Source organism: Salmo salar, chromosome ssa23 (assembly GCF_905237065.1).
Source record: "Salmo salar chromosome ssa23, Ssal_v3.1, whole genome shotgun sequence".
NCBI classification, from domain to species: domain Eukaryota; kingdom Metazoa; phylum Chordata; class Actinopteri; order Salmoniformes; family Salmonidae; genus Salmo; species Salmo salar.
The window spans coordinates 31,776,390-31,848,478 of record NC_059464.1 but is presented as its reverse complement, the minus strand read 5'-3'; the positions used below and the strand labels follow the sequence as shown (position 1 = coordinate 31,848,478).

Sequence of the window (72,089 nt, the reverse complement as noted above, 5' to 3'; positions counted from 1 at the left end):
CAGAGAATTTAATGTTAAATTCTCAACCATAAGCCGCCTCCAACGTCGTTTTAGAGAATTTGATAGTACATCCAACCAGCCTCACAACCGCAGACCAAATGCAACCACACCAGCCCAGGACCTCCACATCTCGCTTCTTCACCTGTGGGATCGTCAGAGGGGTGGGGGTGCCGAGGAGAATTTCTGTCTGTAATAAAGCCCTTTTGTAGGGAAAAACTCGTCCTTATTAGCTGGGCCTGGCTCCCGGGTGGGTCGACCTGGCTCCCAAGTGGGTGGGCCTATGCTCTCCAAGGCCCACCCATGGCTGCGCCCCTGCCCAGTCATGTGAAATCCATAGATTAGGGCATTATTTATTTATTTCAAATGACTGATTTCCTTATATTTACTGTAACTAATTAAAATCTTAGAAATTGTTGCATGTTGCGTTTATATTGTTGTTCAGTATATAATGGAATGAACAGGGATCAAGCACCTACTGGTCTTCCACGATGGTAACCCTTTGTGTGTGTGTGTGTGTGTGTGTGTGTGTGTGTGTGTGTGTGTGTGTGTGTGTGTGTTTTAGCTAGTTCGATGGGCTCTGGAGATCACAGATGCAGCCTAGTGGAGATCCTGAGGCAGGGCTATGAGGGGCCAGAGGAGGAGTCCAGGGCCCTAGTGGAGCTGCAGAAGAGCCTGGGGGCCTCACACTCACAGGGCCGCCCAATGAAGATGGCAGCACGTCCCCAAAATGTGAGTACAGCTCCTCTGGCATCTGGTGTGGTGTGTTGACCCATTAGAGGCAGCAGTAGGCAACCACAACTTTACTGCTGGGCTGGGACAAAAGCCTGACCTCACTGCATCCCTCTAGACCAGGAGTGAATAATATTATTCTATGTAATAGATTGTCAATTATTCCATAATGTGATGAATTAATGCAGGGCAAAGTCAGGCCCGGGGGCTGTATGCAGCCCGCGACCTGATTCAATACAGCCCGCGGAATCATGCTCAGATCACATGAAGAATTTGCGATAGTAAAGTTTTGAAAAATGTATTTGTTATTCAAATTAAAAGCCCAATGATTACTCGCCTTTGTGTAATGATTTAACTCACACCGCTTGTGGGACATTTCTTTTGAAGGCACGTATAAATAACAACTGCACGAGGACAGACAGTGACTGACAGGTTGACACACACGTCACAGTTACAAATTGTAGCTAGCATCTAAATATGTATTTATTGAGGCATCAGGGAAAGCGGTGTGCTTAGTGTGCAAAGAGAGCCGTCTTGAAAGACCACAACTTGTCCCGACACTTCCAGACAAAGCATGTAGAGAAATATAGGAATATGTCTTCTGAGCAGAGGGCAAGTGCATCGAAAGAGTTGCTTTCATAGTTGCAAAAGCAGCAAGGACTTTTCACAAAACTGCATTCAGCATACGACGGAATTGCGAGAGCTAGCTTTGTACTGTATACAAATACCTAGGTGTCTGGTTAGACTGTAAACTCTCCTTTCAGATTCACATTAAGCATCTCCAATCCAAAATTAAATCTAGAATCGGCTTCCTATTTCGTAACAAAGCATCCTTCACTCATGCTGCGAAACATACCCTCGTAAAACTGACTATCCTACTGATCCTTGACTTCGGCGATGTCATTTACACAGTAGCCTCCAACACTCTACTCAGCAAATTGGATGCAGTCTATCACAGTGCCATCTGTTTTGTCACCAAAGCCCCATATACTACCCACCACTGCGACCTGTATGCTCTTGTTGGCTGGTCCTCGCTACATATTCGTCGCCAAACCCACTGGCTCCAGGTCACCTATTAGTCTTTGCTAGGTAAAGCCCCGCCTTATCTCAGCTCACTGGTCACCATAGCAGCACCCACCCGTAGCACGCGCTCCAGCAGGTATATTTCACTGGTCACCCCCAAAGCCAATTCCTCCTTTGCACTGCTTTGCTTTATCTTGGCCAGGTCGTAGTTGTAAATGAGAACTTGTTCTCAACTGGCCTACCTGGTTAAATAAAGGTGAAATATATATATATAGTTTTTTTTTTAAATAGTCCCACAAAATGTCTAAACATAGCAAGCCATTCACTGAGGGCAAATTCATTAAAGAATGTTTAATTGACTGCAGCAATACTTTGCCCCGACAAGAAAGAGCTGTTTGAAAATGTTTCCCTGTCAAGACGAACATTGACACGGCGTGTTGAGGACATCGCAGAGAATATGGAACAACAGTTGAAAGACAAGGTGAAGGATTTCACCTATTTCTCCTTGGCCCTGGATGAGAGCAGTGATGCAGGTGACACAGTGCCGTTGTTGATATTCTTACAAGGCATAACCCCAGACTTTGAAATGACAGACGAGCTTGGTTCAGTGCAGTCTATGAAGAGCACAACACTAATAAGTGTGGCAAAGCTGGGACTGAGTTTTGAAAAGTTATCCAGTGTGACCACTGATGGGTGCCCAAAGTTGACAGGAAAAAATGTTGGCCTTTTGAAAAGGATACAAGATCAAGTAGCTGAGCTGAACCCAGATCAGAAAATGTTTTTCCTGCATTGAATTATTCATCAGGAGGTGCTCTGTAAATGTCTTCTGAATATGAGCCATGTTGTGGATACAGTCACTAAAGTGGTAAACTTCATGAGAGAAAAATCTTTAAACCACAGGCAGTTTGTCTCACTGTTGGAAGAGACAGAGTCGGATCCTGCAGATCTCCCCTACCACACAAACGTGAGATGGCTGAGTTTGGGGAAGGTCCTTAAAAGGGGAAAGGAGGATACCTAGACAGTTGTACACCTGAATGCCTTCAAGTTAAATGTGTCTTCCGCATTTAACCCAACCCCAATGAATCAGAGAGGTGCGGGGGGCTGCCTTACTCGACATCCACATCTTCGGCACCCGGGGAACAGTGGGTTAACTGCCTTGCTCAGGGGCAGAATGACAGATTTTTACCTTGTCAGCTTGGGGATTCGATCCAGCAACCTTTCGGTTACTAGCCCAACGCTCTAACCACTGGGCTACCAAAAGCATGTGGGACGTGAAGTCAGAGATTGCTGAGTTTTTGCAAATTAAAGGAAAAAATGTGGATATCCCCGAACTGTAAGATAAAGAATGGTTGGCTGATTTTGCCTTCACCGTAGACATCATGGCCCTCATGAATTAGCTGAATTCCAAACTACAAGGGAAGGGCCTTTTTGCACATCAGATGTACAACTTTGTAAAAGCCTTCAAGGGAAAATTACTCCTCCTGACCCGCCAAGTAGAAGCCAACAATCTCACCCACTTCCAACACCACTAGTCTGTTCCCTATCAGATGACCAGCGGGAGAAGTATACATCACTGCTGCGTGCTTTGAACGGTGAGAATTCTCGTCGTTTTGACGATTTCAAAGTGTTGGAAAATGACATGCTGTTGGTTTCCTCTCCTTCCACCTTCAATGTGGATAACGCTCCCACTGACCTGCAACTTGAGCTTATCCATCTTCAGTCTGATGCAGTGATTGCAGAACTATTCAAAACAATGTCACTGACGAGGTTCAATGCATCTCTCGATGAACAAAACTTTCCAAAGATTAGGAGGAGTCATGCTCAGAAGATATTTGTACTGTTTGGGTCAATCTATGTATGTGAACAGACATTTTCAGTGATGAAATATAACAAGTCAAGGCACAGATCATCTCTTACTGACTCTCACCTCTCTGCAATCCTGCGCATAGCAATGTCAGAAACTATACCTGACTTCACTGCTCTAGCCAGACTTCACTCCTCACACTGATTGTTTTATTTATTTATTTATATATTATGTACCCCTTTCTCTCCCCAATTGATAGTTACAGTCTTGTCTCATTGCTGCAACTCGGGAGAGGTGAAGGTCAAGAGCCATGCATCCTCCGAAGCACAACCCAACCAAGCCAAGCCACACTGACACAATGACTGCTTCACCCAGAAGCCAGCCACACCATGTGTCGGAGGAAACACCGTACACCTGGCGACTGTGTCAGCATGCATGCACCCGGCCCACCAGTCACTAGAGTGCGATGGGACAAGGCCATCCCTGCCGGCCAAACTTTCTGGCTGCGACAGAGCCTGGACTCAAACCAGGTCCTCTAGTGGCACAGCTAGCACTGTGATGCAGTGCCTTAGACCACTGTGCCACTCAGGAGGCTACTCCTCACACTGATTGAGTAGTTTAAATGTAATGTTGAGCTCTCTCTCTTTCTTGTGTTTTTGTGCATACCCGTTAACAAGAGTTCTGTCCGTGGTGCTGAATGCACAGTGTACTTTTCCCTCCGTGTAGTTCATTGCATGTTTAATAATGAAAATGCCTACCAAAAGGAGAAGATGGATGTGGTTTATTTGTGTGCATGTAAAAAAAAAAGTAAAATAAGTAGCATATCTGAATGTGATTTACAGTAGATATATCTGTCAACACATTCATACACATGATGTATAATCCTGTAATATGATTCTGGCCCGCGATGGCAAAAATATATTCTAATGTGGCCCTCCATTGAAAATAATTGCCCAGGCCTGGATTAATGGATTCTATCCAATTCTTAATTGCCAAATTTACCCTTATCTCGCTCACTCGCTTTCTCTCTCTCTCTCTGTCTCTCTCTCTGTCTCTGTCTTTCTCTCTCTGTCTCTCTCTCTCTCTCTTTCTCTCTCTCTCTCTCTCTCTCTCTCTCTCTCTCTCTCTCTCTCTCTGTCTGTCTCTCTCTATAGGGCAGTGAGATTCCCCTGGAGGACCTGCTGTCTCTGTGTGGGTATGAGGTGTCTGATCCCCTCCTGCAGCAGGACAGGGAGCCCAACGAGCTAGCAGCCAGTCTGCCTAACGTGACACTGGACAAGGTGAGACCTGGGTATAACTAGACATACCTGAGACTGGAGTAATCCACAGATAAAACTGTAAACACAGCCAGGAAAGCATTGCAGAAGGGGTGAACAACTCAGGCCCTCCAGTTCCAGTCTGGATGATTTTTGTTCTTGTTTTGTTTCTTCCTAGTACTTAATTGATTAATTTGTTAGGAAATCAAATCTAATTTTATTTGTCATATGCTCCGAAAGCTTACGTACGACCTTAGTCAAAAATGCAGAGTTTTAAAAAAAGGTGTAGGTAGGTGTAAAGTGACTATGTACAGAAAATAAACAGAGAGTAGCAGCAGCGTGTGTGTGTGGTGTCAATATGCATGTGTCTTTGTCCGTGTGTGTGTGTTGGAGTGTCAGTGTAGTATGTGTGGGTGTGTGGTTAGAGTCCAGTGAGTGTACATCAAGCCTGTGCAAGACAATCATTGCATATACAGTGCATTCAGAAAGTGTTCAGTATCCCCTTGATTTTTTCCACATTTTGTTGTTTCAGCCTTATTCTAAAATTGATTCAATAGTTTTTTCCCCTCTCATCAATCTACACACAATACCCCATAATGACAGAGCAAAAACTGTTTTTTGCAAATGTATAAAAAAAGAACAAAACAGAAATATCACATTTACATAAGTATTCAGACCCTTTACTCAGTACTTTGTTGAAGTACCTTTGGCAGCGATCTGCCCTGAGTCTTCTTGGGTATGACGCTACAAGCTTGGCACACCTGTATTTGGGGAGTTTCTCCCATTCTTCTCTGCAGATCCTCTCAAGCTCTGTTAGGTTGGATGGGGAGCGTCACTACACAGCTATTTTCAAGTCTCTCCATAGATGTTCAATCGGGTTCAAGTCTGGTCTCAGGCTGGGCCATTCAAGGACATTCAGAGACTTGTCCCAAAGCCACTCCTGCTTTGTCTTGGCTGTGTGCTTAGAGTAGTTGTCCTGTTAGGTGAACCTTCGAGCCAGTCTGAGGTCCTGAGCGCTCTGGAGCAGGTTTTCATCAAGGATCTGTCTGTACTTTGCTCCGTTCATCTTTCCCTTGATCCTGACTAGTCTCCCAACCCGCTGAAAAACATCCCCACAGAATGATGCTGCAACCACCATGCTTCACCGTAGGGATGGTGCCAGGTTTCCTCCAGACGTGACGATTGGCATTCAGGCCAAAAAGTTCAATCTTGGTTTCATCAGACCAGAGAATCTTGTTTCTCTTGGGAGTCCTTTAGGTGCTTTTTGCCAAAACTCCAAGCGGGCTGTCATGTGCCTTTTACTGAGGAGTGGCTTCCGTCTGGCCACTCTACCATCACGGCCTGATTGGTGGAGGGCTGCAGAGATGGTTGTCCTTCTGGAAGGTTCTTTCATCTCCACAGAGCTGGAGCTCTGTCAGAGTGACCATCGGGTTCTTGGTCACCTCCCTAACCAAGGTCCTTCTCCCCTGATTGCTCAGTTTGGCCGTGCGGCCAGCTCTAGGAAGAGTCTTGGTGGTTTCAAACTTCTTCCATTTATGAATAATGGAGGCCACTGTGTTCTTGGGGACCTTCAATGCTGCAGAAATGTTTTGCTACCCTTCCCCAGATCTGTGCCTCGACACAATCCTGTCTCTGAGCTCTACGGACATTTCCTTCGACTTCATGGCTGTGGGACCTTATATAGACAGCAGTGGCGGTCAGTGCCATTTATGGCCTTCCCTGTAGCTCAGTTGGTAGAGCATGGTGTTTGCAACGCCAGGGTTGTGGGTTCGATTCCCACGGGGGGCCAGCACAGAACAAAAAAAAATGTATGAAATGTATGCATTCACTACTGTAAGTCGCTCTGGATAAGAGCGTCTGCTAAAATGACAAAAAAATGATGAGGGAGGAAGATTTTTCTTTTCATGAGCATGGCCTTATTTCTATTACAGCATGTTGGATGACTGTCATTCATATTCCATTCACCCAGTTCAATGTAACGTTGATAGGTTTAGGCTACTGCTAGTGGTTAGAGCGTTGGACTAGTCACCGAAAGGTTGCAAGTTCAAATCCCTGAGCTGACAAGGTATAAATCTGTCATTCTGCCTCTGAACAGGCACTGTTCCTAGGCCATCATTGAAAATGAGAATTTGTTCTTAACTGACTTGCCTAGTTAAATAAAGGTAAAAAAATAAAAGGTTAACTTTTTTTTTTTTTAAATACTCACATTTTCCCTATACCCATCATGAGTTTGCTACAACCTAGCCTATGAATGAAATTTTACAACGTAGGTGCACACAGGTCCAGAGAAAAATTTGAGATGACAGACAGTGAGACATTGACAGACAGTGACATTCAATACTACCTTGCACACTCTTGCCTGCATCTAGCTTATCAAGGTTGTAATCATTAGTCCAACCGTTGCAAACGAGAGTTTCAAATGAAAAAAATATTTTTTTATCCCTGTTTCAATTGCTTCCGTTTAAGAAACGCTTTTCAACAGAATCGGTGGAATGAATACACCCCTGATCACGCATAAACACAGTTCACGTTCATAGCATTGTTATTCCTCTCACCTTTTCCCTTCGTTTGTGGACTTCAATGAACAACACATCAGCTGTATGTGACCAGGCTTTCCAAGCCAAACCATCTACATCGTTGTCCCCATATTAGCTAATCATGCAGTAACGTTACAGTGTATAGTCAGTAAGCAGTTACACCGGCGGGCCCCAGTGGCAATAAATTAATAAAACCAAAAGCTTACCTTGACTTGGAAGAGTTCTAGTGTTGTGTTGGATAGTCATAGCCAGCTAGCTAACATAGCGTCCCTCTGTTTGAGCCAGGTGTTTGAGTAGCTAAACTAGCCAGCTGCGTTTGCTAGCTAAGTAAGTGAAACTGAAAGTGAAGAAAAATGACTCTCTCTCTCTTGTTTCTCCTTCATTTTTTAATGTATTTGAAATGTATTTGTTGAAAACTGTTCAACTATTGTCTTTCTCTCTCTTTGAGTCAACTACTCACCACATCATGTTATGCACTGCAGTGCTAGCCAGCTGTAGCTAATGCTTTCAGTACTAGATTCATTCTCTGATCCTTTGATTGGGTGGACAACATGTCAGTTCATTGCTGCAAGAGCTCTGATAGGTTGGAGGACGTCCTCCGGAAGTTGTCATAATTTACTTTGTAAGTCTATGGAAGGGGGTGAGAACCAAGTGCCTCCTAGTTTTTGTATTGAAGTCAATGTACCAAGAGGAGGACGGAAGCTAGCTGTCCTCCGGCTACACCATAGTGCTACCCTACAGAGTGCTGCTGAGGCTACTGTAGACCTTCATTGCAAAACAGTGTTTTAATCAATTATTTGGTGACGTGAATATATTTACTATAGTTTTATCTAAAAAGGATAACTTTTTCAATGTTTTACCATTTTTATTTTTATGAAATTCACTGATGAAATTCCTCCTCTGAGGAGCTGCCACTGATAGACAGGTGGGTGCCTTTCCAAATCATGTCCAATCACTTGAATTTACCACATCTCAAGGATGATCAATGTAAACAGAATGCACCTGAGCTCAATTTCGAGTGTCATAGCAAAGGGTCTGAATATTTATGTAAATAAGGTATTTCAGTTTATTTTTAATATATTTGCAAAAATGTCTAAAAACCTGTTTTTGCATTGTCATTATGGGGTATTGTGTTTATATTGATGAGGATTGTTTTTAAAATCAATTTTAGAATAAGACTGTAACGTAACAAAATGTGGAAAAAGGGAAGGGAAGTCTGAATACTTTCCAAATGCACTGTATACTTATGGGGTCAATGTAAATAGTCCAGGCAGCTATTTGATTAACTGTTCATCAGTCTTATGGCTTGTGGGTAGAAGCTGTTAATGAGCCTTTTAGTCCCAGACTTAGCACTCTGGTGCCATTTGCCGTGCAGTAGCAGAGAGAACGTCTATGACTTGGGTGGCTGGAATCCTTGACAATTTTTAGGGCCTTCCTCTGACACCGCTCACCACCTTGTGTAGAGGTCCTGGATAGCAGGGAGCTCGGCTTCAGTGATGTACTGGGACGTATGCACTAACCTCTGTAGCGCCTTGCAGTCGGATGCTAAGCAGTTGCCATACCAAGTGGTGATGCAACCAGTCAGGATGCTCTCGATGGTGCAGCTGTAGAACTTTTGGAGGATCTGAGAACCCATGCCTAATCCTTTCAGCCTCCTGAGGGGGAAGAGGGGTTGTCATGTCCTCCTCACAACTGTGTTGGTGTGTTTGGACCATGATAGGTCCTTTGTGATCAAATCAAATCAAATGTATTTATATAGCCATTCTTACATCAGCTGATATATCCTCTCTAGGGTAGGGGGCAGTATTTTCACATCCGGATAAAAAACGTACCTGATTTAATCTGGTTATTACTACTGCCCAGAAACTACAATATGCATATAATTGTTTGATTTGGATAGAAAACACCCTAAAGTTTCTAAAACTGTTTGAATGGTGTCTGTGAGTATAACAGAACTCATATGGCAGGCCAAAACCTGAGAAGATTCTGTACAGGAAGTGCCCTCTCGGACCATTTCTTGGCCTTCTACACTCTCTTTATTGAAAACAGAGGATCTCTGCTGTAACGTGACACTTTCTAAGGCTCCCATAGGCTCTCAGAAGGCGCCAGAACGTTGAATGATGACTCTGCTGTCTCAGGCTGAAAAACAGTAGCGCATTTGGTAAGTGGTCAATCTGAGAACAATGGGACGGGGGCGCGCGTGCACGAGACGACTCCATTTTCAACTTTGAGTCTTACCAAAACAACATTTGTGGATGAAGTAGAAGTCCTGGGAGTGCATTCTGACGAAGAACAGCAAAGGTAATCCAATTTTTCTTATAGTAAATCTGAGTTTGGTGAGTGCCAAACTTGGTGGGTGTCAAAATAGCTAGCCCGTGATGGCGAGCTATCTACTCAGAATATTGCAAAATGTGCTTTTGCCGAAAAGCTATTTTAAAATCGGACACCGCGATTGCATAAAGGAGTTCTATATCTATAATTCTTAAAATAATTGTTATGTTTTTTGTGAACGTTTATCGTGAGTAATTTAGTAAATTCACCGGAAGTTTTCGGTATGTTTGCTAGTTCTGAACGTCACATGCTAATGTAAAAAGCTGGTTTTTGATATAAATATGAACTTGATTGAACAAAACATGAATGTATTGTATAACATAATGTCCTAGGAGTGTCATCTGATGAAGATCATCAAAGGTTAGTGCTGCATTTAGCTGTGGTTTTGGTTTTTGTGACATTATATGCTAGCTTGAAAAATGGGTGTCTGATTATTTCTGGCTGGGTACTCTGCTGACATAATCTAATGTTTTGCTTTCGTTGTAAAGCCTTTTTGAAATCGGACAATGTGGTTAGATTAACGAGAGTCTTGTCTTTAAAATGGTGTAAAATAGTCATATGTTTGAGAAATTGAAGTAATAGGATTTCTAAGGTATTTCAAAATCGCGCCACTCGATTCCACTGGCTGTTGAGTAGATGGGACGATTTCGTCCCACATACCCTAGAGAGGATATCAAAGTGCTGTACAGAAACCCAGCCTAAAACCCCAAACAGCAAGCAATGCAGGTGTAGAAGTACGGTGGCTAGGAAAAACTCCCTCGAAAGGCCAAATCCTAGGAAGAAACCTAGAGAGGAACCAGGCTATGAGGGGTGGCCAGTCCTCTTCTGGAGATTATAACAGAACATGGCCAAGATGTTCAAATGTTCATAAATGACCAGCATGGTCAAATAATAGTAATCACAGTGAGCAGGTCAGGATTCCATAGCCGCAGGCAGAACAGTTGAAACTGGAGCAGCAGCACGGCCAGGTGGACTGGGGACAACAAGGAGTCATCATGCCAGGTAGTCCGGAGGCATGGTCCTAGGGCTCAGGTCCTCCGAGAGAGAGAAAGATAGAAAGGAAGAGAGAAAGAGAGAATTAGAGAGAGCATACTTAAATTCACACAGGACACCGGATAAGACAGGAGAAATACTCCAGATATATCAGACTGACCCTAGCCCCCCGACACATAAACTACTGCAGCATAAATACTGCAGGCTGAGACAGGAGGGGTCAGGAGACACTGTGGCCCCATCCAATGATACCCCCGGACAGGGCCAAACAGGCAGGATATAACCCCACCCACTTTGCCAAAGCACAGCCCCCACACCACTAGAGGGATACTTCAACCACCAACTTACCATCCTGAGACAAGGCCGAGTATAGCCCACAAAGATCTCCACCACGGCACAACCCAAGGGGGGGCGCCAACCCAGACAGGAAGACCACGTCAGTGACTCAACCCACTCAAGTGACGCACCCCTCCTAGGGACGGCATGGAAGAGCACCAGTAAGCCAGTGACTCAGCCCCTGTAATAGGGTTAGAGGCAGAGAATCACACTGTCCGATTTCAAAAAGGCTTTACAACGAAAGCAAAACATTAGATTATGTCAGCAGAGTACCCAGCCCGAAATAATCAGACACCCATTTTTCAAGCTAGCATATAATGTCACAAAAACCAAAACCACAGCTAAATGCAGCACTAACCTTTGATGATCTTCATCAGATGACACTCCTAGGACATTATGTTATACAATACATGCATGTTTTGTTCAATCAAGTTCATATTTATATCAAAAAACAGCTTTTTACATTAGCATGTGACGTTCAGAACTAGCATACCCACCGCAAACTTCCGGTGAATTTACTAAATTACTCACGATAAACGTTCACAAAAAACATAAAAATTATTTTAAGAATTATAGATATAGAACTCCTTTATGCAATCGCGGTGTCCGATTTTAAAATAGTTTTTCGGCAAAAGCACATTTTGCAATATTCTGAGTAGATAGCTCGCCATCACGGGCTAGCTATTTTGACACCCACCAAGTTTGGCACTCACCAAACTCAGATTTACTATAAGAAAAATTGGATTACCTTTGCTGTTCTTCGTCAGAATGCACTCCCAGGACTTCTACTTCATCCACATATGTTGTTTTGGTTCAAAATAATCCATAGTTATGTTCAAATATCCTCTGTTTTGTTCTTGCGTTCAAGACACTATCCGAACGGTGACGCGCAGACGCGTATCGTGACAAAAAAATTCAATATATTCCATTACCGTACTTCGAAGCATGTCAAACGCTGTTTAAAATCAATTTTTATGCAATTTTTCTCGTAAAAAAGCGATAATATTCCGACCGGGAAACCCTGTTTTCGTTCAAGGACTCAAAATCTAAAATGGACTCTTCACGTGCACATGTGCGCCCGTCTCATTGTTCTCAGATCGACCACTATCCAAATGCGCTACTGTTTTTCAGCCTGGGGCTGCAAAGTCATCATTCAACGTTCTGGCGCCTTCTGAGAGCCTATGGGAGCCTTAGGAAGTGTCACGTTACAGCAGAGATCCTTTGTTTTCAATAAAGAGAGTGTAGAAGGCCAAGAAATGGTCCGAGAGGGCACTTCCTGTACAGAATCTTCTCAGGTTTTTGCCTGCCATATGAGTTCTGTTATACTCACAGACACCATTCAAACAGTTTTAGAAACGTTAGGGTGTTTTCTATACAAATCAAACAATTATATGCATATTCTAGTTTCTGGGCAGTAGTAATAACCAGATTAAATCGGGTACGTTATTTATCCGGATGTGAAAATACTGCCCCCTACCCTAGAGAGGTTAACTTCACTGAGTGTGATGCTTAGAGAAGGTAGTGAACTATTCCATTGAGACAGTAATGGACAGTTCCATTCTTCTAGGACCAGATTGCTAAAGATCTGTTCTCAGGAGAGGATGAAGAGGAGTCATCAGCTGATGACCTCACTCTCTCTGTCACCTCCCACGCCTCTGACCTCCTCTTCCGCCGTCACCTAAGAGGTATGACCAATAATGTCATATAGAGTATTAGGGCTGTGACGATACCAGTATCGCAATATTTATTTCAATGGCAAAAATGAAAAGCACCTATATTGAAAGCACCTGCTTTCAATATACTTTGTATCCCTCATTTACTCATGTGTTTCCTTTATTTTGGCAGTTACCTTTATGTAATGGGTATGACACACTCCTACTTTTCGAGCACAGCTACCACTTCCCCTAAACAGACCCCCACCCACCCAGCTCACCACTCAGGAGAATCCCCTTCTTATCATATCACATCAATATATTTTTTAAATGGCCTGAGGACCCCTTTATGCCAAAACAAATTTGTTGTACCTTGAAGTTGTTAACTGGTGGTGTTATGAGAATGCTACATATTGATGTAATAAATGTTCCCATGTGCTAGCCCATTCCATGGCAGATGGAGACAAAGGCACCTTCGTCAGCTCTTCAGAAGATGTCTCAGACGATGATGACGACAACACCTCCATTCCATCCAATGACGAACGCAAGGTGAGACACTGGGGCCTACTGAACAGAGCTCAAATATTCTACAATTACTATTTAGGGAAATATAACAACCTGTTTTCTGTAGTGCCTTTGTGACTGACACTGTGGTCGTTATTTTTCCAGGACATCATGGTGGGCTCAATGTACCAAGCCAAAATCCCTCCTCTCAGCCCATACTCATACCAGGAGAGAGGTAACCCCCAATAGACCCTTTCAGAATCAGTGTACATTTTGGATTAGTGTGTTGACACTTTGGCTCAGTCTCACACAAATCCTTATACCTGTGTCTCTATCACTATCTCTCCATCTCCTGTTCCCAGTCTATGAGAATGAGGACCAGCTCCTGTGGACCCCAGACATGTTGCCAGGCCAGGCTGTAAAGGAGTTCCTGCTAAGTGCCCAGAGACGGGGAGGCCAGGACGGGGCTGTAGACACCCTCATCAACGGGGACATAATCAAAGACAATGAACAAGTAATGTAGTGGGTTGGGTCATTTACTTTATGTTCGTATTCTTATCTTTTATTACAGTTGAAGTCGGAAGTTTACTTACAAAAAAATCCCTGTCTTAGGTCAGTTAGGATCACCGCTTTATTTTAGAATGTGAAATGTCAGAATAATAGTAGAGAGAATGATTTATTTTAGCTTTTAATTCTTTCATCACATTCCCAGTGGGTCAGACGTTTACAAACACTCAATTAGTATTTGGTAGCATTGCCTTTAAATTGTTTAACTTGGGTCAAATGTTTTGGGTAGCCTTCCACAAGCTTCCCACAATAAGTTGGGTGAATTTTGGCCCATTCCTCCTGACAGAGCTGGTGTAACTGAGTCAGGTTTGTAGGCCTCCTTGCTCGCACATGCTTTTTCAGTTCTGCCCACAAATTTTCTATAGGATTGAGGTCAGGGCTTTGGGATGGCCACTCCAATTCCTTGACATTGTAGTCCTTAAGTCATTTTGCCACAACTTTGGAAGTATGCTTGGGATCATTGTCCATTTGGGGTCATTGTCATTGTCCATTTGGAAGACCCACCTGGTTGGGATGGTTTTCTTTGGCTTGCAAGCCTCCCCCTTTTCCTCCAAACATAACGATGGTCATTATGGCCAAACAGTTCTATTTTTGTTTCATCAGACCAGAGGACATTTCTCCAAAAAAGTACGATCTTTGTCCCCATGTGCAGTTGCAAACCGTAGTCTGGCTTTTTTATGGCAGTTTTGGAGCAGTGGCTTCTTCCTTGCTGAGCGGCCTTTCAGGTTATGTCGATATAAGACTCGTTTTACTGTGGATATAGATACTTTTGTACCAGTTTCCTCCATCATCTTCACAAGGTCCTTTGCTGTTGTTCTGGGATTTATTTGCAATTTTCGCACCAAAGTACGTTCATCTCTAGGAGTCAGAACGCGTCTCCTTCCTGAGCGGTATGACGGCTGCGTGGTCCCATGGTGTTTATACTTACGTACTATTGTTTGTGACGATTAATGTGGTACCTTCAGGCGTTTGGAAATTGCTCCCAAGGATGAACCAGACTTGTGGAGGTCTACAATTTTTTTCTGAGGTCTTGGCTGATTTCTTTAGGTTTTTCCATGATGTCAAGCAAAGAGGCACTGAGTTTGAAGGTAGGCCTTGAAATACATCCACAGGTACACCTCCAATTGACTCAAATTATGTCAATTAGCCTATCAGAAGCTTCTAAAGCCATGACATCATTTTCTGGAATTTTCCAAGCTGTTTAACCTCTCTTGGGTATGTGGGACGTGACCGTCCCACCTGCGGGACACACTATTCAACAGCCAGTGAAATAGCAGGGCGCCAAATTCAAAACAACAAAAATCTCATAATTCAAATTTCTCAAACATACAACTATTATATCCCATTTTAAAGATAAGATGCTCGTTAATTCAACCACATTGTCCGATTTCAAAAAGGCTTTACGGCGAAAGCATAGCATTAGATTATGTTAGGACATCACCTTGACAAGAAAAACCACACAGACATTTTCCAAGCAAGGAGAGATGTCACAAAAAACAGAAATACAGCTAAAATTAATCACTAACCTTTGAAGATCTTCATCAGATGGCACTCATAGGACTTCATGTTACACAATACATGTATGTTTTGCTTGATAAAGTTCATATTTATATTAACAAAAAAAACATTTTACATTGGCGTGTAATGTTCAGAAATGTTTTGCCTCCCAAAACATCCGGTGAATGAGCACATCAATTTACAGAAATACTCATCATAAACGTTGATAAAATATTAAACTGTTATTCAAAGAATTATAGATACACCTCTCCTTAATGCAACCGCTGTGTCAGATATCAAAAAAACTTTACAGCGAAAGCACACTTTGCAATAATCTGAGTACAGCGTTCAGACATGAAACCAAACCCGCCATTTTGTTGAGTCAAAAAAACTCAGAAATAATATTATAAATATTCACTTACCTTTGATGATCTTCATCAGAATGCACTCCCAGGAATCCCAGGTCCACAATACATGTTTGTTTTGTTCAATAAAGTCCATAATTTATGTCCAAATACCTCCTTTTTGTTCGCGGGTTCAGTCCACTACTCTAAATGCAGGAAGCGCGCAAAAATGTCACGACGAAAAGTCAAAAAAAGTTATATTTACGTTCATAGAAATATGTCAAACGATGTATAGCATCAATCTTTAGGATGTTTTAAACATAAATCTTCAGTAATATTCCAACCGGACAATTCCAATGTTTTCAGAAAAGAAAAGGAACACAGCTCACACTCACGTGAGCACGCACCTCAGAGCTCATGTCATTTCCTCACTCATCTGACTCCAGGCCCTCTTGTTTGCTCAATATTCACAGTAGAAGCATGAAACAACGTTCTAAAGACTGTTGACATCTAGTGGAAGCCTTAGGAAGTGCAGAATTAACCCTAAATCACTGTGTAGGCAATAGGCAATCAGTTGAAAAAACTACAACCCTCAGATTTCCCACTTCCTGGTTGGATTTTTCTCAGGTTTTCGCCTGCCATATGAGTTCTGTTATACTCACAGACATCATTCAAACAGTTTTAGAAACTTCAGAGTGTTTTCTATCCAAATCTACTAATAATATGCATATGCTACCTTCTGAGCCTGAGTAGCAGGCAGTTTAATTTGGGCACGCCTTTCATCCGGACGTCAAAATACTGCCCCCTACCCTAGAGAAGTTAAAGGCACAGTCAACTTAGTGTATGTAAACTTCTGACCCACTGGAATAGTTATACAGTGAATTATAAATGAAGTAATCTGTCTGTAAACAATTGTTGGAAAAATTACTTATTTCATGCACAAAGTAGATGTCCTAATCGACTTGCCAAAACTATAGTTTGTTAACAAGAAATTTGTGGAGTGGTTGAAAAAGGAGTTTTAATGACTCCAACCTAAGTGTATGTAAACTTCCGACTTCAACTGTACTTCTTATTGTTGTTGCATTGTTGAGGAGGAACCTGCAAGTAAGCATTTAGTTAGACGGTGTATACCACATGTATCTTGTACATATGACTAATAAGACTTGAAATTGGGTGGTAAAGCAGAAACAGAGTGGGACTTAGTAGGGCTGGATCTTCATATGTAAATCTATTAACTTTGTTTGCATGTCGAGTGATTTCTGCACAGTTCATATTGTGGTTGAGGTCACGGACTTCTGTCACAACTGTTTGCTTTCTTTTCTCTTTCTTTCCGTCTCTCAGGCTCTGTATGAGCTGGTGAAATGCAGCTTTAATGCAGAGGAGGCACTGAGACGAATGCGCTTTAATGTGAAAGTATTCAGCGGTAAGACCATCCACGACACATTTATTACTGCTATATAGTAGGTAATATGTCATCTTACTGCAACATATTACTCGTGACAACAACTTTTTTGATTTTATTAGGATCTCCTATAGTCCTCATTTGGACTAATCTTTCAAGAGTCTATTAACTCATATCAATGACTCATTAATGGCACCAAATTATTATGATTATTTTTATATTTTTGGTATTTTACCCTTTTCTCCCCAATTTCGTGATAAACAATTGCGATCCAATCATGACCTTGTCTCATTGCTGCACACTCAACGGGCTCGGGAGAGGCAAAGGTCGATTCATGCGGCCTCCGATAACATTGCCCGCCAAATAGCGCTTCTTAACACCCGCCCGCTTAACCCGGAAGCCAGCTGCACCAATGTGTCGGAGGAAACACTGTTCAACTGACGACCAGAGTCAGCCTGCAGGCGCCAGGCCCGCCACAAGGAGTCGCTAGAGCGCGATGAGCCAAGTAAACCCTCCCCTGGCCAAACCCTCCCCTAACCCGGACGACGCTGGGCCAATTGTGCGCCTCCCTATGGGACTCCCGGTCACGGCTGGTTGTGACAGCCTGGGATCAAACCCAGGTCTGTAGTGACAGCTCAAGCACCGTGATGCAGTACCTTACACCGCTGCGCCACTCGTGAGGCCGGCATCTAATTATTCATTGGAATTTCATATTTGAGGACAGAGAGTGAAGCACCCACCATCACTGTAGAGTCTTCTTAAGCAATAAGGCCTGAGGGGGTGTGGTATATAACCAATGTACCACGGCTAAAGCAGTTCTTATGCACGGCACAACGTGGAGTGCCTGGACACAGCCCTTAGCCGTGGTATATTGGCCATATATCACAAACCCTAGAGGTGCCTTATTGCTATTATCAACTGGTTACCAACATAATTAGAGCAGTACAAATAAATGTTTTGTCATACACGTGGTATACGGTCTGATATACCACGGCTGTCAGCCAATCAGCATCCAGGGCTCAAACTACCCAGTTTCTAAAACTCAATAACCACCCCTGTGTGTTAATTCTCTACAGCTGTTCTCTACAAACATTTTGTGTGGGACCGTGGAACTTCTATGGTTTCTTTGGAACTTAATCTTTGCTTTCCCTTGGAAATTTAATTATTTGATAGACCCACCACAAACCCATGTTACCAACAGCTTAAAATACACATATCTTGGCCTAGGTCAAATATTTAAGCTAACTCCCAGGGCTTGTAATCGTATTCATGTCAGCAGTCCTACTCTGAAAACCTTTTTGAATCTAGTGCCGGGACGATACCAGTATCGTGATACTCGTTAGTGTTGTGGAAAGAAAACAACACGAAGCGGGTGTAACTTCTTTAGGAAAACAGCCCTAATTTTGGAAACAAACATCATTATGTTGTCATCCAGAATCATATGAATTTATATTCCAGTTTCTAGCACATAATATTTTACATACAGCAGGTTTTAAAGGACCAAAGAGTTAGTTCTGCTTCGTTATTGCGATATTGGTATCGTGCTAGGCCTACTGTCATCTTGACTAACGCTACAAATAGTTTTGATCCTGAATTTCTGCCACACACATCCAAGCTGGGAGTGTAGTAAAGCTGGGAGTGTAGTAAAGCCCTGCATGGGCATTCATTGTAAGCCCGAGCCTGTTAGTAAATCCATTAGCTGCTCTTCTCTGTCTGTCACACGCTCCCTGCGCGCAGCTCGCTCTGCTCATGGCTCTCGTGAGTCTGTGAGTATCCATAGCAATGGCTCAGCCTGGGCTGCTCTGCTCAATGAAGAGTCATGAGAGAGCAGTTCGCCGTTACCTACTTTTTGTCACTCTAAACTCAGACAACTCAAGGAACATTTATTATTTTCTGCTAAATAATGTCTCCTGTTTTATATTTGATGAGGTTGAAGCACTTCTGACACCATGTTATGATCTTAGTCTGATATGACTGTACTGCGTAGCAGAGCACAAGCAAACAGCCCCTACCTGGCCTTTAACCCAATGTGTAATGTCGGGGGTCAGGTAGCAGAGCTCTAGAGTGTAGGTTAAAATGTAGCCTATTGTGCCCTCTCCAGTGTAGGCTGACAAATCTACCAACTTATGTTTGTTGCCTATGTTTTAGGCTTAATGTGAGTTTGATTCATTGGCTTGCAGTATTATAATATACACTATATATACAAAAGTATGTGGACACCCCTTCAAATTAGTGGATTCGGCTATTTCAGCCACACCCGTTGCTGACAGGTGTATAAAATCGAGCACACAGCCATGCAATATCCATAGACAAACATTACCCGTAGAATGGCCTTACTGAAGACCTCAGTGACTTTCAACGTGCCACTGTCATAGGATGCCACCTTTCCAACAAGTCAGTTCGTCAAATTTCTGCCCTGCTAGAGCTGCCGCGGTCAACTGTAAGTGCTGTTTTTGTGAAGTGGAAACGTCCAGGAGCAACAACGGCTCAGCGGCGAAGTGGTATGCCACACATGCGCACAGAACAGGACCGCAGAGTGCTAAAGAGCCTACCGCGTAAAAAAAACTTGTCCTCGGTTGCAACACACTACCGAGTTCCAAACTACCTCTGTAAGCATGAAATTAAATGGGTTTACATGGCCGAGCAGCTGCACACAAGCCTAAGATCACCATGTGCAATGCCAAGCGTCGGCTGGAGTGGTGTAAAGCTCGCCGCCATTGGACTCTGGAGCAGTAGAAACACGTTCTCTGGAGTGATGAATCACGCCTCGCCATATGGCAATCCGACGGACAAATCTGGGTTTGGCGGATGCCAGGAGAACGCTACCTGCAGAAATGGTTTGTCAAGATCGGTGTGGAAGGACTTGACTGGCCTTCACAGTGCCCTGACCTCAACCCCATCGAACACCTTTGTAATGAATTGGAACGCCGACTGTAAGCCAGGCCTCATCGCCCAGCATCAATGCCCAACCTCATAATGCTCGTGTGGCTGAATGGAAGCAAGTCCCCGCAGCAATGTTCCAACATCTAGTGCAAAGCCTTCCCAGAAGAGTGGAGGCTGTTATAGCAGCAAAGGGGGGACCAACTCTATATTAATGCCCATGATTTTGGAATGAGATGTTCGACGAGCAGGTGTTCATATACTTTTGGTAATTTAGTGTAGCTAGATAATGGAAATCAAGCATTCAGAGGAGTTTGTTAGATTTTGTTTTTAATTTAACCTTTATTTAACTAGGCAAGTCAGTTAAGAACAAATTCTTACTTACAATGATGGCCTACCCCGACCAAACCCGGACGACGCGAGGCCAGTTGTGCGCCGCCCACTGCGGTGGTCTAAGTGTGAATGGTGAATGGATTAATAGTAATCATCTTGACGTGGTTAGCTCCTGTAATATGACTCCAAAACAATTAATTTAAGTCTGTTCAGAGACAACTGCTGTTGTCTTCTGTGCAGAGGAGCTGTGTGCCTGGAGCGAGGAGGAATGTCGAAACTTTGAACATGGCTATCGAGTTCATGGGAAGAACTTCCACCTCATTCAGGCCAATAAGGTGAGCAGCACAGAAACTACCAACGTCAGGTTTGGGACGAACCTGATTTGCCACAAAGTTGAAATTCTCTTTTTTTTAAGTAATGGCCAAGACTGGCATAACCTGAGGTGTGCCTGTGCAAACCTGCTTGTCTCCATTGATCAGACAAGAAACTCACTGATTCATACCATAGCAAACAGCAAACCACACTGTGTTTATATGTCAGGTACGCACGCGTTCGGTGGGTGAGTGTGTGGAGTATTACTACATGTGGAAGAAGTCGGATCGCCACGAGTACTTCACTCAGCAGACCACTAAGCTGGGCCGCAAGAAGTACAGTCTGCAGTCAGGGAGCATGTGAGTAGCACTGCAGATATGACCCTGTCTAGACCTGAGAGTCGAGCCCCATTTCAATGCCAGCTGAGTTGGCAAATACTACCATCAAGTTGAGTAAAGTTTTAGAATTGCAGGCACTATTATGACACTACCATCTAGTTGTTGTTGTCATGATCGTCTCCTTAGCCTGGCATCATTCCCAGAATAATAGCTTATTTAAATAGAGCGCAGGAAAAGGAAATCCTGACACTGGACACAGTGGACACATTTTAATACCAGGTGTAGACGCACTGTACTGTGATGGGAATGTAATAGGATCATCTTGATCGGAATAAATAACAGGTGTGGAGAAGCAGAAGTAGTGTATCTCAATATAACATCCCCATTGTCATTGTTTTCAGACTCGAGATGTTTGATATGTTTAGCTGATATCATGCTGGGAGTCCTGGGTCGTGTTCAGTACTCATAACAATAACAAAATAGTTTAAATCTGAGAATGGAAATTAGTTTTCTTCTTGGACAAGTTCAGGTGTAGTTGGAACGGTTTTTCCTTCATAAGCCGTTTCCTTCTGTTTTGTGTTTTCCAGGGAGGATGGAGAGCAGGATGGAGAGGTTGGGGAGATGGAGGGGTGCTCCCAGATTCAGCCCTCCTCACATCCACCAGGCATAGACCTGGACAAGCAAGGTAACCCCTTCCCTGGTTACCCCATAGCCCCAGCCCTGGACCCTGCCCTTAGCCTTAGCCCCTTCTCTAGCCCCAGTCCTATAACACAGCCCTGGACCCTGCCCTTAGCCTTAGCCCCTTCTCTAGCCCCAGTCCTATAACACAGCCCTGGACCCTGCCCTTAGCCTTAGCCCCTTCTCTAGCCCCAGTCCTATAACACAGCCCTGGACCCTGCCCTTAGCCTTAGCCCCTTCTCTAGCCCCAGTCCTATAACACAGCCCTGGACCCTGCCCTTAGCCTTAGCCCCTTCTCTAGCCCCAGTCCTATAACACAGCCCTGGACCCTGCCCTTAGCCTTAGCCCCTTCTCTAGCCCCAGTCCTATAACACAGCCCTGGACCCTGCCCTTAGCCTTAGCCCCTTCTCTAGCCCCAGTCCTATAACACAGCCCTGGACCCTGCCCTTAGCCTTAGCCCCTTCTCTAGCCCCAGTCCTATAACACAGCCCTGGACCCTGCCCTTAGCCTTAGCCCCTTCTCTAGCCCCAGTCCTATAACACAGCCCTGGACCCTGCCCTTAGCCTTAGCCCCTTCTCTAGCCCCAGTCCTATAACACAGCCCTGGACCCTGCCCTTAGCCTTAGCCCCTTCTCTAGCCCCAGTCCTATAACACAGCCCTGGACCCTGCCCTTAGCCTTAGTCCCTTCTCTAGCCCCAGTCCTATAACACAGCCCTGGACCCTGCCCTTAGCCTTAGTCCCTTCTCTAGCCCCAGTCCTATAACACAGCCCTGGACCCTGCCCTTAGCCTTAGTCCCTTCTCTAGCCCCAGTCCTATAACACAGCCCTGGACCCTGCCCTTAGCCTTAGCCCCTTCTCTAGCCCCAGTCCTATAACACAGCCCTGGACCCTGCCCTTAGCCTTAGTCCCTTCTCTAGCCCCAGTCCTATAACACAGCCCTGGACCCTGCCCTTAGCCTTAGCCCCTTCTCTAGCCCCAGTCCTATAACACAGCCCTGGACCCTGCCCTTAGCCTTAGTCCCTTCTCTAGCCCCAGTCCTATAACACAGCCCTGGACCCTGCCCTTAGCCTTAGCCCCTTCTCTAGCCCCAGTCCTATAACACAGCCCTGGCCTTGATCCCTGCCCCAGAGCATTCAAGTTTCGAGTTTATTCGCCATGTGCACAGGATACAAAAGGTGTACAGTACAGTGCAATTCTTACCTTGAGCGCTCTTTCCCAACAATGCAGTGATGATAATAGAGAGAAAAATAGAACAAAGCATTTAAAAAAACATGTTTGTAAAAAAATGTATAAAATGAAACAAACACTACAGCTTGTTTTAAGACTGAGGTCATAAGAGTTAGCTGGATCCATAAGTAATAGTCATACATGCCATCCACCCTCTCACCATTTCATATCCACCCCACTCTTTGTCTTATTATTATTTGTCTTGATTACATTGTTTGCCTCAATTTGATGTGTTGTATTCATGAACATATGATTTGAAGCATTTTGATGTATTGTTTTATCCCACCGGTGTGCATCTGTGTTTTCCCATTGGTTTGTGTGTTTTCCTGTGGTGTTTCTACCTTTGTGTTGGCATGGCGTTCCAGAGGAGGAGGGCCGTCCCCGTCGCAGACGAACGCCCCGCTTTCTCTTAAAGCCCTGAGCTCACTGCACACAGGCCACTCTAACCAGGCAGGGACACCAGGTAAAGACTCTAACCAGGCAGGGCCACCAGGTAAAGACTAACCAGGCAGGGCCACCAGGTAAAGACTAACCAGGCAGGGCCACCAGGTAAAGACTCTAACCAGGCAGGGCCACCAGGTAAAGACTCTAACCAGGCAGGGCCACCAGGTAAAGACTCTAACCAGGCAGGGCCACCAGGTAAAGACTAACCAGGCAGGGCCACCAGGTAAAGACTCTAACCAGGCAGGGCCACCAGGTAAAGGCTAACCAGGCAGGGCCACCAGGTGAAGATTGACCAGGCCGAGCCACCAGGTAAAGACTCAAACTGTGCCTGACTTACAGTGAGGGAAAAAAGTATTTTATCCCCTCCTGATTTTGTACGTTTGCCCACTGACAAAGAAATGATCAGTCTATAATTTTAATGGTAGGTTTATTTGAACAGTGAGAGACAGAATAACAACAACAAAAATCCAGAAAAACGCATGTCAAAAATGTTATAAATTGATTTGCATTTTAATGAGGGAAATAAGTATTTGATCCCTCTGCAAAACATGACTTAGTACTTGGTGGCAAAACCCTTGTTGGCAATCAGAGGTCAGACGTTTCTTGTAGTTGGCCACCAGGTTTGCACACATCTCAGGAGGGATTTTGTCCCACTCCTCTTTGCAGATCTTCTCCAAGTCATTAAGGTTTTGAGGCTGACGTTTGGCAACTCGAACCTTCAGCTCCCTCCACAGATTTTCTATGGGATTAAGGTCTGGAGACTGGCTAGGCCACTCCAGGACCTTAATGTGCTTCTTCTTGAGCCACTCCTTTGTTGCCTTGGCCTTGTGTTTTGGGTCATTGTCATGCTGGAATACCCATCCACGACCCATTTTCAATGCCCTGGCTGAGGGAAGGAGGTTCTCACCCAAGATGTGATGGTACATGGCCCCGTCCATCGTCCCTTTGATGCGGTGAAGTTGGATCAACTACTTTTTCCCCTCACTGTACCTAGCACATACTCCCCACTGGAGTCCTGGGTGCACAGTGTTTAATAGGCAGTCAGATTCAACCAGTTTACACAAAATGTTTTTATTTCCTGTAAGGGTGAGAGAAAAAAATATACAGTATCACAGGAACCACTCACTTACAGTGCCTTCAAAACATCCTCATCCTTTTATCCGCAACAAGTCAGTTTGATGGGAAAACACCTCTGGTGGGAAATTGCTCAATTCATTTCAATGCAGATTTTATAATATTCACCAATTGGATGAATACCTAACTAGTAAGGGGAGAAAAGGGAACCACTGCCCAATGTCAGTAGCTGGGTTTCCATCCAATTGGTAGCTGTATTCCATGTGAATGTAAAAAATATGCAGAAAAAAAAGAAAAGCATTTTCCCACCAGAGACGTGTTTCCCTCAAACTGACTTGTTGCGGATAAAAACCTGGGTGTGATGACATATTGCACATACAGTGCATTTGGAAGATATTCCGACTCCTTGACTTTTTCTAAATTTTGTTAAATTACAGCCTTATTTCAAATGGATTAAATCATTTTAGAAACAGGTTTTTACAAATGTTTGCAAATGTATACAAAAAAATCTTAAATATCACATTTACAGAAGTATTCAAACCCTTTACTCAGTACTTTGTTGAAGAGTCTTTGGCAGCGATTACAGACTTGAGTCTTCTTAGGTATGACGCTACAAGCTTGGTACACCTGTATTTGGGGAGTTTCTCCCATTCTTTTCTGCAGATCCTCTCAAGCTCTGTCAGGTTGGATGGGGAGCGTCGATGCACAGCTATTTTCAGGTCTCTCCAGAGATGTTAGATCGGGTTCAAGTTCGGGCTCTGGCTGGGCCACTCAAGGACATTCAGAGACTTGTCCCAAATCCACTCCTGCTTTGTCTTGGCTGTTCTTAGGGTCGTTGTCCTGTTGGAAGGTGAACCTTCATAAGTTACATAACAAAATGTAGATTACATTTTATTTTTTATTCAATAGATTTTTTTCCTCATCAATCTACACATTTATCAATTTTAGAATAAAGCTGTAACGTAACAAAATGTGTAAAAAATCAAGTGGTCTGAATACTTTCCGAATGCACTGTATATACAAAAGTAGTGGATTCTGTTATTTCAGGCACACCAGTTGCTGACAGGTGTATAAAATCGAGCACACAGCCATGCAATCTCCATTGACCAACATTGGCAGTAGAATGGCCTTACTGAAGAGCTCAGTGACTTTCAACGTGGTGCGAAGTGGTAGACCACACAAGCTCACAGAATGGGACTGCCATGTGCTGAAGCGCGTAGCTCGTAAAATTAATCTGTCCTCGGTTGCAACACTCACTACCGAGTTCCAAACTGCCTCTGGATGCGACATCAGCACAATAACTGTTAGTCGGGAGCTTCATGAAATGGGTTTCCATGGCCGAGCATCCGGACACAAGCCTAAGATCACCATGCGCAATGCCAAGCGTTGGCTGGAGTGGTGTAAAACTCGCCACCATTGGACCCTGGACTAGTGGAAACGCGTTCTCTGGACTGATGAATCACGCTTCACCATTTGGCAGTCCGACAGATGAATCTGGGTTTGGCGGATGCCAGGAGAACGCTATCTGCCCCAATTCATATTGCAAATGGTACAGTTTGGTAGAGGAGGAATATTGATCTGGGGCTGTTTTTTCATGGTTCGGGCTAGACCCATTAGTTCCAGAGAAGGGAAATCTTAACACTACAGCATACAATGACATTCTAGACGATTCTGTGCTTCCAAATTTGTGGCAACAGTTTGGGGAAGGCCCTCTCCAGTTTCAGCATGACAATATCTCCGTGCACAAAGTGAGGTCCATACAGAAATGGTTTGGCGAGATCGGTGTGGAAGAACTTGACTGGCCTGCACAGAGCCCTGGCCTCAACCCCATCGAACACCTTTGAGATGAATCAAATCAAAGTTTATTTGTCACGTGCGCCAAATACAACAGGTGTAGACCTTACAGTGAAATGCTTACTTAAAGGCTCTAACCAACAGTGCAAAAAAGGTATTAGGTAAACAATAGGTCAGTAAAAAAAGGCTATAACAGTAGCGAGGCTATATACAGGCACCGGTTAGTCGGGCTGATTGAGGTAGTATGTACATGTAGATATGGTTAAAGTGACTATGCATATATGATAAACAGAGAGTAGCAGTGGCGTAAAAGAGGGGTTCGAACGCCGACTGTGAGCCAGGCCTCATTGCCCGACCTCTCTATTGCTCTTGTGGCTGAATGGAAGCAAGTCCCCTCAGCAATGTTCCAACATCTAGTGGAAAGCCTTCCCAGAAGAGTGGAGGCTGTTATAGCAGTAAAAGGGGGACCAACTTCATATTAATTCCCATGATTTTGGAATGAGATGTTCGTTCGAGCAGGTGTCCACATACTTTTGGTCATGTAGTGTATTTCATTTTCAAGAAATCTGCTAACATTTCTAAAAACATGTTTTCACTTTGTCATTATATGGTATTGTGTCTAGATGGTTGAGGATTTTTTTTAAATGAAGTTCATAACTTATTTCATCTCCCTATTAACTGATTTTCCACGTTGTGGTGGTAGTACAACGTAACATTTGCGCATAAATGCGTTTCCACCGCAATTGTCGCATAATCTATTTCACAGACAAACATATTATCCACCCTTGTCTAGCGTATTTTGTTTTGTCGACATTGGGAAATTTTACACAGCAAATGTGCTGTTTCCATCAGGCCGGTCAAGAGTTTTCTTTTTAATGCGTCAGGTAATTAATCAGCATGAAATGGTTGGATGGAAACCTGTTCGTGCCACATATGCTCTGTCTGTTACCGTTGAGGTAGTGATTGTTCCAGTCTCGCTTTAGTAATTCTTCTCTGCTTGTCTAGATGCTGAGATGGGGATGGAGGTGTTGGAGCTGTGTGGCGCTCCTTGCCCCAGCCCACTGAGGGAGCAGCTGTTCAGCCACTTCTCTCCACTCCCCCCTCTGGAGGACCTGCAGCAGGAGCCCTCTCTGAACTGTTCCAGCCCGGGCCACTGTACCACCTCGCCCCCTGCCCAGCTCCACCTCTCCTCACTGCCCTGCTGCAGCTCCCCGTGCACCCAAGCGGAGCCTCCTCTCCTGGGTTCTGGCTTCTACCAGCTGCAGCTGGGGCCTTTCCTTCCAGACGGTCTGTCCATGGGGCCAGAGGATGGGGCATCCCAGGGGTTGCAGGTAGACTTCTCCCTGCCCTCCATCCCCCAGACCTCACCCGCCATTGCCCCCTCAGTCTCCGCCACTTCTGACTTTGGGGCCATCAGCAGTTACCTGTGTCCCTCAGCCCTGTGCCCCCCTCCCGTCCAGCACCCCCGCTCTCTCACACAGTAAGGGGAGGAAGAAGGGTGTCTTTACTCTGGAGAACATTCCAATAACACCTGGGTTGTCTGTACTTCTAATTATTGCCTGTTGAAGTAACTTGGACCAGAGCTTACTCATGTGTTGGTGTGAAACTCCCCAGGAGAGAAACTATGTTTTTAACGGGGAGATGGGCATACCTGTATCATAGTGTTTACTAGGGAGGACTCCTACTGCATATAAGCACAATGGCTTACCTACCTGTCTGTTCTGGAAGGCCAGTCGTTCTACAGGGATGTTCCCAGTTCTTAGAGAATTCTTAGGTAATGTTGGTACTGGAAAAGCGGGTGGGCTTGTTGATAGCTCCAAGGCCAAAGCAATTATCCTGATGTTCTTTGCAGTGGCCTCCTCATCTTCCAGAGTAGAATTAGAGACAGATATAACATCCCTCACTGATTTCCCAACATTTACTGGGAACAATGAGCAGCAGACAGACAGCATGACCTGGATGCCATATTATAGTAGTATGTCCACAAGAGATGTTCCCCCTCTATCAGATCTGATAAGGCTGTTTCTATGAGCAGTGTTCAGTATGACTCTTCACCACTCTGACTGTGGACCTCTTAGGTAGGATCAGCCTCCCTGGTTCACTGTGGTTCCACCTCTCTTGAACATCCACAACTGAAACTGAAGGTTTTGTATACAGTCTATTTAAAAGGAAAGATCTGTATAACAATACCATGAAACAATGCTTTTGAGATTGTCACAATGTTTTTATTTCTTTTCGTTGTTGTTCAGAAATGTCTTGGAAGGTTTGCAATAAGAAACCAGAGTTTGCGATGGGAGTACTTTTGTGTTCTTTCTAGTTTATGTTGACATTTGAAAGGTCTTGTACAGAACCAAACTCTCACAATTGCCTGACAACCATGGTAGGCACGTTAGCCTGTGTTTTGCGCATTATTGTACATGTTACTGTAGGTAAGTCACTGAATACACAATTACTCAGGTTTTGTAGCCTCTGGCTTCTTCCATGTATCTCAACTCCTGTTGTGTGATTAAGTGTTGGATATTACCCTGAATCACACATGCAACCTTGGGGGTAACAGCCATTGAAAAAGCCCAGTGGCATTGAAGGACATCAACCCAAAACGTGTGTGTTCAGAAGGATGCAATATTAAGAATGTTGCAGATGGAGAATGTGATATATAGCTAGCTATACAGTCCCCAGGTTTCAGTGATGCTCTACAGTATTCTGCCACTAGAGGGATCTCAGCTGTCACATAGTCTGAAGAGAGCCTGCCTGCTTCACAACCCCTGCTCAGGTGGGCCGGAGAGAATACGTCCCCTGTGCTCTCTGCCCTGACAGCAGGAAAACGGCATGTCTTTATTTATTGTTATAGGTGGGGTCATCCTCTACTCCCTGCTCGGACCTAAGCTGTTCTAGATCTGTGTTTTCTTCAACCGTTTACAGGAGGTTCTGGATGTTGACTATCGGGGAAGGAAAGGGAGTAGAAACACAGCTTTTGTTTATTATTTTTTAGCATTTATATCGTACTGCTTCTGTTGGTTTGTAATTATAATTATTATATTTTGTAAAAAAACTTTAAAAAATAACCTATTAAAAATACACGTTGACAATGAAAGTCATTGCACATACACACTCACACACACTTTTTTTACTATCGAAGTGGGGATCAAAAAATGTATACCGATTCAAAATCCTATTTTCCCTAAACCCCTAACCCTAAACACAACCCTAACTCCTAACACTAATCTTAATGCCTAACACGGAACCCAAACTGGCTGTGCGTGTGCGCCATCGTGCATAAATGTATTTTGTCCCCCCACACCAAACATGATCACAACACGCAGGTTAAAATATCAAACAAACTCTGAACCAATTACATTAATTTGGGGACAGGTCGAAAAGCATTAAACATTTATGGCAATTTAGCTAGCTAGCTTGCACTTGCTAGCTAATTTGTTCTATTTAGCTAGCTTGCTGTTGCTAGCTAATTTGTACCTGTGATATAAACACCGAGTTGGTATTTTGCCTGACAAGCACAAGGTCCTCTACTCCGACAATTAATCCACACATAAAACAGTCAACCGAATCGTTTCTAGTCATCTCTCCTAGGCTTTTTCTTCTCTTGACTTTATATTGCGATTGGCAACTTTCACAAATTAGGTGCATTACCGCCACTGACCTCGTTCGTCTTTCAGTCACCCACGTGGGTATAACCAATGAGGAGATGGCACGTGGGTACCTGCTTCTATAAACCAATGAGGAGATGGGAGAGGCAGGACTTGCAGCGCGATGCGAGCAGTGTAGTCAGCCTGTAACCCCAATTGTAACCCTAAATCTAACCACAGGAGGCTGCTGAGGGGAGCACAGCTCATAATAATATCTGGAACGGAGCAAATATAATGGCATCAAACACATGGAAACCATGTGTTTGATATATTTGATTCCATTCCACCTATCCTCCGCTCCAGCCATTAACATGAGCCCGTGCTCCCAAATTAAGGTGCCACCAACCTCCTGTGAATCTAACCCCTAAACCTAAAATAGCATTTTTCCTTTTGGGGAATGTGAAATGTCTCCACTTTGTGCTTGTTTTACTATCCTTGTGAGGATTTTTGGAACCCAAAAGGATGGTAAAGTTAGACCACACACACACAAGTTCTTGAATCAAATTTACAACATTGTACCCAAATTAATCTTCATGGACAGACTACTTATCTGACCAAATTACATGAGTTTCTAGTTCTGGGTTAACCAAGATTATACCCACATAGGCAATACAAAAAATCCATCCTGTGATTATGTGGTGCCATAATAGTAGTTGAATAACCCACTGCACTGTGTATATAACCATTTGGGTATAGGTTAATCAGCAGCAACTTGGTTAACATAGAACTGATACTAAATAACCCAGTAGTTGAAAAACCCAAACAGATCAACAGAGTAGTGGCCTTTCTACTATGCCTATGGTATAACCAGGCTTCAAGTGCACCTGGATCCAGCGGCGTAGCCACGGGTAGGCCAGTTTGATCTCAGGCCTACCCCCAAAAAGTTATTAGTATTATTATTCAACATACATTTTTATTTGTATTTATTTTGTTACATGTTTAAAAATTCTGGCTACGCCCCTGCATGACCTACATCACAAGGCGCAGACGGCAAGGCTTTGAGTTGAATATGGTGATGATTTCATCATAATCCAATGTATCTGTCAGTTCACGCTCAAAAGACAGCAAACTGAAGTGGTTCAGCTGGGCGCTTGTCATTGATGTGTGAAGACAATTTTTTATCCTAGTTGTTGTTGAGAAAAGTCTCTCCACACTGCATGATGTCATTGGAAGTGTAACAATGATCCTTAACAGAGAGTTTATATTAGGGAAAATATAATCAGGGCAGCTATCAAGTACACTCATTATGGAGGAAAAGTCGCTCTTTCCCATGTTCATTTTGCGACTCAACTGCTGAATAAAGACTGTGAATTCACATCCTCAATTGATATTGCATAATGATCGCATGTGGTCTTCAGGCCGCAGGTTTGGGATTCTTTGGAAAAGGAGGCTGCTGCTTGCATGATCCCATATGTGTCTTCTTGAAATCTTGAGTTTAACTCCATAATCTGTCTGTCTAGAATATTGTTCCAACGTTGCCTCAGGTCACTGTCACTCTTGATGCTGGATGTTTTCCCTAATGAAGTTGTGACTACACTGTCTGCCAATTTTACAGGCAGTTTTTGCTGCCGTGATGCGCTCACATCCCAATTACTAATATCATGCTTAACCATCATCTCTTCAGTTAGCTTGAGAACTTTATCAAAGTCCCCCCCTGAGTTATCTCTGAACGTAGAAAAGCTGCTTTTGAGGATTTCAATTAAACCAATACAGTCCGTCACAGATAATGTAGAGCTTTGTAATCCCTTGGTAGAAAAATCACTAGTGTCAAACAATTTACTAAACGTGACTAACAGGAATAAAAACGTATTGTTCTGGAGTTGTTGTAAGAGGGCATCGGCTTCTAAATTGGTTTGTCCACAAGCCTCTGAAAAATCTGCAAGAACCTCTAAAATGACATCTAGTAGTAACTGCACTTTACTCACAGACCCTGATTTTGAACTCCAACATACATCCGTGGATCTTTCTAGCTCGATACATGGTCTATCGGGATGCAACTCTTTCTGTACTTCTAAGAATCGAGCATGTCTGTGGGATCCACGTATTGTGTGTAGCTGGTTTACTGTGTCAAAAAAAGTACTGACATGTCTCGACACTTTCCGCCATGCACAGAACCAAATTCAAACGATGGGAGTTGCAATGCACATATACTGCTTGCTTAAATGCTTGCCTTAGTAAGACATGTACCCCTCCTCTGTTCCCTGACATGACTAGCATCGAAACAAAAACCCACACACAGAGTGGGATCCAACTCCAAGGGTTGCAACACTTCAAGTATTTTCAGAGAAATTCCTTGTGTAGACAAATCAGCGGTTTCCATAAACCCAACAGCTCTTTCTTTAATCATTCCAGCATGAATGTATCGGATGCACACAGCAATAAGTTCTCGTTTAGATTGATCTTTATATTCATCTGCTAGTATGGCAAAATACGTGGAAGGCGCAGAATGAACTTCATCTTTTATCATGCACAGCAATTTCGGGGCTCATAAGCGTGGCATTGCGAGGTAGCTCTGTTATATCTAGCCTAGCTGTAGAAGAACGCACATCTGCACAGTTTCACATTGTACATCACTCTGTTGTTTAATGACATGTGCCACTCATTCTGACAACCCATTCATCCGTAAAGCAGCACACTGTCGTAAACCATAACAACGTACAGTATGACGTACAGCACGTCGTACCATACATAACATTTCCCCCCCCTTTCCAAAACCAGGGACTGGTACCATATATAAAATGTCCATAGGGCAAGAACCTAGAGTGATACCTGTAAGAAATAAACATTAACCCTTAAACGGAAGGACTCTCCAAACTAATCAGTTCAGTCCATTAACCTGGAGGTTGACTAAGACACCTACCGGAGCCTAAGAATGAAAAGAGGTTAAGTAATCCCCCAGATGAGCAGGGCGAGATCGTGCCCGCATAGGCCTTTCTTCAACCGCCACCGCTTGTGGCTCTGGCCCTTGGGGAGCCCACAGAGGCTGGGGCTCGGGTGGTAGTGGTGGGGGAGGTCCATCCGGTGGCGTCTCTGGCCTGCATGTCTGTTTTGTGTGCATTCGTATTCCTCGAGGGGCAGGGACTTTTCTGAGGCGGCTGGCGTGCCAGCGTGATCCATTGCTCAACATGAATGTGGCGGGCCCCAGTTGTCAACTGACCTGCAAGGGGTCCGACCAGAAGCCGACCAGAAGCTGCAAGGGGTCCGACATTGAAGCCGGTGCACGGCTTCAATGTTCGACATGAGTGGGGCAATGCCTTTGGCTGACAGGCGGAACCCCACAAACTCGACGGCTGGAGCTGCAAAGGTGCACTTTCCACCGTTAAGGGTCAGGTTGTTCTGCAGTAGAGCGCTGAATACTCTGTGGAGTCGATAATCATGGATGTGGAGGTCAGGGCCGTGGACCACGATGTCATCCAGATAGACCGCCACCCCAGGTATTCCAGCGAGGATGGTGCTCATCACCTTCTGGAAGCAGCTGGGGGTGGAGCTAAGTCCAAAAGGCATGCGTGTATATCTAAACACGCCAGCATGTGTGACAAAGGCCGTGAGGTCTGCTAGCTGCATGGAGGGGTACCTGAAGATAACCCTGACGAAGGTCAAGCTTCGTGAAGATCGTGGAGCCATGGAATTGTGCGGTCAGCTCCTCAGCTGTAGGCAAGGGGTACTTATCCGGGACAACGGCCTTGTTCACAGCACGGAGATCCACACAGGTCCAGATTCCGCCTGACTTTTTGGTTGCAATGACCAAGTTTGAAATCCAGGGGGCAGCGTTGACTGGCTCAATGATGCCTGCATCCAACTGTGCCTGGAGATCTTTTGTGACATCATCATGCAGGGCAAAGGGAATGCGCCGCAGAGGCTGCATGACTGGGGTCACTTCCGGATTCACTAGGGGCCTGTGAGTAAAGGCTGTGAGGCAGCCCAGTCCATCAAACAGAGTTGGCCAGTTCTGTTGCCATGTGCAGGTAACCTGGTGGATAGCTGACCCACTGTCATCTCTCAGTGTGAATCCCAAGCCTGTGAAGAGGTCGAGGCCCAAGAGGTTGGCACCCCACTTTGCAACATGGGCTGTGCCGTGGCGGAGATCTTTGTGGGCTATACTCGGCCTTGTCCCGGGATGGTATGTTGGTGGTTGGAGATATCCCTCCAGTGGTGTGGAGGCTGTGCTTTGGCAAAGTGGGTGGGGTTATATCCTACCTGTTTGGCCCTGTCCGGGGGTTTCATCGGATGGGGCCACAGTGTCTACTGACCCCTCCTGTCTCAGCCTCCAGTATTTATGCTGCAGTAGTTTATGTGTCGGGGGGCTAGGGTCAGTCTGTCACATCTGGAGTATTTCTCTTGTCTTTTCCGGTGTCCTGTGTGAATTTAAATATGCTCTCTCTAATTCTCTCTTTCTCTCTTTCTCTCGGAGGACCTGAGCCCTAGGACCATGCGTCAGGACTACCTGGCTTGATGACTCCTTGCTGTCCCCAGTTCACCTGGCCGTGCTGCTGCTCCAGTTCCAACTGTTCTGCCTGCAGCTATGGAACCCTGACCTGTTCACCGGACGTGCTACCTGTCCCAGACCTGCTGTCCTAGACCTGCTGGAACCCTGACCTATTCACCGGACGTGCTACCTGTCCCAGACCTGCTGTTTTCAACTCTCTAGAGACAGCAGGAGCGGTAGAGATACTCTCAAAGATCGGCTATGAAAAAGCCAACTGACACTTACTCGTGTTACTGACTTGTTGCACCCTCGACAACTACTATGATTATTATTATTTGACCATGCTGGTCATTTATGAACATTTGAACATCTAGGCCATGTGCTGTTATAATCTCCACCCGGCACAGCCAGAAGAGGACTGGCCACCCCTCATAGCCTGGTTCCTCTCTAGGTTTCTTCCTAGGTTTTGGCCTTTCTATGGAGTTTTTCCTAGCCACCGTGCTTCTACACCTGCATTGCTTGCTGTTTGGGGTTTTAGGCTGGGTTTCTGTACAGCACTTTGACATATCAGCTGATGTAAGAAGGGCTATATAAATGAATTTGATTTGATCATACTTGAAGGGAACTTTGCTAGCTTTGGTTGACAGGCTGGTTCATCAATGGCAGACAAATCTGTTGGTGGACCTACTGCAGGTTCACCCCCGCCTGCAGCATCAAGAACGCAAGGAGACGGTGGGGTAGGCAAGCATGCCTGGCTCAATGTGCCAGTGGCGATTGTGATGGCGATTGCGGTTGTTTCTATCCTGGGGCCACCTGTTAATGTCTCATTCTGGAAGCTATCGGTAGATTGATCCAAATAATTTTCTGGCACACACTCTTTTTCCTCCAGACGTCTTTTTTTTTTTTTTTAACCTAGCGATCGACATTTGGTTTGCCATTGCTAGAACTACTAAATGACCTTAGCTGGTGAGTCAATTCGAGTAAGCTAGCGTGGTAGAGGTTGCTAGCTTATGCGCTACAGAGTTTATCCATGTGACCTTGTTCAGTTAAACCACCGTATGATTTTATTTTTAAATGTAACCAATAGTCGGAAGCCAACTTGATTGTCACAGACTATTTCTTTGTTACATTATATTAAAATTACCCATAGAACACATGTATTTCTTTTAAACGTATAACAAAATAAATACAAATAACAATGTATATTGAATAATAATAATAATAACTTTTTTGGGGTAGGCCTGAGATCAAACCTACCTAGGCCTACCCGTGGCTATGCCACTGAGGTCACGCCTTATGATACGTCTACTAAAGGTAAGGTACCTTTTTATAGTACTACTGCCTGCCGTGGTATACATGGTGACATCAAATATAGGCGTGTTTGCCCATCGAGATTAAAGTGCGCCTGAAGATGAGTTGTATGTTGTTGGCAAGTTGGCAACTGGTCTAAAGTTACTGTCTTATTTTAATATGCTGGGATAGGTAATTATTTGTATATGTAACGAGGTTGCTCCAAGTACTATGCACTAGTATAAAACAATTGTATTACGAAATAATATACGGTGCACATCGCAAAAAAATGTAATAAACAAGTAGAATAAATGCCTATCCAAATTTTTCTAGGTCTATCCCCCCCTAAACAAATCTGGCTACACCCCTGCCTGGATCTACTGTACATTTCTGCATTCTGTGCTTTTAACATAGTGTTTTCAACTTACATATCTGACACACGTTGACCAAGATGGTTACATTGTGCATGTTCATTTCTACAGGTATTATTATTCAACAGTTCTCACCTGGGTTTTTGAACCCACAGCCTCTTGGTTCCCGGCACTCCAATCTTTCCGCTAAACCACCGTGCCCGTGTCCATAGCGGTTATCGGTCAATCTGACTATTCTCAGCATTGATTTTATTTTTTTATTTCAGCAAGTTAGGGCTTTCTGAATAGTTGTCTAATGTTTGTGGGGCGTGTTAACCTGTTTTAATGATACTCATGGTGAAAGTGAAAGAACAATGGTGAAAGTATAATTAATTTCTTCCCTGTACAGGACCTCCACATTTTTGTATGGGCCTAATCATATAATTACGTATATAATATGTTAATTCAATATGATCTCTGTGGAAATAGTCATAAAGATGTGTCATTTAACTTTTCAAATGTAGACCTAATAAGTTTTTATTCTGTCAAACTCTACCAGTTATGATGTTTTAATCTGATTGTCTAACAATCACGTTTAGGCTAGCGGCTGATTGTACACATGTGGCTGAAATATGAGAGGTTGCTGAAGAGCATCGTCATAACTGGTAAGAGGGGCTCGTTATACTAGCTATGTTCCTGCAACTGTCACACTATATTCAGAGCTCTGTTGTGTGACACTCCGAGGACACCGTTAGTGACAGCAGACCCCTTTCTAATGAGGCATGTTAAGATTTGTTTACACAGGCAAGACAAGCTGTTTAGGACCCATATCTTAGGGCAATACGAGGCTTCAGATAGTCAGCCATCTCATAATCTGGACTCGGGGTGCTGGAGGCATAGGAATTCATCGTAACTCGAGGATGGACGACAGGAGTCTAGCACTTGTGGCTCTATACATTGGACTAAATATTTGCACTGCTACAGGTGAGAGTTTGTATAACTTTTTAGAGTGTTGTATCTACATACATTGGAAGTTGGAACAAGTCTTGTTTCTCTTATGAAAGTAAAAAAAACTACCTATTTAAGAGATCTTGATTAAATACTAGGTAATGTAATAATTGGCATGCTGCTACCTACCCAGCTAACAACAAACATTCCCACAACTTTAGAGAACGTTCCTTTAAGAGTCTCATTAGGTCATTAACTAACGTTTTCATAGGAATGTTCCCTTGATGTGCAAGGAATGTTTCCAGAGACTTATCCCGGAATGTAAAATATACCATGTTCTCAGAATTTAAGATATTAATGTTCTGGACACGCTTCATGGGAACGTTGCAATAACATTCATGTGTCCAGTTTTCTGAGGATTTGGAGAATATTCAATCAACATCCCACCAAACATACACAGAACATGGTTGCCATGTTCTCCGAATAGAAGATAATGTTCTAGACACGTTTCATGCTAACGTTGCAAGAACATTCATGTGTCCTGTTGTAAGGATGTCGCCTGATGTTTAAAATGTTTATTTCATTACACATCAAGCCTCATTTCTGTTGCCGAGCCAAATAAAGCTCCGATTAGTGAACCACTAATCTGATCGTAGCTCTTTGTCTGTTTGCAATGTTATGGATACTCACACACACACAGTACTTTTAACATAGTGTTTTCAACGTTGACAGCAGTTGCCATACCAAGCGGTGATGAAGCCAGTCAAGATGCTCTCAGTGGTGCAGCTGTCATCTAGTAATGACAGAATGTATTTAGAACTTCACTCACAGTAAAAATTGTATGATTTAATACAATTATTTTATTGATAGGAGTGGGAAAAATGTCTTTGTGCACACCAAAGCACACCAAAAGACGGCATTAACGATAAGTAATAAAATAAAGACGCCACTTCTAAAATCCTATTTTACACCATAGCCTGCTGAATTTGCAAGATACATTTTATTTCATTTTTATTTAGTCACAAATGAAAATGTGACACTGACTCACCCATGGATTAATGTTTCAGTATTGTCTTAATGAAGAGTTCGGCGTTCAGTATCCACCGGTCGTAGTACAGATGTGTAACATGTACTCTGGGAAGCAACGACAGGGAGTGCAAATTTAATAACAAATAGAACATAGTACAAAACAAGAAACACGAAAAGCGTACAGATAAGAAACAACAGAAACAGAGTCAATAACACCTGAGGAAAACACCAAGGGGAGTGAAAGATATAGGGGAGGAAATCAGAAAGGTGATGGAGTCCAGGTGAGTGTCATGAGGCATGTAAGGATGATGGCAGGTGTGCATAATTTGTATTTATTTATTTAACTAGGCAAGTCAGTTAAGAACCAATTCTTATTTTCACTGACAGACTAGGAACAGTGAGTTAACTGCCTTGTTCAGGGGCAGAACGACAGATTTGAACCATATCAGCTTGGGGATTCGATCTTGCAACCTTTCGGTTACTAGTCCAACGCTCTAACCACTAGGCTTCCTACCACCCCAATGATGAGACAACTGGCGCCGGAGAGGGGGAGTGGGAGTAAATGTGACAAGTTGAAGCCTGAGCTGGAATGTGAAGCTAACTGAAGCTGTCTAGCTTTAGAAAACCCTGAGTAGATCTAGCTTCCTTCATAGTATAGTATACCTGGCATACTACAAAGCAGGATCAAGGCGTTAGCCAGCTAACTAGCCTAAATATTCTGGGGAAAAAACATCGATATTTTTGAAAGGGAGAGCTTGAAATGGGCAATCTCTAATTGACTCAACAACAAAAAACTCATATCTAAGTTTAGCTTTCTTACTGAACTGTAAAATCATCAATTATTTCTGGCTATTTATCAAAGTTATCTGGCTAACTTATTGCTCCTGCTTTGTAGTATACCCTGCAGAACTAATAACATAGATTTCTGCAACCTACTTCAGGTTGGTTAGTGAGGTCAAGCCTACACTGATATATTTAACAGTGTCAAGAGCACATGTGGAGAGGTAGCATACCAAATTTACATCACTCTAGTAGTCAATGAAGGTCAGTATTTTTGGTGTGCCAAAATCCTGAACTATCCCAAATTCAGGACCTTAATTAAGAGCTTGGTTGTGGAGGAATGCAATATTTTTTAATTGTTTTATTTTCATTGTGTATAGCAACATTTTTTGAAATGTATTTCTTTTTGATTAATTACTATGTATGTTGTTTCTTAATCTTTTATTGGCTTTCAGGATATAGATCAAATTAAAAAAATAGATGAGCTAATCTCAATATGACTTCATAGAAATGATATAAGCCTAAATAGATAACTAGATTAGTAAGGAATGCACAGTAATATCCAGGAGTATATCAGAGAGGACTATAATTTGTTGGTATTTCTTGAGAGAGACAACGATAGGGAGGAGGTCAGAGACCTGGCAGTGTGGTGCCAGGATAACAACCTCTCCCTCAATGTGAGTAAGACAAAGGAGATGATTGTGGACTACAGAAAAAGGAGGACCGAGCATGCCCCCATTCTCATCAACAGGGCTGTAGGGGAGCAGGTTGAGAGCTTCAAGTTCCTTGGTGTCCACATGACCATCAAACTGTCATGGTCCAAACTCAGATGTCGACCGATTATGATTTTTCAGACTGCTCTATCAAATATCAAATCATAGACTTAATTATAATATAATAAACGCACAGAAATACGAGCCTTAGGTCATTAATATGGGCAAATCCAGAAACTATCATTTCGAAAACAAAACGTTTATTCCTTCAGTGAAGTACGGAACCGTTCCGTATTTTATCGAACGGGTGGCAAACCGAAGTCTAAATATTGCTGTTACATTGCACAACCTTCAATGTTATGTCATAATTATGTACAATTCTGGCAAATTAATTACGGCCTTTGTTAGAAAGAAATGGTCTTCACACAGTTTGCAACAAGCCAGGTGGCCCAAGCTGCTGTATATACCCTGACTCTGCTTGCACTGAACGCAAGAGAAGTGACACAATTTCCCTGGTTAATATTGCCTGCTAACATGAATTTCTTTTAACTAAATATGCAAGTAAAAAAAATATACATGTGTATTGATTTTAAGAAAGGCATTGATGTTCATGGTTAAGTACATTTGTGCAATGATTGTGCTTTCTTCACAAATGCGCTTTTTTTAAATCATCACCCGTTTGGCGAAGATGAAGTAGGCTGTGATTCAATGATCAATTAACAGGCACCTCATTGGTTACATGCAACGCAGGACAAGCTAGTTACACTAGTAATATCATCAACCATGTGTAGTTAACCAGTGATTATGTTAAGATTGATTGCTTTTTTTATAAGATAAGTTTAATGCTAGCTAGCAACTTACCGTGGCTCCTTGCTGTACTCGCGTAACAGGTGGTCAGCCTGCCACGCAGTCTCCTCGTGGATTGCAATGCCGATTAAAAATGCCGATTACTGATTGTTATGAAAACTTGAAATCGTCCAGAATTAATCGGCTATGCTGATTAATCGGTCGACCTCTGGTCCAAACACACCAAGACAGTCGTGAAGACAGCACAACAACGCCTATTCCCCCTCAGGAGACTGAAAAGATTTGGCATGGGTCCTCAGATCCTCAAAAAGTTATATTGCTGCACCATCGAGAGCATCTTGACTGGTTGCATCACTGCCTGGTATGGCAACTGCTCGGCCTCCGACCGCAAAGCACTACAAAGGGTAGTGCGTACGGCCCAGTACGTCACTGGGGCCAAGCTTCCTGCCATCCAGAACCTCTATTCCAGGTGGTGTCAGAGGAAGGCCCAAAAAATTGCCAAGGACTCCAGCAACTCTAGTCATAGACTGTTCTCTCTGCTACCGCACTGCAGACGGTACCGGAGCGCCAAGTCTAGGTCCAAAAGGCTCCTTAACAGCTTCTACCCCCAAGCCATAAGACTCCTGAACAGCTAATGAAATGGCTACCCAGACTATTTGCATTGTCCCCCCACCCCCATTTTTACGCTGCTGCTAGTCTCTGTTTGTTATCCATGCATAGTCATTTTACCTCTACCTACATGTACATATTACCTGAATTACCTCGACTAATCGGTGCCCCCACACATTGACTCTGTACCGCTACCCCCTGTATATAGCTTCGCTACTGTTATTTTCTTTCTTTTTTTACTTCAGTTTATTTTTGTAAATACTTTCTTAACACATTTTTTTCTTAAAACTGCATTGTTGGTTAAGGGCTTGTAAGTAAGCATTTCACTGTAAGGGCTGCCTACACCTGTTGTAATCGGCGCATGTGTCAAATTACGTTACATTTGATTTGATTTGAGACTGTGGTTTGTTCAGCCAATGGCAAGCAATAACATAGATCAAAACAGGTGATTTTGAATGTGTTGTTTCCATATGTGAGCATTAATTAAACATTATTTCTACACACTTTGACTCACCTATATCCTTTCTCTCCCCTCTGGTCCATGCAGAATTCTCCCTCAGCCCTAGCCAGCCTCAGTGTGTCTTTATTGCCTACTCCAACGTGACCTGCTACTGGACACCTGGACAAGGCTCTCCCTCAGACACACGCTTCACACTGCAGGTCAACATGTAAGACACGTGCTACAACATCTACGGCACAAGTTAATAGTTGTGATTGTATGAGGCCCCTTAGACAGAGGAAGAGGAAGTACTTGAATGCCAATATATCCTTCAACATGCAGTGCCCTGACTGAAGTAAACAAAGGCAGGCTGACATATTCCAGCAGTTGCGCAACCACAGAATGATTCATTACATTTCGGAGGAAGCTGGTGGGAGGACGGGCTCATTGTAATGGCTGGAATGGAATTTTTGGAACTGGTTTCCATACGTTTGATGTGTTTGACACCGTTCTATTAATTCCATTCCAGCCATTACAACGAGCCCGTCCTATAGCTCTTCCCACCAGCCTCTGTTCTATTTCAATGAGTACTCTACACCTTGACATCAGCATGCCTTTGTTTTCTCCATGACCACAGGCTGAATGAGGAGATTTAAAATATAATTCATAGAGTTCATTAATTATATTGATGGCAAAGCTCCCAGCATAAGTTGCCTAATGCCTACCCAAAGCCATTCTGGTGTATCAACTTTATCATTGTGTTTCATCATGTGTGAATCATATTTGAGTTTGTTATGGTTATTTCCCTGGTTTGTACTTAAAAATGACATTGTATTTTCTCAAAGTTGGTGCTCATAACCTTTTACATATAGATCATTTTATTTCATCACCAGGAAACATCAGGCGAAACACCTGACTGCAGTGTAATGTGATTTGAGGTTCGGATTGGGTTGTTCTGAGGCTGATACAGTGGAGATTCATTGTACAGGAAACAAACAAAAATATTTTGTGTGCGTGTGCATGCCTGTGTTTTTGTGCCTGTAGAACCGGATGTGATGACCCTGTGATCCATCAGTCCCAACTGTGTCAGACTGTTACCCAGACCCACTGCTCGGTTAACGTGACCTCTCTGAGCCGCTGCTACTGCATCAGGGTCCTGGCCGACAGCCCTCACACAACAGCCAGCTCACCCAGCCTCTGCCTCAATGCCATAGACGCAGGTAATACAGTGTCATACAATAGACTATACAGAATGAAGGATCTTAATTTGATCACCCTGTTGCAGGAGAATATTGGGAATGTAAACCTTGTAGTGTATTTGAAGTTTAAAAAGGCTTCTGAAGTTTGTAAGTTCCACTTTGACATTTCTGAGTTGATTTTCCCTTATGAAAAATGTATCAACCCCTACAAAAATGTCCATTAATTACAAATCACATAATAATTCACATTTCCTATTGCTACAGGATTATTTTCCTGCTGTAGCAAACTGGCTCAAATTAAGATCCTACATCTGTACATACATGTTTTACACACATCTTACTTTACATCTAACCCTTTGTCTTTTTTCCCCCCCAGTGAAGCTGCCCACCCCTGTCCTCTCCAATGTGTCAGCAGTGAGAGGCAAACCCAGATGCCTGAAGCTGCAGTGGACTACCAATACCAGCTTCCCGGTGACCAGAAAACATATCTCCAATGGTGCTCTGGTCTTCCAGGTGCAGTACAGCACAGAGGATAAGGTGTGTGGCCCACTGTCATCTCCAATCTATCAGTTACTGTAGGACTATGTAATGTATACAGTGTGATGTGTATAATATATGTATATCTACAGTGGGTGTTTGGCGTTAAGTTGTTGTCCGTTTTTTCCCTATATATTGCCATCAGCCTGAGCCCAAGACAGTGAAGGTGGACCTGAGACCTGAGAGAGAGCAGGGTCTCTTCTCTGCCTCCACGTGTCTCTTCTCCGCCTCCACTCTATATACACTGATGATGCGTTACCGATACAATAGTACCCTCAGCCACTGGAGCGACTGGAGCTTAACACAACAGCAGTGTACAGAGGTGGCAGGTGAGAGAGTGAGAGAGAGGGAGAGTGAGACTGAGTGTGTGTGAGTGTGAGAGAAAGAGAGAGATCTAGTGGTGTAAGCCGTGGCCTCCAGACCGGAACACATACAGTGGGCTCCAAAATTACTGGCACCCCTGACTGGCAATGCACAAACAATACTTAAAAAATATATAATTATGGAGATAAACTCAAAATACTGTACTTTATTAATGTTTTAATGGAACCAACCAAAATCATGCAATTATTTAATGCAAAATACATTTCCCCAAAATCAAGGTTTCCTAATTATTGGCACGCCTCATTTAGTACTTAGTTCAACCACCTCTGGCAAGGATAAAAGCAGTGAGTCTTTTCTTGTAATGTTTGACAAGGTTAAGGAACACGTTTGGAGGGATTTTGGACCATTCCTCTATGCAGATCCTTTCAAGATCCTTCACATTCTTGGGTTTGCACTTATCAACTGCCCTCTTCAACTCAGCCCACAGGTTTTCGATTGGATTGAGGTCCAGCGACTGAGATGGCCATGGCAGAACATTGATTTTGTTGTCACAGAACCATTTCTGTGTGGATCTTGAGGTATGTTTTGGGTCATTGTGTTCTTGGAATGTCCACCTACGGCCAAGTCCCAGCCTTCTGGCAGAGGCAACCAGATTGCCAGCCTTAATTGCCTGGTACTTGGTGGATTTCCTTATGCCATCAGTCTTAACCAGTGCCTCTGGACCTCTGAAATTAAAACAACCCTCAAAACATCACAGACCCACCACCATATTTCACCGTGGGTATGAGGTGCCTCTCCTTGTATGCATCTCTGTAACGACGCCAAACATGCTGATGCTGTATCTGACCAAAACGTTCAATGTTGGTCTCATCTGACCAGAGCACCTTCTTCCAGTCATAATTTAAATGACGTTTGGCAAACTCCAAGCGCTTGTGTCTGTGTCTTGGGGTCAGAAAGGACTTTCTTCTGGCAACCCTTCCAAAGAGACTGTGGTTGTGGAGGTGGCGTCTGGTGGTGCTTTTTGAAACCTGGTGACCCCAAAAAACCACCAGGCCTGCAATTCTTTCACAATGATTCTTGGGGATTTTTTGCTTCTCTCACCATCCTCCTCCCTATCCTGGGGGGCGAAATGCATTTGCATCCTCTACCCGTGAGGTTTTCAACTGTTCCATATCTTTAGATTTTTTTTATCATTGCCCTGACTGTGCTCAGTGGTATATTCAATCGTTTGTGGATCTTCTTGTAGCCATTACCAGATTTATGAAGGTCTACGACCATCTGTCTCTTTTAAACTGCCAGTTCTTTTGTTTTCTTCATGGTGTTGGATGGCAAAGAGATATCGCATGCGTGTTACCTTATTTTTATATCCTAGTGTAACAGGAAGTGATGTAATGGCTCAATATAGTTCCTTAAGACTTAGATAAACTTAAATAAGCGGAATTTAATTCCAGGTCTAATTTTGGTAGATGTTATTTACAATAATATTTAAGTGTGCCATTAATTGTGAAACCTTGATTTGGAGGTCATAGATTTTTTATTAAATCAATAATTGATTTTGGTGGGTTCCATTGAAACATTAATAAAGTACAGTATTCTCACATGTTGGTATTTTGAGTTTCTCTATAATTATATTGTTTATATTTTTTTAAGTATTGTTTGTGCATTGCCAGTCAGGGGTGCCAGTAATTTTGGAGCCCACTGTATACAGCTGCAGCATGGATTCCAATGCCCTACTCCTTTAGGAAAAAGAAAATAAGAAAAAAAGAAAGCGAGGAGAGGAGAGGGAAACCATGTGACATGAGAGAGTTTGATGTGCTTTCTGGTAGAAAAAGAAGAGAAGGGAAGTAGAGTAGAACATTATATTGTCAGCGTAGTGTGCTTTGTTCCTAGGACTATGAAACGGTCCAGGAACAATGATATGGGAATATCTTTTATCACATCAAATCAAAACTGTTGATAAACCCCAGTTCCTCATATTCCCCTCATATAGATCTGTGTGGCTTTTCAAATGACTCATGTAGAATAATTTGACCTGTTAACCTAGAACAGAAGTTGATTTCTAGTACATTCTAGCTCCTGATTGGCACAGCAGTCTAAAGCACTGCATCTCAGTGCAAGAGGCGTCACTGCAGTTCCTGGTTTGAATCCAGGCTGCATCACATCCGGCTGTGATTGGGAGTCCCATAGGGCGGTGCACAATTGGCCCAGTGTCGTCTAGGTTTGGCTGGGGTAGACTGTCATTGTAAATAAGACTTAGTTCTTAACTGACTTGCCTGGTTAAATAAATGTAACAAAAACATTCAAATGAAGGGAAGAGGAAATTCAGAAACCCCTGAAGAGTTGCTGAATTTCCTCTTCAGTTTTCTCAACAATTCATGATCATTTCATGACCGTTGGTTGGAGACTGAGGTCGTGGTAGTGTAGCTTCTTCCCCTTAGCACATGAAAAGGGCGAACTGAATTTTAAATTAATGATATATACCCAGAAATGTTTTACTAATTTAACTTATGCCTTATGAGCTTAGTTCAACTAACCCCATAAGAACCCAAAATATAAGCTTGTTTAACTCCTTAAACTTTGTAATTGTAAACAAACACTGTATAGCCTCAAAACATGGTTAAAGCTATAATTTTGATATCGTTAATGGTCAGTCCATAGCTCTTGTCTATGAATTTGAGAGTGGTTACATTTCTCCAGCCCCATCCCTAAATTGTTTATAGAAAGCGGGGTGGCCACTTTGTTATTGTTTAAATATGCAGATTGCCCCTTTTAAAAGTCACACACAAGGTGAAAGTGAAAACCAAGCCAAGTTGGCCATAGTGTGCTTTCTCCTTGGCTGCACAGGCTTATGGGAAATGTAGTCTGGGCAGACCATAAATCATATGTAGATAAGAACAGAAATTGTCTGCTTAAATGAGCACATTATTGTGCATGAATCTTTTATACATCACCTTACAAGTGTGGCAAGGATTTTGAATGGATGTGGTTAGGAGTGTGTTGTAGATACTAGTGAGGTTTGCGCTATCTGATTGTGTTCTCCCCTCTAGCACCCTCTACTGTCCCTCAGCTATGGAGGACCGTTCAGCCTGTAGGTGGAGCAGACATGAGACGAGTGACTCTGTTGTGGAAGGTAAGGTGGCACAGAGGAGGCTGGTGGGAGGAGGTATAGGAGGACGGGCTCATTGTAGTGGCTGGAATGGAATGGTATCTAACACATCAAATATATGAAAACCACGTTTGACTCAGTTCCATTTATTCCATTCCAGCCATTACAATGAGCCCATCCTCTTATAGCTCCTCCCACCAACTTTCTCTGAGGTGGCACTAGGGCTAGTTATTCTGCTCTCTCAGGTCTATTCCATTGTAAAGTGTCTATATGCATATTCTTCTATAAACATTCAGTTTGAGTTGTTGTTGTCCTTGTGTGTCTTGCAGTCCCCACCCAGGAGTCAAGTGAAATGCTCTGTCCCATGGTTTAACGTATCCTGCTGTACTGAGGGTTCCCAGAATGCACTGCATACATGGGACTGCAATGCCCTGAGTGTGTCTGACACTTCCTGTCATCTGACCCTTCCCCCTGAGCGCTGCTCCTGCACACTGAGCATGTCCAACCCTGCCGGCATCTCTCCTCCAGCTACCATCACAATCCCCAGCACCACGGACACAGGTACACAGACTCTGACTGTATTTGACCATTGACGTCAATAGCATTGCGACATATTAAGACGTATTGTGTGGCAGTGTATATATTGATATGAATTTGAACAAATGCCCAGAAACTTTTGCATCATTTTAGTTGTATTGTGTCCAATGCATATCCTCTGTAAAATGAGAGTATAACTTACTGATGGTATGATCACCAGCACCCAAGGCCCTGGTGGATGTCAGTGTCACAGCATTGGATGATTCCAGACTGGAGGTACGATGGACAGCTCTAGAGTCCCCATCACTAAGCAGCTTCCTGGTGGAGTGGTGGGCTTTATCTGAGACAGCTAGCTATACTCCATACTGGCAAAGACTGAGCCACAATGCAAGCAAAATTATAATCACAGGTAAATGGGTTGATTCTATGCACAATTCAGCTAGTTAATTGTCATGCCTATGACTAGGGCACAGAGTTTTCCCTGATCAGGTCACATGTCACAGGGTCCTCCTACTCTATGTGTGCCGGGGGATGTTCTAGTGGTTGTCCTGCCGCCCCCGCCACGACCAGCCCCTGGTGGCAGTGGTCCCTCCTATCTATTTCCCCATCTCATATTCTAACCTATACCTGTCAATATAACTTCCAAATACTCCACAAAATATGGCCAAAAAACTAAGTGGATAATATCCACCACTTAGTAAACGGAAAATGACGGAACATTTATTGTGGGTCTTACTTTTCCTCATCAAGGCACTCTTGAAAAAAAACAGAGAGATGAACTTCTTGATCCTTTTACAGCCTAATGAAGGCTTGTACCACACTCAAACACTTAGGCATTTCGGGTTGTCTGTTTTTTATTATATAAAAACATGACGAGCCAAAATGACAAGACAATAAAGGCTTTTTACATCAGCCCCTTTTTACATCATCACCCTTCAAGAGTGCCTTGATGTGAAAAGTCAGCCCAATGATTATTTTTTCAAAATTTTTCACTTACTAAGTTGTGGACATTATACCTTTTGTTTTTATGCCAATAATAGTCCACCCTTTACAAAGAGCACCTTCTACCAAGTTTCCATGGCCTTATAGTCTTTACCAGTGGAGGCTGCTGAGAGTTGGACGGCTCATAATAATAGCTGGAATGGAGTCAATGGAGTAGTATCAACCAAATGGAAACCACGTCTTTGATGTGTTAGATATCATTCCATTGTCCCCATTCCAGCCATTATTCAAATCAACTCACGTTTTATTGGTCACATGCACATATTTAGCAGATGTTATTGCTGGTGTAGCGAAATGCTTGTGTTCCTAGCTCCAACAGTGCAGTAGTATCTAACAATTCACAACAATACACACAAATCTAAAAGTAAAAGAATGGAATTAAGAAATATCTAAATATTAGCACTAGCAATGTCGGAGTGGCATTGACTAAAATACAGTAGAATAGAATACAGTATATACATATGAAATGAGTAAAGCAGTTTGTAAACATTATTTAAGTGACTAGTGTTCCATTATTAAAGTAACCATTGATTCTATGTCCATGTATATAGGGCAGCAGCCTCTAAGGTGCAGGGTTGAGTAACAGGGTGGTAGCTGGCTACTTATTATGACCCGTCCTCCCCTCAGCAGCCTCCACTGGTCTTTACCCATTTGAGTGCAGCAGCACATTGTTTTTCTACCCTAAAAATATGTACTGAACAAAAATATAAACGCAACATGTAAAGTGTTGGCCCCATGTTTCATGAGCTGAAATAAAAGATCCCAGAAATGTTCCATACGCACAGAAAGCGTATTTCTGTCAGATTCTGTGTACAAATTTGTTTACATCCATGTTATTGAGCATTTCTCCAATGCCAAGATAATCCATCCACCTGACATGTGTGGCATATGAAGAAACTGATTAAACAGCATGATCATTACACAGGTGCACCTTGTGCTGGAGACAATAAAAGGCCACTGTAAAATGTGCAGTTTTATCACACAACACAACGCCTGACATATCTCAAGTTTTGATGGAGCGTGCAATTGGCATGCTGTGTGCAGGAATGTCCACCAGAGCTGTTGCCAGAGAATTCAATGTTAATTTATGTACCATAAGGTGCCTCCAACGTCGTTTTAGAGAATTTGGCAGTACGTCCAACCGGCCTCACACCCGCAGACCAAGTGTAACCACGCCAGTTCGGACTTCCACATCCGGCTTATTCACCTGTGGGATCGTCTGAGACCAGCCATCTGGACAACTGATGAAACTGTGGGTTTGCACAACCAAAGAATTTCTGCACCTACTTTTAGAAACCACCTCAGTGAAGCTCATTTGCATGCTCGGCCAAAGTGTGCTCTTCACGGATGAATCCCGGTTTCAACTGTACCGGGCACATGGCAGACGGCGTGTTTGGCATCGTGTGGGCAAGCGGTTTTCTGATATCAACGATGTGAACAGAGTGCCCCATGGTGGCGGTGGGGTTATGGTATGGGCAGGCATACACTACGGACAACGAACACAATTGCATTTTATCGATGGCAATTTGAATGCACAGAGATACAGTACCATGACAAGACCCTGAGGCCCATTGTCATGCCATTCATCCGCCGCCGTCACCTCATGTTTCAGCATGATAATGTACGGCCCCGTGTTGCAAGGATCTGTACACAATTCCTGGAAGCTGAAAATGTCCCAGTTCTTCCATGACCTGCATCCTCACTAGACATGTGATTTCCTCATATGAAGTGTAACTCAGTAAAATCTTCGAAATTGTTGCATGTTGCGTTTATATTTTTGTTCAGTGTAAATAAAAAAAATTGCCTATATTTGGTGACGTGATCAGGAAAACCTCTGGGGGCCTACTTTTACAGTATATGTTGTATCTACAAAGACTTGACAGACAAGTATGTGTTGTTGCATGGGATTACATTCTGACGATGGGTATGAGTAATGTGCAACGAAATACCCATTGTTGTCAGAGGGCGTGTGGCCGAAACTGTGCTACAAAGTGACTGTGAGGCCTGAGTATGATGCAGAGACTGGGGAGGAGCTGTCAGTAGAAGCCTACACCAGGCAAGAAGGTCAAACACACACACACAACAACAACTTACTTTATATCCTAGGCTTTAGCTCATTCATTAATTTGTCAATAGCTGCCACCATAATGAATAACCTTTTATGTGGATGTGTTGTACACCTTTTTACTCACCCTTTTACACTGACTCTTCAGCCCCCTCTGCTGGCCCCAAGCCAGTGGTGCAGGAGCTGAGCAGCAGTGCTGTTGTCCTGCAGTGGGATCCTGTTCCTCTGGAGCAGAGGCATGGCTTCATCCGCTACTACACCCTCTACATCCAGACTGAAGAAGAAACTCCAGAGGTTGTAGTGGTGCCAGGAGACAGCCTGAGGTACCAGTTGAGTGGTTTGTCTGGACTGTACAGGATCTACATGGTGGCTCACACTGATGCAGGAGGGGGTCCTCCTGGTCCAATGCTTGATGTGTCTATAGGTGAGGACTAAGACAGGCTGAGATGTTTTAACAGTTCTATTGACTTACCTCCATTGGAGTAGACAGTTGTTCATTCATTTGTGTGTGTGCATGTGGGTGTGTGTTCCAATCTAGGGGGCATTGTTTTGGTGGACACCATCCTGTGGTGTTCCATTCCTACTGTGCTCACCGTCCTGATACTGATGAACTGCCTACAGTGGAGACAGAGGTGAGAGAGCCACAGAGAGAGCAGCCTACTAGTAGAGGTCTTGAAGTGGAACTCTCCCCATGTCTTGCTAGCCTGCTGCACTTTTCCAGACCCACATGTTTCCCTGGCTGATTAGCAGCAGACTGCAGATGCCTCCACTCAGTCTGTGAGTCTGATAACAGTGTCTGTTCTCTGCAGGATAAAGCAGAATCTCTGGCCTACAGTCCCTGACCCTGCACATAGTAGCCTGTCCACCTGGAACACAGAGACGAAATACACCACAGTCCTTTTCACTGGGGGGGTGAGTACTTTTATGATCCTTCCCATCCGGAATCCTTGGGACGTCCCTACCCCATTAACGTTTACATTTAAAATGGTTAGGGTAAGGGTAATAATAATAATAATACATTTTATTTTAAGTGCTTTTCACGACACCCAAAGTCACTTTATATACACAAGAAAATCTGAAGGATTAAAAGCAATAAAATCACACATTAAAATAAGTAAGTGTATAAAAGTACACCAAACATGATGACAGGCTAACCATGAAGAATACTAAACATGATGACAGACTAACCATGGAGAACGCTAAACATGATGGCAGGCTAACCATGGAGAACACTCAACATGATGACAGGCTAACCATGGAGAATACTAAACATGATGACAGGCTAACCATGGAGAATACTAAACATGATGACAGACTAACCATGGAGAATACTAAACATGATGACAGGCTAACCATGGAGAACACTCAACACGATGACAGGCTAACCATGGAGAACACTCAACACGATGACAGGCTAACCATGGAGAACACTCAACATGATGACAGGCTAACCATGGAGAACACTAAACATGATGACAGGCTAACCATGGAGAATACTAAACATGATGACAGCCTAACCATGGAGAACACTAAACATGATGACAGGCTAACCATGGAGAACACTGAACATGATGACAGGCTAACCATGGAGAACACTGAACATGATGACAGGCTAACCATGGAGAACACTCAACATGATGACAGGCTAACCATGGAGAACACTCAACACGATGACAGGCTAACCATGGAGAACACTCAACACGATGACAGGCTAACCATGGAGAACACTCAACATGATGACAGGCTAACCATGGAGAACACTAAACATGATGACAGGCTAACCATGGAGAACACTCAACATGATGACAGGCTAACCATGGAGAATACTAAACATGATGACAGGCTAACCATGGAGAATACTAAACATGATGACAGACTAACCATGGAGAACACTAAACATGATGACAGGCTAACCATGGAGAATACTAAACATGATGACAGGCTAACCATGGAGAACACTAAACATGATGACAGGCTAACCATGGAGAATACTAAACATGATGACAGGCTAACCATGGAGAACACTAAACATGATGACAGACTAACCATGGAGAACACTAAACATGATGACAGGCTAACCATGGAGAATACTAAACATGATGACAGGCTAACCATGGAGAACACTAAACATGATGACAGGCTAACCATGGAGAACACTAAACATGATGACAGACTAACCATGGAGAACACTAAACATGATGACAGGCTAACCATGGAGAATACTAAACATGATGACAGGCTAACCATGGAGAACACTCAACATGATGACAGGCTAACCATGGAGAACACTAAACATGATGACAGGCTAACCATGGAGAACACTAAACATGATGACAGGCTAACCATGGAGAACACTGAACATGATGACAGGCTAACCATGGAGAATACTAAACATGATGACAGCCTAACCATGGAGAACACTAAACATGATGACAGGCTAACCATGGAGAATACTAAACATGATGACAGACTAACCATGGAGAATACTAAACATGATGACAGGCTAACCATGGAGAACACTAAACATGATGACAGGCTAACCATGGAGAACACTAAACATGATGACAGGCTAACCATGGAGAACACTCAACATGATGACAGACTAACCATGGAGAATACTAAACATGATGACAGGCTAACCATGGAGAACACTCAACATGATGACAGGCTAACCATGGAGAATACTAAACATGATGACAGCCTAACCATGGAGAATACTAAACATGATGACAGGCTAACCATGGAGAACACTCAACATGATGACAGGCTAACCATGGAGAACACTAAACATGATGACAGGCTAACCATGGAGAATACTAAACATGATGACAGGCTAACCATGGAGAACACTAAACATGATGACAGGCTAACCATGGAGAACACTAAACATGATGACAGGCTAACCATGGAGAATACTAAACATGATGACAGGCTAACCATGGAGAACACTAAACATGATGACAGGCTAACCATGGAGAACACTCAACATGATGACAGCCTAACCATGGAGAACACTGAACATGATGACAGGCTAACCATGGAGAACACTAAACATGATGACAGACTAACCATGGAGAACACTAAACATGATGACAGGCTAACCATGGAGAACACTCAACATGATGACAGGCTAACCATGGAGAACACTAAACATGATGACAGGCTAACCATGGAGAACACTCAACATGATGACAGGCTAACCATGGAGAACACTAAACATGATGACAGGCTAACCATGGAGAACACTAAACATGATGACAGGCTAACCATGGAGAATACTAAACATGATGACAGGCTAACCATGGAGAATACTAAACATGATGACAGGCTAACCATGGAGAACACTAAACATGATGACAGGCTAACCATGGAGAATACTAAATATGATGACAGGTTAACCATAGAGAACACTAAACATGATGACAGGCTAACCATGGAGAACACTCAACACGATGACAGGCTAACCATGGAGAACACTCAACATGATGACAGGCTAACCATGGAGAACACTCAACATGATGACAGGCTAACCATGGAGAACACTAAACATGATGACAGGCTAACCATGGAGAATACTAAACATGATGACAGGCTAACCATGGAGAATACTAAACATGATGACAGGCTAACCATGGAGAATACTAAACATTATTTATTTCACCTTTATTTAACCAGGTAGGCAAGTTGAGAACAAGTTCTCATTTACAATTGCGACCTGGCCAAGATAAAGCAAAGCAGTTCGACACATACAACAACACAGAGTTACACATGGAGTAAAACAAACATACAGTCAATAATACAGTAGAAAAATAAGTCTATATATAATGTGAGCAAAAGAGGTGAGATAAGGGAGGTAAAGGCAAAAAAGGCCATGGTGGCAAAGTAAATACAATATATCAAGTAAAACACTGAAATGGTAGATTTGTAGTGGAAGAAAGTGCAAAGTAGAAATAGAAATAATGGGGTGCAAAGGAGCAAAATAAATAAATAAATACAGTAGGGGAAGAGGTAGTTGTATGGGCTAAATTATAGATGGGCTATGTACAGGTGCAGTGATCTGTGAGCAGCTCTGACAGCTGGTGCTTAAAGCTAGTGAGGGAGATAAGTGTTTCCAGTTTCAGAGATTTTTTTACTTCGTTCCAGTCAATGGCAGCAGAGAACTGGAAGGAGAGACAGCCAAAGGAGGGTGACTAGAGAGATATGCGTTTTGTGTTTTGTTGCCAACCTTACTTTGCTACCTGACAACTTTACGATTTTTACTTTTTAATTACCGTTTATATTTGTAGTTTTTCCCTCACTCAACTTTTTTCATTCAACTTTTTCACTCCGGACGTTTTATCTGCACATGGTTCGTCAGGACTTCCAACAGCCGAAGCTAAGTAGTAACATTAACATGATGCCTTCTAATTGCAGTCGTTGTACTCATAATATACAGGAGAACGATCGCCTTACGCTGAGGATAGCTGTGCTGCAAGGCCAGCTTCAGACGCAATCGTTAGGCAAGGGTAATTTCAGTGTAGGAAAGGATGAAACAGCGTCTGTGCAACCAGTAAGTACAGATAGTAACGTTAGTATAAATCCCCTCGCACGGTCCCCGCAGCCGGACATCTTTCTCATGGCTTCTGTAGGGAAATGCTGTAGGAATGCTCATTAAGCAGAGTCTGAGGCCGAGCCTTCTCTGGTCTCTACTCCTCCCGTTACGGGGTCTGAGACGCCGAAGCTTCCCACCATTAGCTCTGACAAATTGAAAACCCTAGTCATTGGCGACTCCATTACCCGCAGTATTAGACTTAAAACGAATCATCCAGCGATCATACACTGTTTACCAGGGGGCAGGGCTACCGACGTTAAGGCTAATCTGAAGATGGTGCTGGCTAAGGCTAAAACTGGCGAGTGTAGAGAGTATAGAGATATTGTTATCCACGTCGGCACCAACGATGTTAGGATGAAACAGTCAGAGGTCACCAAGCGCAACATAGCTTCAGCATGTAAATCAGCTAGAAAGATGTGTCGGCATCGAGTAATTGTCTCTGGCCCCCTCCCAGTTAGGGGGAGTGATGAGCTCTACAGCAGAGCCTAACAACTCAATCACTGGTTGAAAACTGTTTTCTGCCCCTCCCAAAAGATAGAATGTGTAGATAATTGTCCCTCTTTCTGGGACTCACCCACAAACAGGACCAAGCCTGGCCTGTTGAGGAGTGACGGACTCCATCCTAGCTGGAGGGGTGCTCTCATCTTATCTATGAACATAGACAGGGCTCTAACTCCCCTAGCTCCACAATGAAATAGGGTGCAGGCCAGGCAGCAGGCTGTTAGCCAGCCTGCCAGCTTAGTGGAGTCTGCCACTAGCACAGTTAGTGTAGTCAGCTCAGCTATCCCCATTGAGACCGTGTCTGTGCCTCGACCTAGGTTGGGCAAAACTAAACATGGCGGTGTTCGCCTTAGCAATCTCACTAGAATAAAGACCTCCTCTATTCCTGCCATTATTGAAAGAGATCGTAATACCTCACATCTCAAAATAGGGCTACTTAATGTTAGATCCCTCACTTCAAAGGCAGTTATAGTCAATGAACTAATCACTGATCATAATCGTGATGTGATTGGTGTCGTGTCTTTGGCATCATTAAAACTGAAGACATATTTATCAAATAACTCTGTAATTATTATTACGCGATTAACCTGATTAATCATGTAACTGTAATTAACTAGGAAGTCGGGGCACCAAGGAAAATATTCAGATTACAAAGTTATAATTTTCCTAATATTACTTTCAGATATTTTAATATCTGATCAATTAGTCTTCGAATTAATGACTTATTTACCTCACGTCAGTCTCATTCCAAACGTCGTAAATTGTTGGTTATCTGCACGAACCCAGTCTTCACTATGAGTCATCCATACATCAATTGTCTTAAAATCATTTATTTACTAACTAAGTAATTCACAGAAATGCATAACAAACAGTAGATGGTTACAAGGAAATCATAGGGGAATGTGCCCTAGTGGGTTAAACCGGCATGGCGGCTTGTTAGATAAAAGGGGAGTGGGGGGGTCAACTGAGAAGGCACTACAGAGTTGATAATTATAACAATTGAAATGCGGATCCTTTGCACATGAACGCTCACTCATTCGGGAACAATTGCAATCAATATATATATTTACGCTCAGTGTGTCGTCGGGATCTCTGTTGAAAAGTTAGTTTCTGTTGAAGAGTCTGTCCGCCCTCTCTCTCTCTCTGTCGTGGTTAGAATGCATAGTTCAGAGTAACATTCATTCATGTCATTATAGAATAGCTGTTTCGGCGGTTGACAGTCTTCGCGTTCAATGATACCGAATTCCTAGCTGCAGACTAGTAATTAATATCAAAGACTTGTTCTTATTCTGTCAGTATCGATAGTCTAAGAGTTTAACCACGTGGTATGGTTAAAAGTTCAGCAAGAGGAATGCATGGTCAAACCTTGGCCCTCTCGTTATCGAGGTAAGCTGGTATCCAACCTTTAGCCATCTCGTAATTGAGGTAAGCTCGGTCTCCAACCTTTAGCCATCTCGTAATTGAGGTAAGCTCGGTCTGGTGATAGAAAACCTAGGTGGGGGTTTTATTCGGAAGAGCAGAAAAGGGCCTGTCCCATGACGCCAGACCATAACTGTGCTCATGGGCGGTCCTCTGATTTAGTTAAGACTCCAAAGGGAATTGGAGTTTCCTTCATTAACCTCTATGGGCTAGGTGGGACGCTAGCGTGCCACCCGTGGTGCACTCCATCAACAGCAGGTGCATTTCAAGAGCGGCAAATTTGAATCCAAATAAATGTCAAAATTCAAATTTTTCAAACATACAACTATTTTACACCCTTTGAAAGATAAACATCTCCTTAATCTAACCACGTTTTACGATTTCAAAAAGGTTTTACGGCGAAAGCATAAATTTAGAGTATGTTAGGACAGTACATTTACAAGAGTTGTGTGTAATGTTTTGTCAATTCAAAGACAGGGTCACCAAAACCATAAAACCAGCTAAAATGATGCACTAACCTTTTACAATCTCCATCAGATGACACTCCTAGGACATTATGTTAGACAATGCATGCATTTTTAGTTCTATCAAGTTCATATTTATATCCAAAAACAGCGTTTTACTATGGCATTGATGTTGAGGAAATCGTTTCCCTCCAATAACCGGCAGTCAAGTCAGCGTCACAAATTAAATAATTAAAATTAGAAAACATTGGTAAAATATTATATTGTCATTTAAAGAATTATAGATTTACATCTCTTGAACGCAATCAACTTGCCAGATTTAAAAATAACCTTACTGGGAAATCACACTTTGCAATAATCTGAGCACTGCGCCCAGAAAAATACGCGTTGCGATACAGACTAGACGTCATGTTGGGGAGATCTAAAATCGAAAATACTATGTAAATAATCCATTACCTTTGATTCTCTTCATCAGATGTCACTTCCAGGTATCACAGGTCCATAACGAATGTAGTTTTGTTCAAAAAAGCTCATAATTTATGTCCAAAAATCTCCGTCTTGTTAGCACATGATCTAAGCCAGCCGGACTTCTCGTCATGAACGAGGGGAAAAAATATATTTACGTTCGTTCAAACATGTCAAACGTTGTATAGCATAAATCATTAGGGCCTTTTTTAACCAGAACATGAATAATATTCAAGGTGGACGAATGCATACTCTTTTATAACGTATTGGAACGAGGGTACCCAACATGAACTCGCGCCAGGTGTCTAATGGGCCATCATCGTTCCATGGCTCTTGTTCGGTCAGATCTCCCTCCAGAAGACTCAAAACACTTTGTAAAGGCTGGTGACATCTAGTGGAAGCAATAGGAAGTGCCAAAATATTCCTCAGCCCCTGTGTTTTTCAATGGGATAGGTTTAAAGGTAATACAACACATCAGGTATCCACTTCCTGTCAGAAAATGTCTCAGGGTTTTGCCTGCCAAATGAGTTCTGTTATACTCACAGACACCATTCAAACAGTTTTAGAAAATTTAGGGTGTTTTCTATCCATATGTAATAAGTATATGCATATTCTAGTTACTGGGTAGGAGTGGTAACCAGATTAAATCGGGTATGTTTTTTTATCCAGCCGTGTCAATACTGCCCCCTAGCCCTAACAGGTTAAACAGTCCAAAATCACATTACACAATTTCACAAACATTTCCATCCTTATTCATTCATTTTATACAACCATTTAGATGTAAGTCTCATAGCTGAGGCTATTGTATAAACATGATTATGGTAATGTGGCGGTATTGTCTCTCATGAGTTTCACAAAAATGTACCAAACGGACCAGTTCGTAGCTGGATTCTTCACCGATCTTTTATACCTTCTCCAGAACATAAATGTTGTTCGGTTCTCCAGTTCTCTGAGGTGGAAGAACTCCTTTGTTCTCTCTATACTGTGGCCATGAGGAGAGGGTCTCCTCGTAGGAATTTACGACCGCTCTTACAGAGCCTGGTGTCACAAGTATAGAGGTCGGGGGATGGTGCTCGCAGTGTCCAAAGAGGGCAACGTCATGACATTGGCCTGACTGAAACATGGCTTAAGCCTGATGAATTTACTGTGTTAAATGAGGCCTCACCTCCTGGTTACACTAGTGAACATATCACCCGTGCATCCCGCAAAGGCGGAGGTGTTGCTAACATTTACGATAGCAAATTTAAATAAAATATTAAAAAAACAACGTTTTCGTCTTTTGAGCTTCTAGTCATGAAATCTATGCAGCCTACTCAATCACTTTTTATAGCTACTGTTTACAGGCCTCCTGGGCCATATACAGTGTTCCTCACTGAGTTCCCTGCATTCCTATCGGACATTGTAGTCGTAGCAGATAATATTCACATTTTTGGTGACTTTAATATTCACATGGAAAAGTCCACAGACCCACTCCAAAAGGCTTTCGGAGCCATCATCGACTCAGTGGGTTTTGTCCAACATGTCTCTGGACCTACTCACTGCCACAGTCATACTCTGGACCTAGTTTTGTCCCGTGGAATAAATGTTGTGGATCTTAATGTTTTTCCTCATAATCCTGGACTATCGGACCACCATTTTATTACGTTTGCAATCACAACAAATATTCTGCTCAGACCCCAACCAAGGAGCATCAAAAGTCGTGCTATAAATTCTCAGACAACCCAAAGATTCCTTGATGCCCTTCCAGACTCCCTCTGCCTACCCAAGGACGTCAGAGGACAAAAATCAGTTAACCACCTAACTGAGGAACTCAATTTAACCTTGCGCAATACCCTATATGCAGTTGCACCCCTAAAAACTAAAAACATTTGTCATGAGAAACTAGCTCCCTGGTATACAGAAAATACACGAGCTCTGAAGCAAGCTTCCTGAAAATTGGAACGGAAATGGCGTCACACCAAACTGGAAGTCTTTCGACTAGCTTGGAAAGACAGTACCGTGCAGTATCGAAGAGCCCTCACTGCTGTTCGATCATCCTATTTATCCAACTTAATTGAGGAAAATAAGAACAATCCTAAATGTTATTTTTGATACTGTCGCAAAGATAACTAAAAAGCAGCATTCCCCAAGAGAGGATGGCTTTCACTTCAGCAGTAATAAATTCATGAACTTCTTTGAGGAAAAGATCATGATCATTAGAAAGCAAATTACGGACTCCTCTTTAAATCTGCGTATTCCTCCAAAGCTCCGTTGTCCTGAGTCTGCACAACTCTGCCAGGACCTAGAATCAAGGGAGACACTAAAGTGTTTTAGTACTATATCTCTTGACACAATGATGAAAATAATCATGGCCTCTAAACCTTCAAGCTGAATACTGGACCCTATTCCAACTAAACTACTGAAAGAGCTGCTTCCTGTGCTTGGCCCTCCTATGTTGAACATAATAAACTGCTCTCTATCCACCGGATGTGTACCAAACTCACTAAAAGTGGCAGTAATAAAGCCTCTCTTGAAAAAGCCAAATCTTGACCCAGAAAATATAAAAAACTATCGGCCTATATCGAATCTTCCATTCCTCTCAAAAATGTTAGAAAAAGCTGTTGCGCAGCAACTCACTGCCTTTCTGAAGACAAACAATGTATACGAAACACTTCAGTCTGGTTTTAGACCCCATCATAGCACTGAGACTGCACTTGTGAAGGTGGTAAATGACCGTTTAACGGCGTCAGACCGAGGCTCTGCATCTGTCCTCGTGCTCCTAGATCTTAGTGCTGCTTTTGATACCATAAATCACCACATTCTTTTGGAGAGATTGGAAACCCAAATTGGTCTACACGGACAAGTTCTGGCCTGGTTTAGATCTTATCTGTCGGAAAGATATCAGTTTGTCTCTGTGAATGGTTTGTCCTCTGACAAATCAACTGTAAATTTGTGTTCCTCAAGGTTCTGTTTTAGGACCACAATTGTTTTCACTGCATATTTTACCTCTTGGAGATGTAATTCGAAAACATAATGTTAAATTTCACTGCTATGCGGATGACACACAGCTGTACATTTCAATGAAACATGGTGAAGCCCCAAAATTGCCCTCGCTAGAAGCCTGTGTTTCAGAAATAAGGAAGTGGATGGCTGCAAACTTTCTACTTTTAAACTCGGACAAAACAGAGATGCTTGTTCTAGGTCCCAAGAAACAAAGAGATCTTCTGTTGAATCTGACAATTAATCTTGATGGTTGTACAGTAGTCTCAAATAAAACTGTGAAGGACCTCGGCGTTACTCTGGACCCTGATCTCTCTTTTGAAGAACATATCAAGACTGTTTCAAGGACAGCTTTTTTCCATCTACGTAACATTGCAAAAATCAGAAACTGTCTGTCCAAAAATGATGCAGAAAAATGAATCCATGCTTTTGTTACTTCTAGGTTGGACTACTGCAATGCTCTACTTTCCGGCTACCAGGATAAAGCACTAAATAAACTTCAGTTAGTGCTAAATACGGCTGCTAGAATCCTGACTAGAACCAACTAATTTGATCATATTACTCCAGTGCTAGCCTCCCTACACTGGCTTCCTGTTAAAGCAAGGGCTGATTTCAAGGTTTTACTGCTAACCTACAAAGCATTACATGGGCTTGCTCCTACCTATCTTTCCGATTTGGTCCTGCCGTACATACCTACACGTACGCTACGGTCACAAGACGCAGGCCTCCTAATTGTCCCTAGAATTTCTAAGCAAACAGCTGGAGGCAGGGCTTTCTCCTATAGAGCTCCATTTTTATGGAATGGTCTGCCTACCCATGTGAGACGCAGACTCGGTCTCAACCTTTAAGTCTTTACTGAAGACTCATCTCTTCAGTAGGTTCTATGATTTAGTGTAGTCTGGCCCAGGAGTGTGAAGGTGAACGGAAAGGCTCTGGAGCAACGAACCGCCCTTGCTGTCTCTGCCTGGCCGGTTCCCCTCTCTTCACTGGGATTCTCTGCCTCTAACCCTATTACAGGGGCTGAGTCACTGGCTTATTGGTGTTCTTCCATGCCGTCCCTTGGACTCAACCCACTTGAGTGGGTTGAGTCACTGACGGGGTCTTCCTGTCTGGGTTGGCGCCCCCCCTTGGGTTGTGCCGTGGCGGAGATCTTTGTGGACTATACTCAGCCTTGTCTCAGGATGGTAAGTTGGTGGTTGAAGTATCCCTCTAGTGGTGTGGGGGCTGTGCTTTGGCAAAGTGGGTGGGGTTATATCCTGCCTGTTTGGCCCTGTCCGGGGGTATCATCGGATGGAGCCACAGTGTCTCCTGACCCCTCCTGTCTCAGCCTCCAGTATTTATGCTGCAGTAGTTTATGTGTCGGGGGGCTAGGGTCAGTCTTATATCTGGAGTATTTCTCCTGTCTTATCCGGTGTCCTGTGTGAATTTAAGTATGCTCTCTCTCTCTAATTCTCTCTTTCTCTCTTTCTTTCTTTCTCTCTCCCGGAGGACCTGAGCCCTAGGACCATGCCTCAGGACTACCTGGCATGATGACTCCTTGCTGTCCCCAGTCCACCTGGCTGTGCTGCTGCTCCAGTTTCAACTGTTCTGCCTGCGGCTATGGAACGCTGACCTGTTCACCGGACGTGCTACCTGTCCCAGACCTGCTGTTTTCAACTCTCTAGAGACAGCAGGAGCGGTAGAGATACTCTCAATGATCGGCTATGAAAAGCCAACTGACATTTACTCTTGAGGTGCTGACTTGTTGCACCCTCGACAACTACTGTGATTATTATTATTTGACCATGCTGGCCATTTATGAACATTTTAACATCTTGGCCATGTTCTGTTATAATCTCCACCCGGCACAGCCAGAAGAGGACTGGCCACCCCTCATGAAATGTATGCATTCACTACTGTAAGTCGCTCTGGATAAGAGCGTCTGCTAAATGACTAAAATGTAAATGTAAATGTAGGTTTCTTCCTAGGTTTTGGCCTTTCTAGGGAGTATTTCCTAGCCACCATGCTTCTACACCTGCATTGCTTGCTGTTTGGGGTTTTAGGCTGGGTTTCTGTACAGCACTTTGAGATATCAGCTGATGTAAGAAGGCCTATATAAATACATTTGATTTGATTTGATATACCTGCTGGAGCGCGTGCTACAGGTGGGTGCTGCTATGGTGACCAGTGAGCGGAGATAAGGGGGGACTTTACCTAGCAGGGTCTTGTAGATGACCTGGAGCCAGTGGGTTTGGCGACGAGTATGAAGCGAGGGCCAGCCAACGAGAGCATACAGGTCGCAGTGTTGGATAGTATATGGGGCTTTGGTGACAAAACGGATGGCACTGTGATAGACTGCATCCAGTTTATTGAGTAGGGTATTGGAGGCTATTTTGTAAATGACATCGCCGAAGTCGAGGATCGGTAGGATGGTCAGTTTTACGAGGGTATGTTTGGCAGAATGAGTGAAGGATGCTGTGTTGCGAAATAGGAAGCCAATTCTAGATTTAACTTCGGATTGGAGATGTATGATGTGAGTCTGGAAGGAAAGCTTACAGTCTAACCAGACACCTATGTATTTGTAGTTGTCCACATATTCTAAGTCAGAACCATCCAGAGTAGTGACGCTGGACGGGCGGGCAGGTGCAGGCAGCGATCGGTTGAAGAGCATGCATTTAGTTTTACTTGTATTTAAGAGCAGTTGGAGGCCACGGAAGGAGAGTTGCATGGCATTGAAGCTCGTCTGGAGGGTTGTTAACACAGTGTCCAAAGAAGGGCCAGAAGTATACAGAATGGTGTCGTCTGCGTAGAGGTGGATCAGAGACTCACCAGCAGCAAGAGCGACATCATTGATGTATACAGAGAAAAGAGTTGGCCCAAGAATTGAACCCTGTGGCACCCCCATAGAGACTACCAGAGGCCCGGACAACAGGCCATCCGATTTGACACATTGAACTCTATCAGAGAAGTTGTTGGTGAACCAGGCGAGGCAATCATTTGAGAAACCAAGGCTATTGAGTCTGCCGATGAGGATGTGGTGATTGACAGAGTTGAAAGCCTTGGCCAGGTCAATGAATACGGCAGCACAGTATTGTTTCTTATCAATGGCGGTTACGATATCATTTAGGACCTTGAGCGTGGCTGAGGTGCACCCATGACCAGCTCTGAAACCAGATTGCATAGCGGAGAAGGTGCGGTGGGATTCGAAATGGTCGGTAATCTGTTTGTTGACTTGGCTTTCGAAGACCTTAGAAAGGCAGGGTAGGATAGATATAGGTCTGTAGCAGTTTGGGTCAAGAGTGTCCCCTCCTTTGAAGAGGGGGATGACAGCAGCTGCTTTCCAATCTTTTGGAATCTCAGACGACACAATTTCGGCAGATAATTTTTGAAAGAAATGGTCCAGATTGTCTAGCCCGGCTGATTTGTAGGGGTCCAGATTTTGCAGCTCTTTCAGAACATCAGCTGACTGGATTTGGGAGAAGGAGAAATGGGGAAGGCTTGGGCGAGTAGCTGTGGGGGGTGCAGAGCTGTTGACCGCGGTCGGGGTAGCCAGGTGGAAAGCATGGCCAGCCGTAGAAAAATGCTTATTGAAATTCTCAATTATAGTGGATTTATCAGAGGTGACAGAGTTTCCTATCCTCAGTGCAGTGGGCAGCTGGGAGTAGGTGTTCTTATTCTCCATGGACTTTACAGTGTCCCAGAACTTTTTTGAGTTTGTGTTGCAGGAATCAAATTTCTGCTTGAAAAAGCTAGCCTTGGCTTTTTTAACTGTCTGTGTATATTGGTTTCTAACTTCCCTTAAAAGTTGCATATCACGGGGGCTGTTCGATGCTAATGCAGAACGCCACAGGATGTTTTGTGTTGGTTAAGGGCAGTCAGGTCTGGAGAGAACCAAGGGCTATATCTGTTCCTGGTACTAAATTTCTTGAATGGGGCATGCTTATTTAAGATGGTGAGGAAGGCATTTTAAAAACATAACCAGGCATCCTCTACTGACGGGATGAGGTCAATACCCTTCCAGGATATCCGGGCCAGGTCGATTAGAAAGGCTTGCTCACTGAAATGTTTCAGGGAGCGTTTGATAGTGATAAGTGGAGGTCGTTTGACCTCTGACCCATTACGGATGCAGGCAATGAGGCAGTGATCGCTGAGATCTTGGTTGAAAACAGCAGAGGTGTATTTAGACGGCAAGTTGGTTAGGGTGATATCTATGAGGGTGCCCGTGTTTACGGCTTTGGGGTGGTACCTGGTAGGTTCATTGATAATTTGTGTGAGATTGAGGGCATCAAGCTTAGATTGTAGGATGGCCGGGGTGTTAAGCATGTCCCAGTTTAGGTCACCTAGCAGCACGAGCTCTGAAGATAGATGGGGGGCAATCAGTTCACATATGGTGTCCAGAGCACAGCTGGGGGCAGAGGGTGGTCTATAGCAGGCGGCAACGGTGAGAGACTTGTTTTTAGAGAGATGGATTTTTAAAAGTAGAAGTTCAAATTGTTTGGGTATAGACCTGGATAGTAGGACAGAACTCTGCAGGCTATCTCTGCAGTAGATTGCAACACCGCTCCCTTTGGCCGTTCTATCTTGTCTGAAAATGTTATAGTTAGGGATGAAGATTTCAGAGTTTTTGGTGGACTTCCTAAGCCAGGATTCAGACACGGCTAGGACATCCGGGTTGGCAGAGTGTGCTAAAGCAGTGAATAAAACAAACTTAGGGAGGAGGCTTCTAATGTTAACATGCATGAAACCAAGGCTATTACGGTTACAGAAGTCATCAAAAGAGAGCGCCTGGGGAATAGGAGTGGAGCTAGGCACTGCAGGGCCTGGATTCACCTCTACATCACCAGAGGAACAGAGGAGGAGTAGGATAAGGGTACGGATAAAAGCTATGAGAATTGGTCGTCTATGACGTCCGTAATAGAGAGTAAAAGGAGCAGGTTTCTGGGGGCGATGAAATAGCTTCAAGGTATAATGTAAAGACAAAGGTATGGTAGGATGTGAATACAGTGGAGGTAAACCTAGGCATTGAGTGATGATGAGAGAGATATTGTCTCTAGAAACATCATTGAAACCAGAAGATGTCATAGCATGTGTGGGTGGTGGAACTGAAAGGTTGGAATAGGTATAATGAGCAGGGCTAGAGGCTCTACAGATGACAGGCTAACCATGGAGAATACTAAACATGATGACAGGCTAACCATGGAGAACACTAAACATGATGACAGGCTAACCATGGAGAATACTAAACATGATGACAGGCTAACCATGGAGAACACTAAACATGATGACAGGCTAACCATGGAGAATACTAAACATGATGACAGGCTAACCATGGAGAACACTAAACATGATGACAGGTGTCGTGTCTTTGGCTATGCCGGATTAAGTGATATGACATCCTATTCTATAAAATCATTTCTCTGTAATTAATATTACCTGATTAAGCTAATCAGGTAGATAATTAACTAGAAAGTCGGGGCTGTCACGCCCTGACCATAGAGAGCCTTTTTATTTCTCTATTTGGTTAGGTCAGGGTGTGATTTGGGTGGGCATTCTAGATTATTGTATTTCTATGTTGGCCTGATATGGTTCCCAATCAGAGGCAGCTGTCTTTCGTTGTCTCTGATTGGGGATCATATTTAGGCAGCCTTTTCCCACTGGGATCATACTGTGGGATCTTGTTTTTGTTAGGTATCTGTGTAGCCTGCAGAACTTTACGTTTGTTGTTTTTGTATTTTGTTGTTTTGACGGTGTTCATTTTTAATAAAGGAAAAATGTTCGCCTACCACGCTGCACCTTGGTCTCATCCTTCCGGCGAATGTAACAGAAGATCCCACCAAAAACGGACCAAACAGCATGGCCAGGAGGAGTGGACATGGGAGGACATCCTGGACGGCAAAGGATCCTGGACGTGGGAGGAGATCAAGACCGGAAGGGATCGCCTCCCATGGGAACAGGTGGAAGCAGCGAGGGAGGAACGGCGGCAAGATCGGGAGTCACATCAACGACGGAACTCCCCAAATACAGGTGTGCCAAGCATGTAGCGTCATACCCAAGAAGACTCGAGGCTGTAATCACTGCCAAAGGTGGTTCAACAAAGTACTTATTAAAGGGTCTGAATACTTTTTTTATATATACATACATTTATTTAACTAGGCAAGTCAGTTAAGAACAAATTCTTATTTACAATGACAGCCTAGAAACTGTAACGATCGTCGTATATACTGGACCAAGGCGCAGCGGGTTGAGTGCTCATTTTATCTTTATTTTGAGACACGTAACAAAAAAACAAAACAAGAAAACGTACAAAACAAACAGTATTGCAGGCTAACACAGCAGTGCAACAACAACTTCCCACAAAGGGACAGGTGAAAACAGGCCTACTAAAGTATGACTCTCAATCAGCAACAACGATGTACAGCTGTTCCTGATTGAGAGCCATACCAGGCCAACAAAGAAATACACAACATAGAAAAACATAGAAATACAAAACAAGAACATTACCCAAAAACCCCGGAACACATAAATCAAACACCCCACTTACATAAATACATATCCCATTCAGGGGCGAAAATCTGATATCAACTTTGGAGGGGACAATTACATGACATTTTCTCAAGAGCAATTCCTGAGGGGGACACCAAAAGTAGTGCTGTAACACATAGCCTACATTGTAATATGGTAAATGTATATTGAGGAACCAAAGAAATAAGGTGTTTGCCGTACTCCTAACTACCGGTACCTAAAACTACACAACTAATCACAACAGCAATACCATTGCCTTTAACAAATCTTAGTTCAGTCACCAGTTTAAGTTGAGAGTGGGGGTATCCATGGCATTTTCCAATTATGTTCCTATTTTACAAGTCAAAAATGTTTAGAACCTTTCATAATGTTGCCAAACAAAGACTCAAAGTTACCTGAGACTCCCTGTCTCTGCCAGTCTGTCCCTGCATATCTGTCCCCAACTCTGCTGTCTGTGTGCCATCTGTTGCCTGCTCTGCCTAATGACATCATTGTGAAACATTTCCATTAGAATTTAATTTCTTTCTTATGAACATTTTATCAACTAGTCTTTGAGATATTAGGCTACTAGGGTTCTTACTATGCGTTTTGGTGTATTGAAAAATACTCTGATGTCCGTCTTTTATTATTCTGCCATTTTTCTACCTGGCTGGCTGGCTGGCTACACACACAGTGTGTAGGTTATTTACAGTAGGAGATGGGCTTCTATCATCTTCAATCATTCTATTTGGGCTTCGATCTAAAAGGTAGCTAGCAAATGTGAAACGGATTAAAATGACAAGAGTTGACAGCTGTATGAGTTCACCATATACACAACATATGCTGCAACCTTTTGTAATTTTAATAGTTTGTTTCATATTGGCTGGCTTCCAACAATAGCTGAATTTGCAAAGCTAGCGAGCACCAATTCAGTTTCAGTGGTGTTTGCTATAATCTTTGCTACCCGGGTTAAATAAAGGTGAAATAAATAAATAAAAGTTAACTTGCGACAATTTAGCTTTTGCAACGAGACCATTAAATATATTTAAGACAATGGTAGAAGAGAGTGTAGTTCTGTTCAGTTTGGATTTCAGTTTATCGCTAACCTTATCACAGGGACTTTGAAGCACTAACTTACATCATCTGCATGCTGATTCCATCTTTGACGACGCCACATAAATGGAATAGGTACTAGCTAGCTTAATAGTTAATATTTGCGCGCTAGCTCTGCATATTCAGCTAGTGTGTGTGCGTGATTGACTGGATTAACCTCACGTCAGTTACGTTCATTGAGTGCCTTTCAGACAGTAGATACGACCTATCTGTTACCTAGCAAACTAAGGAACTGGCAGTGGATCAAACCATTGTGAGGCAACGGGTGGGGGGGTTGCAATCTTTTGAAACTTAAAAACGCGCTATTAAGTGTCTATAATCAGCACAATTGCTTTCATTGCGTATTATTAATATTATTTAAATTACATAGTTCTGTTTCAGTGATATATTGGGGGGGACAAATCATATTTTTCCCAGGATGGGGGGGTCGTGTCCCCCCCGTCCCCCCCGGGATTTCCGCCCCTGATCCCATTAAACCCCGAACCACATAAAACAAATACCCCTTGTCACGTCCTGACCAAACTACAATAACCAATAACCCCTTATTCTGGTCAGGACGTGACAGTGGTTAGAGCATTGGGCCAGTTATCGAAAGGTTGCTAGATCGAATCCCTGAGCTGACAAGGTAGAAATCTGTCGTTCTGCCCCTGAACAAGGCAGTTAACCCACTGTTCCTGTCACGTCCTGACCAAACTACAATAACCAATAACCCCTTATTCTGGTCAGGACGTGACAGGAACAGTGGGTTAACTGCCTTGTTCAGGGGCAGAACGACAGATTTCTACCTTGTCAGCTCAGGGATTCGATCTAGCAACCTTTCGATAACTGGCCCAATGCTCTAACCACTAGGCTACCTGCCTCCAATAAGGTTGGAACGTAACAATATGTGGAAAAAGTCATGGGGTCTGAATACTTTCCGAATGCACTGAAAACATAAATAAATAAAGTCCTTAAAAATAGGCTACTACACATAAAAAAAAGATAGCCTACAGTCGGAAGGGCCCGCAATTTGCGCAGCTCATGCTGCAAATACCAAATAGATGATTGTTGAGTTATGACTGTCAGTGAAAAGCAGAGACCCAGCCAGGCATATCACAATATTTAAAAATACAATCAGGAAAAACTGTTTTAAAAGCAAATGGCTATTACTGTAAAAAGATGACAATGAAAAGACTCCAATTTGTCTTTTACTTATCAAAATGATTAACTTAATTGAGCAAACAGTAGCCTATCTTATTGGCACTTATTGGCATCTTATCGGCCATATCCCCTGTGAGTGTGCATATTCACTGTCTTTATCATTGGATCAGTGCCACTTTTGTTTGTTTTTGGACAATAATTTCCTCCTTCAGGTTAGATGGACGTCATATTGTATTCGTGTCGCCCCTTTTCGTAGGCCGATTATATGGATCAGACAACATCGTATTTATTGATCTGTTTGTCATTGTCAACAGAGTAAGCTACCCTGTAATTGTTGTACTATTAAAAGAAATGCGTGTGTACACTTGGGTGTCCCGTACCAGTAAGAAAGGGTGAGACTGTTGCAGCTGTTGGATAGATAGCCTCGGCCAGAATACTGTCACAGAGGTCGATGGTGGTTGTGAGAGAGGGGTTATCCAATGGGCGGAGAAGTTTGTTGATGTTTGAGAAGAGCTCTCTTGGGTTTCCTTGTTCATACCTTATGATGTTGGAGAAATAGGCAGATTTGGTTGTGGCAAGTGAGTCCTTGCAGTTGTGAATGTGGTCTTTGTAGGCCTCCTTGAGCCCTGTTCCGTTTGTAGAGCCGTTCTAGTTGTCATCTTGTGGCTTTCATGGCACGCAGCTCAGGATTGTACCATGGCGCTGGGATGTTGAAGGAGACCACCCTCCTTTTAAGGGGGAAAAGAACTTCCAGGTGGGAGGAGAGTTCACTGTTGTAATGAGCCACCAAGTCAGTCATTGCATGAGGGTCAGGGGGGTCATGTGATTGCAGGTAGGGGTTAGGGTTTAGGGTAGGGACGTCCCAAGGATCCACAATTGCATACTTTTATATACCAGATGGCAAAATTGGACTGTGCCCTAAAAAATGGAAAAACACAGATTTCTATTGTACATATCTGTAGACAATGATCTCATTGAAGATCTCTGGAAGTCCACATAAAAATACACGGAGTAGGACTAATTTAGTGAAGCATTTATTTTATTGATTACTCTGTATTGCACGTTTATGCTATATTATTTGTCTAACCAATAAAACATGTTCTAAGTTATTCTCTTTATTTTTCAGAATCTCAGAGGAGAGAACACCATTTCAAATAAAGCCCCAGTGTCCCCACTCCCCCAGCAGGGGGGCAGAAACCTATTGATGTTGATTGTATGTGGTAATGTGATTTCTTAGGACGTCTGAACCTTGTTCTTTGTTTTTCTGTTATATGTTCTGAATTTGTTTGTTATAACACACTGTGAGGTTTTCATTGGCATCTGTACAGTACTTTGAATATTGTTTTTATCCAATCAAGTCTCATTGTGACCTGGCAAGTCAAAGTAAGGCCACTTGCAAAGTAAATCAAGTAATATATGTTTCATCTGTTCTATATATATCCTTTATATGCTGTAATATCGTATCATCTACTGATGCGTGTCTAACTCCTGGTACGTATTTACTGCAGTTTCTTTTAAGAGCTGCTGTGTTATAAGAGAGGCTAGAAGGCTGTCACACCAGGCTAGAACATCTAGCCCCAGGTCTGGTGCTGATGAAGAAACAGAAACACAAGTTTTCCCAGTTCCTCTGAGTCCTACTGTTGCTTGGTGATGTTAATTCTACAGTCCCAGCAGGACTTAGAAAACTCCCTTTGCTTTTGTAACTCATAGAGTTGTAATGTTTCCACATACTGAGTCCAGTACTTTGTAACGATAATGTTATTACAATGTTTAGAATTATATTTAGTAAATAATTACTTGCCTTGAATTCTGTGACTAATCACTTTAGACTAATCATATAACCTTAATAAAATATATAAAAATATCTTTATTATAAATACGTCACCATTAATGTAGAGTGCCATGGATTTCCCCCAAAAATCCCAGTAGACACTGATCTATGGAAATGCCCTAAAATATCCCCATAAGTTTTATGGCACATGTACACAGTCAGTCAGTAACACAGGCAACTCCCCAATAGTCAGCTGCTATCCACTGTGTGCACTGTAGGCTACTCTGAGAAACGAACTGCTTTACCACCAGCAAGACTGACAGGGGCTGGTGCAGAACGCACGGATGATTTCTGCTCTGCTTTCCTTTATTGTTGCTGTCAGTAGCTACAGTAGGTTTCCATCCAATTGGGAACAGATTTTCATGCAAATATTCTAAAATCCGCATAACAGCAATATGTGCATTTTCCCACAAGAGATGTTTCCATCAAATTGACTTGTTGTGAATAAAAGGCTGTGCATGATGACGTAGTGCACAAAAATTACTTTTTGCTGTTAAATTCCCATATACCAAATAAAAAAATATAAGTTAAAGGAAAATTCCACCCCAAAACTTATCTGCTAACTTTCAAAATACAGAAATACAGCCGGTATGATCATATGATTCAAAATGCATCATAGAGGCTGTATTTCTGTATTTTGAAAATTACATATCTTGAAAACTTCATTGCTGAGATGCAAAACATTTTGAGACTATATCAACAATGGAAAAATGAAATGAATATTACAAGAGTTTTTTGTGGAGTTTTCCTTTAAACCTCTACGGGATCGGTGTCCCCCCCCCACGGGATGGTTGAGCAAACGTGCACTTATGTGATTAGCATGACGTAAATAACAAGAACATTTCCCAGGACATAGACATGTCTTATATGGGCAGAAAGCTTAAATTATTGTTAATCTAACTGCACTGCCCAATTTACAGTAGCTATTACAGTAAAAAAAAGACCATGCTATTGTTTGAGGAGAGTGCACAACAACAACAAACTTTTATCACAGCAACTGGTTTGATACATTCACCTCTGAAGGTAAATAATGTACTTACATTTTGTAATTTTTGTAATCTGATTTGTCATCCTGATGGTCCCAGAGATAAAATGTAGCATAGTTTTGTTTTGATAAAATCTATTTTTATATTCAAATGTAGGAACTGGGTTCTACAGTTTGAATCCCTGCTGTGTCTGGCCCCCCTCACCCCATCTAGATGTGTGAAGGTTGGTGTCTTTTCTGTAGGGAAGCTAATTATCCATC

General features: G+C 43.2%; 2 protein-coding genes across 3 annotated transcripts in view; both read left to right on the top strand.

Moving 5' to 3' along the window:
• Positions 1-28,351, top strand: part of LOC106584411 (mesoderm induction early response protein 2) — a 30,061-nt gene extending 1,710 nt beyond the window's left edge. The window contains exons 2-13 of one of the 2 annotated variants that reach the window (XM_014169707.2): positions 563-729; positions 4,711-4,836; positions 12,577-12,694; positions 13,104-13,210; positions 13,331-13,400; positions 13,528-13,679; positions 16,915-16,996; positions 20,429-20,523; positions 20,729-20,859; positions 21,426-21,523; positions 23,111-23,206; positions 27,061-28,351. In XM_014169707.2, coding sequence (XP_014025182.1) covers positions 571-729; positions 4,711-4,836; positions 12,577-12,694; positions 13,104-13,210; positions 13,331-13,400; positions 13,528-13,679; positions 16,915-16,996; positions 20,429-20,523; positions 20,729-20,859; positions 21,426-21,523; positions 23,111-23,206; positions 27,061-27,539 — 1,713 coding nt within the window. In that variant the 5' untranslated portion in view covers positions 563-570 and the 3' untranslated portion in view covers positions 27,540-28,351. The remainder of the gene's footprint in view (positions 1-562; positions 730-4,710; positions 4,837-12,576; positions 12,695-13,103; positions 13,211-13,330; positions 13,401-13,527; positions 13,680-16,914; positions 16,997-20,428; positions 20,524-20,728; positions 20,860-21,425; positions 21,524-23,110; positions 23,207-27,060) is intronic. The other variant, XM_045706237.1, reaches the window with a different exon arrangement.
• A 7,487-nt stretch (positions 28,352-35,838) lies between these two features.
• On the top strand, positions 35,839-70,819 carry LOC123729879 (interleukin-6 receptor subunit beta). Its single transcript, XM_045706451.1, has 13 exons — positions 35,839-36,749; positions 41,199-41,319; positions 42,135-42,310; positions 42,666-42,826; positions 42,972-43,155; positions 46,198-46,280; positions 46,586-46,817; positions 47,014-47,202; positions 49,758-49,859; positions 50,009-50,284; positions 50,399-50,492; positions 50,670-50,772; positions 70,139-70,819. Exons 1-13 carry the CDS (start codon positions 36,686-36,688, stop codon positions 70,247-70,249), a joined length of 1,896 nt encoding a protein of 631 aa, XP_045562407.1. The 5' UTR covers positions 35,839-36,685; the 3' UTR covers positions 70,250-70,819.
• Positions 70,820-72,089: the final 1,270 nt, after the last annotated feature.

Bases quoted from the DNA above. Each gene is read 5' to 3' on its own strand.
- LOC123729879 (XM_045706451.1), top strand. From the start codon at position 36,686: ATGGACGACAGGAGTCTAGCACTTGTGGCTCTATACATTGGACTAAAT. The intron at 42,311-42,665 runs GTAATACAGTGT...TTTCCCCCCCAG, and splicing joins CCTCAATGCCATAGACGCAG to TGAAGCTGCCCACCCCTGTC. The intron at 42,827-42,971 runs GTGTGTGGCCCA...TATTGCCATCAG, and splicing joins AGTACAGCACAGAGGATAAG to CCTGAGCCCAAGACAGTGAA.